This window comes from Zingiber officinale, chromosome 4A (assembly GCF_018446385.1).
Source record: "Zingiber officinale cultivar Zhangliang chromosome 4A, Zo_v1.1, whole genome shotgun sequence".
Classification (NCBI taxonomy): Eukaryota; Viridiplantae; Streptophyta; class Magnoliopsida; order Zingiberales; family Zingiberaceae; genus Zingiber; species Zingiber officinale.
Window position 1 is genome coordinate 119,731,735 of NC_055992.1, and position 72,089 is coordinate 119,803,823.

Consider the following 72,089-nt stretch of genomic DNA (forward strand, 5'->3'; position numbering starts at 1 on the left):
GTGTCAATCTTTGAAAATATGATGTATTTTCATAGAAAACTATTTTTCCGTGATAGTAAACGCCCTAAATAATGTCTACACGAAATTTCATAATTTTTGGATTTTTGTAGAATTTTCTAGGGGTTTCTGAAGTTGACTGAAATGGAATTTCAGCAACTATCAGAGCTCCGATCGATCCATGGATCGATTGGAGTTCCTGAATCGATCCATGGATCGATTCAAACGGCAATTCCCGCGAGCAGAAGCTCGCTGGATCGATCATCCGATCGATCCAGGGAGTCTGAATCGATCAGTGGATCGATTCAGAAAGGTTCAATCGATTGGAACCCAACTTCAATCGATCCAAGTTGCTGGTTTTGGCTGGGAAGGCCTGATTTCAGCATCTTTGAACCTATTTTAGTCTAGGTAACCATTCCAAACCCCTTAAATACATTTGTGTACATACAAAGGGTGTTTTCATGTTGAAAACAAGGATGGATTGGTTAACGAAGACTAAGTAGAAGTTTAGGTTGAGGTTGTTTCAAATTTTGAATATTTGAACCTCAAAACTTCTAAATTTGGGTTTCCTAATGTTTTAGGGATTCCAAGTCATTGTTGGTGCAATGACAGAAGTTACCACCATGTCTTTAGGGGGAGGGACTCTTTAAAGACATGAAAATTATTTTTCATGAACCTTGGAAGGTGGTTAACCTTCTGTTGTGAACTTGCTCAAGGTTGAGCATTTAAACTTGAAATGAGGAGAAATGGGGAGTGGATATCCTCATTATTTCAAGTGGACACTCAAGTGGTTGAAAATGCTCAAGGTTGGGTATTTGTCTACATTGAGGGAGAAGTTAAGGATAAATGAAGGGTATGGGGCCTTCATTATCGTGTTGATCACAACGAGTGATGTTGTGAACAACGATGAGCAACTCTTCAGGGGGAGAGTCTTCAACAAATGGATTTGTTGAAGTGTGCCCAGAATTGGAGCATAGGTTGATGTGTGTCCAACGATGGGTTGATGTGTGCCAATAGGGGGAGAATGTATGGTTAAGCTTAGGCCTTCATTACCTATGGGAAGGTCATAGGGGGAGAATGAAAGGACCCATGAAAGGGAGTAAGTTAGGCTTTCATTACCTAGAGGGAGTTTGCCCTCTTAGGGGGAGAATGAAGAGCTTAATTTATGCTTTCATTACCTAGTGGCATGAAGAAGGAGGCTATGGGATTAGCCTAACTTACATATGGGATTGTAAGTGTTATTGTGGTATTGTCAAACATCAAAAAGGGGGAGATTGTTGGTGCAATATCCCTCAGGTCAAGGTTGACCTGGGTAACCAAGCTGAGTCTTGGTTTGGGTTTAGATGTTTGACAATAAGATATTGATTGAAGAAGAGTCAAGTAGGTCAAGGTTGACTGGATACTTGACTGGGAAGTCCTAACTGGGATGTTAGGCAAAATGAAAGACCTAGTGAGTGAAGCTAGGCAGTATGAAAGTCCTGGTGAGTGAAGCCAGGCAGAAGAAAAGTCCTGGTGAGTGAAGCCAGGCAGAAGAAAAGTCCTGGTGAGTGAAGCCAGGCAGAAGGAAGTCCTAGTGAGTGAAGCTAGGCAGATGGAAATCCTGGTGAGTGAAGCCAGGTGAAAGTCCTAGTGAGTGAAGCTAGGCAGATGGAAATCCTGGTGAGTGAAGCCAGGTGAAAGTCCTAGTGAGTGAAGCTAGGCAGATGGAAATCCTGGTGAGTGAAGCCAGGTGAAAGTCCTAGTGAGTGAAGCTAGGCAGATGGAAAACCCTAGTGAGTGAAGCTAGGTGAAAGTCCTGGTGAGTGAAGCCAGGCAAGGGAAAATCCAGATGGATCAAGGATGATCGGACATCTGGTGCTGGGAAGTCCAAGTAGGTCAAAGGATTGACTGGATACTTGGCATGAAAGAAAAGTCCAAGTAGGTCAAAGGGATTGACCGGATACTTGGCACAGAGAAAAGTCCAAGTGGGTCAAAGGGTTGACCGGACACTTGGTAAGGGAGTCCTAGCAGGTCAAGGGAGTGACTAGATGCTAGGCATGACATACCAACAGGTCAAGGTTGACCGGATGTTGGTTTGGGAGGTTTGGGACTTGGTTTTGGACAAAAATCAAGTGCTGGATCGATCAGTGGATCGATCCAGACCTGTCCCAGCGAACAGAGAGCTTCTGGATCGATCAGTGGATCGATCCATAGGTCCCAATCGATCAGTGGATCGATTGGGACTCGGCTGCTTCGCGCGATAAGCGCTGGATCGATCCAGGCACGGTTCCAGAGCACAGAGGCGCTCTGGATCGATCCGTGGATCGATCCAAAGCCTCCCCGATCGATTGGGAACATTCGAATCGATCGGGATCCGACCGTTGGCGTCGTTTATAGCTGCAGGCGTGTGATGGCTGCGGCACGGCTTCTCCGATTCACTCCAGATTACTCGCCAGCTCCTCCACAGCGCTCTCAAAGATCAGATCGCCAGGATCTTGGAAGCTTTCCAAGTCAAGAGGCGGATCAAAGGCAAGAAGAGAAGCTAGGGTTAGGGTTTTCTGTACTCATTGTAAGCTTTGCGCTTGTATTTTGTTTCCCTTTCCTTTCTTCTTGTACTGAGAGTCTTGTAGGGCTTCTCCGCCCTCGGTAGTTACCGAAAAGGAGTGTTTTCATAGTGGAGGGTGCGTGCGTGGTGTGGATCCTTGGACTAGTCACCTCTTGTGAGGTGGATACCAAGTAAACCAACCGTGTTAGCGTTGTTGCATTTGTTTCTGTATTTTCCGCTGCATATTCTTGAAGAAACAAGCAACGCCAAGCAACGCCGAGCAACGAGTGAACGCGACGAGCTATTCACCCCCCCTCTAGCTACTTTTGGTCCTAACAAGGAGATCATTGCCCTTTTGCAGGAAAATACAGTAAAACTAAGAAATCACTCCCAAAAAAATTTGGTGGATGAGAATTAGACGTTAGAACTTAGAAGACCTGCGCGGCAAAAGGTGTCAAGTCGGCGTGATGACTTCACGCGTCGCGGTGACAGCGGGAGAGGCACAGGGAAATCCTAGCTGACATTATTATAACTGACATCAATTAGTAGAAGTTAGATACATAATCCCAAATAAAAATAAATGATAATAATAATTAAAAAAAACTGAACTGGTAAGTCATCCAAAGGTCAAAAAATGATTTTTGGCCACTGCACTTATTAGACACTACGTCGTAATATATATCTTAAAATTTATTAATAAAGATAAAGTGACACAATATAAGCTCAAACACATAAAGAGTTATCATAAATGGACTCATTTATTAAAATAATTTATTTTAAAAATTATTAAACTATTCAATATTATGCTTCAAAAATATATCTATGTTACTGATTGAGGAAATGCACATCAAAATAAAAAAGGAAAATCTTTTTTCTATAAATCCATCATCTTTTCACTTTAGGGCTTTCAGAGAACGTGGGATCAAAAAATTAGGAAAAGCATTAGAATACCAAAATATCACAGAAAAGATGAGAAATATGCAGAAGAAGAAAATGAGTCTTTATATTTAAAACTTTCGGACATAACAATCAAAAACCAAAAGAGAAGATTAGAAGAACAAGGCTAAGCTTTGAAATACCACAAGTAAATCCTTAAACGAAAACCCCAAAAAACAAAAAACAAAAAACAAAAAACAAAAAAAAAAAGAAAAAAGGAAGAAATCAAAGTGAAGGTGCAGTGATTTACCTTCATGATCAGCCAGTGTCTATGTCTACGGCTAGCTTCGACACTTCATGTCTTCGTCGTTGCAAGTGAGAGGCTGAGAGTGGCTCAAGGGAGGGCACGGCAAGGGACGATGTCGTCGTGCCATCGCGCCGTCGTGGGGAGCTTCGGAGTTCGACAGCGATGACGATGAGGGAGGGCGCGACAAGAGGGAGGGCTCAGAAAGAGGGAGGGTGACTGTGCGAGAGAGGGCAAGGGAGAGAGGGAGGGCGAGAGAGCTTCGCTTCGATGAGGAGGGAGAGGGCTAGGGCGATAGGATTTCAATTCGGCGAGGAGAATTCGACGAGGAATTAAAATTATATTTTTTATAATATATTAAAATAAATTATGAGGCCCCCACCCAAAATGGGGCCCTGGGTAGGTCCCCCTGCCCGCCCCCCACAAGGGCCGCCCCTGGAAGGATCAACAAGTTCTAATTCCCACATCCATCATAATACAGTGAATAAGATAAGGTTTTGAAGTTGAGGTCGGAGTCAAGAAAATTAGTTAATATGATGGTCAAGGTTAAGGAGGAGTCAACATTCAGGGCCAACATGATTACAGGGCTCAGCCAAGTAGTCTAGCTAGCCCATTGGACTTTTGGTTTGATCGAAGCCCATGTTCTCATGGCTTAGGGAAAGCCCGAGCCGAGCTGCTTCAGTTCGATTAAGAAGCACCCAATCGCGTGATTCAACCAAGCAATCTAGTTAATCAGACCTTTCGACCAATCAAACCTTTCAACCGATCGAATCGAACTCTGAGTCCTCAAAGAGGCCGAGCTAAGTCCCAAGAGAGACAAGCTGAGTCCTCAAGGTGGTTTACATCCCTTAGCCGAGCCGACCCCTCCGAGAGCAAGATCTGATCGGACAATGGAGGGGACTTAGCCGACCTATCGTCATAGCACATTAATGGTTCACCAGCTCAACGTTCCTTTTTTGCATTTTGCGTAACTGTTGCTAGAGAATCAGGGGAAATTCCCTATCCAAGCTGTACACCGGAAGTTTCTACCATGCAAAGTGTAGAAATTGCAGATCTATTTTATGAAAGGTATCAGAGTATCATAATGGTCAATACTATTTTTGTAATGCATTGAGATTAGTGCAGAGAAGAAAAGTAACACTATATAAAGAGATTTTCATCTACAGGTGCACGCAGATACATGAGACTTCGCTATCACAACTAATTGTTCATCTCTATTATTGTTTATTTTCTTCACTCCTATTTGCCTGACTTGAATGTCAGAAAGTGTCTGCACCAAGACCTTTTCTTGGCTCAGTGTCTGACATTTCCTTCTTCTCGTTCTTCTTGGTGATGCACAGGTTTGATCAGGATACTATAGGTCCCTCCTGTTCTAGCACATCATCCTCTCCGATTTCAAATAGGTTCATATCAAGATTTGGATGATTTCTTGTTTGAAAAGGTGGCTACTGCTGCTATAAAAAAAAAAAGAAAAAAAAAAATCCTAGGAGAGCAAAGTATTGAAATTTGAAGATTTTGTATGATTAAGAGCGGAGTTATAACAAAATGTTAAACTTTAATTTTTTAGATATGAATGTGAACAAATAGCATTTATTCATTAATTATTTCTAAAAAAATATTGTTAGTATTTTGGTCTTGAAAAATTCTTTTCAAGTATCTTTTAAAGTATATTCTTAGTATAAAAACCTCTTGCATCTATTTGATATTTTTTAATTATCAAGAAAATTTAAAAAAAAAAAAAAAAGTCTCTCTGCTCTTTCTCTCCAACACTTTTTCTAGTTTTGTCATTTCCTTCCTTTCCCACAAAGTCATGCATCTGCATGAACTTTTATGACCACTATGGGAGAAGGCTGACTTAGTCAAACATTGACCTTATAAATTTAGACTCTCAAGAGTTCGATACACTTCCCGTGTTCCTAAACTGGTTTACCCGGTCAAAATTTAGGAGTCGATTCAGATTTAAGAAGAAGTCAAAGTCAATCTTATTTTCACTGCTGACTTCTAAATCAAACTCTCAGACTTAACCTCATTATAATTACTCCCCAAGTAATCTTAATATATTTTTATAAGAAATATATTGAGAATTTTATTAGAATATATTTCAACGTAATATAAATTTAGTGTTCAAAACCAAACCATCCGCGTGTGGAACGAGTCAACAAGTCTAAAGTCACCATCAAATGAAAGCCCTTTCCCTACGCATGCATGACATTGTAGTAACTCATGCATGCAAGCACTCACTCTATATAACCGTGCTCCTCGTCGTTGCTCCGGCCACCTTCGTTCCAAACGAAAACCACTATCAAGAATTAATGGCGAAGGCTTGGTCGATCAGTAATGCATGGACAATTTAGAGATCTTCATTTGCACCAGGATTCAATTGACTGAATAGGAGATTAGGAGATTCAGTCGATGTATGAGATAATTTTATTAGTCGACCAAATGAAAACCTTGAATAATATTAGGAAATAGAGAAATAAGGACAATGTTGAAAAATATTATTAATAAAAAAATTTTCTTTTATATTAATGAATCATTGAATCAATAATTGTTTATATTAACGTATCAATTTAATATATTTGACTACCCTAAGCAATCTTTTGATGCGACTCCATGAGACGCATGGAATAGGTTATGTTGACTAAAGTCAAAAACTCAAAGTCCTAATCAGTTACACGTCGGAATATATATGTAATTCAAACCTTTGACCTGATCACAACACGGTAGATCTGCCTCTCTCCGATATGTTAACACACATGAAACTATCTTGATCATGTCTGAAATCAATAAAAATATACTGCTTATGGAGTGGCATGTACAGTAAAAGCAAGATAACCTCGAACAAAGAAAATCCAAAGATTCAGGACAACCTGCCAAGTCACAGAAGACATAGAGGGAAGAAATGTCAATAGACGAGTTAGGAAAGGGTCATCGGTGCAGCCACTCAGATGCTCAAGTCAGTTGAAAACTCCAATACGTGTGGAGAAGAGACCGCTTATATAACACCTTTGCCTTTGCCTTATGTCACGAGACGTCTCATTATGATAGTGTAACTCCTATTGTACTCTGTCATATTCCCCCGCCCAATTGATACCTAGCAATCCCCTCATAGGTGTCGTAGGGGCGTCTCAAGTATGGGTTGCAAAAATACATTTTAGGAATTTTCTGATAGACTTTTGCATGACATTACATGAAATAGTGGATTGATGGGCCAAATGACTTAACATGCCTTTCGTTGATGATCCTGTCCGAAAGTCAGGGAGACAGATTCTAGGGACGTGACGCTCTGCTGACCTCCTATGGACTTTGCTCTCACCTACAACACAAGCAGCGTCAGTACTGAGCCAGGGAAGGGGTCCCCGGCGATGACCCTTTGACGCTCAAGTCAGCCTCCGACGAAACAAGATCTGTAGCTCAACAGTAGAAATCATGAGAAAAGCATACCTCCGCCGATGCTTGGACCCCCCCTTTATATAGGGCTCCTGTAGCGTGCATGCGTGATTCTCAAAGCGAGCACGCTTTCCCCAGCTTTTCTCGAAAAGACATGTCAGTAAAGTGTCCCTGACACAATACCTTAATAGATCGAGTATATCTCTGAAGTGATCACAGTGGAAGCTTCCGACGTACGATCTTCTGCCCGACCATGCCACCCACCATGGCGTTTGTTGGCGGCACTAGCTTCCAAAAGGATCTTGCCAGTTAATATCCTGTATCTTTTATTGGGTCGAGCGGGATGGGCACTCGGCTCGAGTCTTCGTTGTCTGACTGATGAATCTACTACTTGGCCAAGCGGGGTAGCTGCTCGGGCACTACTTCCACTGTCTGGTTGCTGCACATGTACCTTGATCGAACAGGATATCCTCTCGGTTGTAGTAGCATTGTCCGTGTGTGGTCTACTCGACCATGACTCTACTTCGCTGTTCTATTCTGAGTATTGATGTAAGGCCGAGCGGGGTAGCCGCTCAGCCTGCTTATGCATACACTTGTCGTTCATTCCTTTATTGAGCATCTTTGCTGAGCTGTGGTCGAGCTAGTAATGATGTCAGATCGGGCCTTTCATATCTCGATCGGGAGAACCACTCGCCCGACCGACCAGTGATAGTGGGACATTGGCCGCCTTGACTTTGACCTCCATCGTGATGATGACCATCCACAAGGTGCGCCCCTCCTTATCACCGCATCAATTGATATCCATTAATAGTTTACACATGTCACTTAAGAGAAGGTCTTGTGGACTCGTAAGTGAGGAATTTGAATTTAAATGGGCCTCCAAGGAGTTCGAGGTCTCAATGGGCCCCAGTGATGTTCCTTCAGTGGAATCAACCTTGTTGACCTCTGATCAAAACTAGTGTACTATCATATCTGATCAAAGTCAGAGGCTAAGCGTTCATGAGGTCATTGTGGAGAGGTAGTGTTAGTGCAGGGCGCACTAGAATCAAACATGAGTTTTGATATTGTCAAAGGTTCAAGTTAAGTCATGTTGTTATATGATGAATTGACTAAGTGTGTAGGATGTTTACTGAACCAAGAAAGCTCTAGTCATAGCTAGGCAGTAAAGTCCAAATAGGTCTAGAGGACCCGATGTTTGGCAGGTTGGTCGACGTAAGCAATTGGAGTAGAGCGACGAGGAGGTCGTGTCTCAGAAAGGGACAAACCTTAGGTCGTTGATCCAATTGAGGAAACCAACGGAGATTTCTAAGTTGAGATCAAGATAGCCTTGACTATCATACTCATGCGTATTTAATATCTATTATCTAATTTTGTTTTGCAAAATCAATATCTATTATCTAACTCTGTGTTACAGGATCATATGACCCCTTGATATTCAAAGGTTCAAAACTTTTTACTCAGAATTTGGAATCTGGCTCTGTCAGTGGTCACGCGTGCACAACTAAGAGATTTTCATTTAAACAAGGTTCGGTTGACTGAATAGGAGGTTTAGTCAACCGATCAAGTCATTTTATCAATCGACCAAATAGAGGTTCGATCAACCAAACATGCAAGAATGGAAAAAAAAAAAGATCGAGCGCGTAAACATGGTATCACAACATGATTGGTCGATGAAACCTAAGGATCAATCGACCGAACAATAAAAACATTAATGACGAAGCAAATTCAAATCTCAGTGAAGATGGAAATCGGGAGGATCGGTCGACCGAACACAGGGATCAATCGACCGAACATTAAATGACATTAATGACACGAATATAAAATCTCTATGAATAAAGAAGGTCGGTTGATTAGTCAACCGATAGGGTGATCGGTTGACCTAAAGGATTAGTCAATCAAATGACTTTTCGGTCGACCGAACATGTCTTATAAAAGCACAGCTCAAGGTCCGAGCCAGAATAACTCTTGTGCAACTTTCTGTTCCTCTCTGCTCATGCTGCTACTACTCTACGCTTCAATTCCACGTGCAAGCTATGACGCCTAGAAGCTCCGACGATCTTCATCTTACATCTTAATTGCCGGTATATATATTTTAAGCTTGCATAATTTTTTGTAAACTTCATTGTATGAATTACCTCTTTTCTGAGGACTTCGAAAAGAAGAATTTTAGTAAATTTTCCAACGGTACAATCAAGGATCATGAATCTTAGAGTAAGAGTTGACACAAGCTCCAAACCAAGTAACCAACTATATCTTTGTGTGTGTTGTTTTTAATTTCGCTAATAAACTTTGTTTTTGTCTTAATACGAAAAAGAAAAGATTTGTATTGAGAGATATTCACCCCCTCCCTTTATCTCTATTTTGATCCTCCAATTGGTATCTGAGTAAAGTTGCTCTGAATTAACTTAACTGTTTTTCGACCATTTTTTTTTAAATCTTTTCTTTTTTGTTAAAAAAAGTATTCTTTTTATCTTCATTGTAAATTTTTATTTCATACTGCTAATCCCGAGACAAGAGTTTTAGAAATTCTTTTTGTTTCTCAAATTTTTTGTGTAAGAACAAATGACTCAATCCAAGGGATATTCAATTGTGTGTCCTCCTCTATTCGATGGAAGTGATTTCCCATACTGGAAAAAGAGAATGAAAATTTTTCTCAAAATGGGCATTGAACAATAGATTATTATCCGATGCGACTACACAACACCAGTCAACAACCTAGAGGAATGGACCGAAGAAATAAAGAAGAAAGTACAAATCGATTTGAAGGCACTCAACACTTTGCAATATGGCTTATCAAAAGAAGAATTAGACCGAGTCAGCTTCTTCGACAATGCAAAAGATTTGTGGGATAAGTTAGTCAAATTACATGAAGGGACAAATGACACAAAGGTAATAAAGCGTGATCTTTTGTTAAATTCATTACTAAATATTAAAATGCTAGATGGTGAGTCGACAACCCAACAACATATGAGGATTAAGGACATTCTCAATGAACTATATATCATCGACCATCAACTTAAGAACCATGATATCATCAGGTACACACTTAACTTATTTCCTCGAAACTCCTTATGGGCATCTATTGTAAATGTCTATAAATTTTCAAAGGATCTTTTCATTATTAAATTAGATGAACTATTTTATGAATTAAAATTACATGACTAGACTAACTTGAGTCAAACCGAGAAAGATTAAACCAAACAAGGAAGCTAAGCCTTGATTAAAACCAAAACTAAAGCATTTGAGTTATATAGAGTTTATGGCAAGGAATGAGGAGTCTGAATCCAAGCTCGAGTCCGAGCCTGAGACTGAGTTCAAAGCCAAATCCGAGAGAAGCCATGAATCTGCATCCATTTTCTTTTATCAACCAGATCTTGACGAATAGCTAGAATTAATCAGATCTGAATCTTTTATTTAAATTGCTTTAGATTTGATCCAATGGCTCATATGTCTTCAGATTGGACTTCTCATTGACTCAAGCCTTTAGGTTTAATTTGGTTCAACTTGAGCTCAATCCCTAGAAAATAAAAATACACAATTATAAGTAGAAATCCATAAAAATTGGAAGAATTATATTAAAACCCATAATATGAATCCAACTCAATAAACATGATAAGAATCAACAATTAAGCATATGAAAGGATTAAAACATGAAAATTAAGGGCATAAATAATGCATCAAAATGCTAGTTATCAGTGCGCTGGCAAAATCTCTAATGAACATTCTGGTGATTTACCATATTGTAATACTCTCGGGTGTTGTGGGAGGTTGACCAGTGGAATGTACACCATCGTCGAGGAGCTTCTTGAGGAGTTTCGGGATATCTTTGTCGTTCAACCTCCACATGTTGTATGGCATGGGGCCATGGTTTGCGATGATGCAGCTGAGGACCCGGTCGAGGTCCTTTAGGTGGCGGAGCTGGTGCTACTCGGCGCTCGAGAGTTGGAACGGGAGCAGGGGCGACTACATCCTTCCTCCGAACGGATTGCGTCTCCTCGACATTGATAAATTCGGTCACTGAGTTGAATAGGTGATTAAAGTTCTTTAGAGGTCTTCTAATTGAGTGGAAGAAGTCATTGTCAGTGAGCCTTGGAAGAAAGCACTGGCCAGTATTTCGGGGTGGCCAAAGGGACATCCATAGTCACTTGATTAAATTTTTTAATATATGCCCTGAGTGTCTCCTTGGACCCTTGTTTGAGCGAAAAGAAGCTCAAGGGGGTCTTGTGGTAATGCCGACTACTAGCAAAATAATGAAGAAAAACTTTGCGAAAATCCTTGAAGCAGTGGATGGAACTGACCGACAATCTTTTGAACTATCTCTGTGCTGAGCCGCCAAGTGTGGTGAGGAACACTCGACATTTTACACTATCCATATATTGATGCAGAAGGGTGGTGTTTTCAAATTTAAGGAGATGATCCTCAAGTTCAGTTGACTGAGAATATTCCCCTAGCGTGAGGGGTTGTTAGTGCTTATGTAGTTTGTCTTCCAGCACCCCTTGGGAGAACGGGGGAGTTGCAAGTCATTGGGGCTTTTCCTTTGCACCCTTCTTAGATGGGTGCTTTCTCGGAAGATTCTTGAAATGGTTCTTCCTGGCCCATGTATTCGGGCGGCGTGCAGAAGAGCACCTGATGATGCACTATTCAGGAGTGAGGTGCGGGAGGTAGATGGTTTGTTGGCACATAAGGCAGATTCAAGCCAGCCACAGGAGCTCCCTCTTGCGCTCCTATTTCCCTTTGGTGGGAAGTCATCGAAGTGACAAGATTGGGGGGGGGGGGGGGGGGGGCACAGTACTACCCGTAGTTGCTTGTTGTTATTGCTATAATATTTTTTGCACTGAGTCCATTGATGAGCATGTCCAATTCTTCTTGCGTTATGGTGATGGTGGTGAGTTTTTCAGTCTCTTCCATCTCTGCAATTCAGATTCAAGTGAGAGTTGCCACAGATTGTGCCAAATTTAATCCTATCTGAAACTAGAGAGATGGTGCGCTAGCAACGGTAGCTTGATGGTTGACTAGCACAAGACTTTTTCATTCTTCGGGGGATCTTCCTTTCTATCCTGCACACAATCAAACGAGCACACAAAGCGTTAGTGCCTAAAAATCAGGGAGGAGATCCTTGGCGAAGGCCCTTCGACGTTCAAGTTAGTACGTATATAGATGAATGAATGAAGAATAGTAGAGAAAGTGTTCGTACTAGAATAGGGTTCAGATGTTGTAAAAGGCGTACCCTGCCAATGGAGATAATCCCCCTCTCTATATACCACCTCTTATAACCTCCGTAATCATGAGGTGGCATGGAATGCCAAAATGTCGGAGGTTGTTGAGTAATGGAGAGTGTGTTACCTAGGCAATATGTAATCATTGTTCGAGGAATCTTCCATTTACCCATATGTATATCTCTTTTATCATTTATAACTTATGCCCTTGTTGAGCTAACTAAAGGAATATGCTGTTATAAGTGGTCGGTTGTTAAGAGACATGATAACCCCTGAAGAAGATTCCAGAAAAATATTCTCTGACATACGATTATTATTTTGACAAACTGGTAAGATGTTGTCTTCTGAGTATAACCCGACCCACCCATAAGGCATGTCGTCCTTATGTTTGTCCCAACATTAAGTTGCTTAGTTATGTATTGTATGATATATTTGTTGGTGCAGCGGAGGCCGGCAAGAGGGGGTGAATTGCTGAAAATAAAAAGTAACTAAACCCTCCTCGTACTTTCAACTCAGTTAATGCAATAGTTAACAAAATAATAAAACAGTAAAAGAAAGACACAGAAGAATTAACCTGGTTACAACCAAGGAGGTTGTTAATCCAGGGCAGTAGAAGTGTACTAAAAGAAACTCTCCTTTGCTGAAGGCGGAGAAGCCTTTTACACTTTCAAAAGCTCAGAACTATTGCTAGGAAACACTACAGATTGAATGCTTGAGTTGTTGTTGAATTCCTAGCTCCAGGGGTCTTTATATAGGCCTTGGAAATCTTATCCCGAGAGTCCAAGGCACCTCCAATAGGGTTCAAGGCGCCTCCAACTCGATCTGTGGATAAAACTTTATCCGCAGCGTAAACGGTCAAACTGGCCTGCTCAAGGCGCCTTGAACAGGCTTGAAGGCGCCTTCAAGCTTGTTTAAGGCGCCTTCAAGCTACAGTAACTTCTGCTACAGTGACTTTCTGCTTCAGTGATTTCCAGTTTCGGCTAACCGGAATAGAGCTCACCCGAGCCCAATTCCCGGCCTTCTCCTCGAGCAGCCTTCTGTCCCGGCTTAACGTCCCTCGAACGCCGCGCACGCTCTTCACACCCACCGGAGTACTCTTCCGCAGCTCTCTCGTCCTTCGGACGCACCGAGCCCATCGGCTCCCTTCCCGTGCCGTCCTTCTCGCTAGCTGCGTCTTCCGCTCGACTTCCTGTGCTCCTAAACTCCTGCACACTCAAACACAGGGATCAAACACAGCAGGACCTAACCAACTTGGTTGATCACATCAAAACTACCACGGGGTCCAACAATCTCCCCCTTTTTGATGTGCATCAACCCAAGTTCAAGTTAGGGTTAAAAATAGACAAAAAACAGTAATTTCAAAGAAAAATTACTAAACTAACAAGTTAAGTATAATTTTTACAATTAGTAAAATTACAACAAAAAATAGAAAAAAAAAATTTAATTTAAAAATTTTCTAACTCCCTCTGAACTTGTACTTTTCTCTCCCCCTTTGATCACAACAAAAACGGGGTTAATAAAAATAGAGAGAATTATCCAACAATATGTTAGGTAAAATAAATGGTTCAAAAAATATTCCAAGTAAGAATGAAATTTTGAAAATTTTTCTAGGTAAAATTTTGCAAGTCAAAAAGTTTCCACAAAAAAAAATTTCAAGTTAAAAAAAATTTTCAAAAAAATTTAGTAAAATGAATTTTTGAATTTTTCAGAAGAATATTTAAAAGAAATTCTAAGTTAAATTACTTTTTAGAATTATAGAAAAGTCTTTTAACTTAGACGAATTTTTTTTTATTATTATTATTAAAACAAAAATCCATTCTCAAGTTATTGCCATTTCTCTAACCTTATTATGATATCTTAATTTCTACTTTAGTTTATCATAATTTTTTAGATTTAAGGAAAACAATATTAAGTATGCGAAAAATTGTTTTGACAAAATAATTGATAAAAGATCTTTTGATAATTCGTTCGACAAATTATTTTGTAACTCACAAGAATTTTTTGGCAATATTTTTAGTTTCAGAAATTCTTTCAACAAAATAGTTGGTAAAAAATATTTCGACGGTGTTTTTAATTGGTAAGATTCGTTCGGCAAAATTTTTTCTAATCCAGAAAATTCTTTCGAAGATTTAATTTTTATTTCGCAAAAATTTTCAGGTACCTTCTCAATTAATGTAATTAATTGTTCAGAAGGTGGAGACCATACCTAACTTACCTTGTCAGCTGTTGATTCTCCCCCTGTCGAGTTGCTTTCTTCCGAAGTCTCTTCCCCTTCATCGATGCTCATCTGGGATGAGTTTCTGTGGCTTCAGGATGGAATTCGGCTGTTGGGGTTGTTGCGGCATTTACCTTGGATTCGGACTCATCATAGATCTTTAAGAACTTTTCCCAAAGTTCTTTTGCGCTATTGTACTCTCCAACTTTGTCGAGATCTTCATTTGGTATTGTGGTTAGAAGATGAAATTCAGCTCGTGCATTTGCCATAAACTCGTTACGTTGCTTCTCGTTCCAGAGGTATTTCTCGAGCTCTTCTCCGTTTGCTTTCTTTGGTGCTTCATAACCAGATTTCATTATTAAATAAATAGAAAAATCAGAGTTAAGGTATACCTCCATCTTTTGCTTCCATGAAGCAAACTCCCCCTCGAATGCAGGTGGGTAGTCACTATCTCCGGCCATCGTTTTGATCGTTGTGCGTCAGTCGGCAGTTAGTCCTTCTGAGCGGTCTGGCTCTGATACCACTTGTTGGTGCAGCGGAGGCCGGCAAGAGGGGGGTGAATTGCTGAAAACAAAAAGTAACTATACCCTCCTCGTACTTTCAACTCAGTTAGTGCAATAGTTAACAAAATAATAAAACAGTAAAAGAAAGACACAGAAGAATTAACCTGGTTACAACCAAGGAGGTTGTTAATCCAGGGCAGTAGAAGCGCACTAAAAGAAACTCTCCTTTGCTGAAGGCGGAGAAGCCTTTTACACTTTCAAAAGCTCAGAACTATTGCTAGGAAACACTACAGATTGAATGCTTGAGTTGTTGTTGAATTCCTAGCTCCAGGGGTCTTTATATAGGCCTTGGAAATCTTATCCCGAGAGTCCAAGGCGCCTCCAACAGGGTTCAAGGCGCCTCCAACTCGATCTGCGGATAAAACTTTATCCGCAGCGCAAACGGTCAAACTGGCCTGCTCAAGGCGCCTTGAACAGGCTTGAAGGCGCCTTCAAGGGCGCCTTCAAGCTTGTTTAAGGCGCCTTCAAGCTACAGTAACTTCTGCTACAGTAATTTCCAGCTTCTTTTGACTCCTTTTCTTCTTCGCTTTGGCTTCCGAAGCTCCGTTCTTTTGGGTGATTGCGGCCAACCGGAATAGGGCTCACCCGAACCCAATTCCCGGCCTTCTCCTCGAGCAGCCTTCCGTCCCGGCTTAACGTCCCTCGAACGCCGCGCACGCTCTTCACGCCCACCGGAGTACTCTTCCGCAGCTCTCTCGTCCTTCGGACGCACCGAGCCCGTCGGCTCCCTTCCCGTGCCGTCCTTCTCGCTAGCTGCGTCTTCCGCTCGACTTCCTGTGCTCCTAAGCTCCTGCACACTCAGACACAGGGATCAAACACAGCAGGACCTAACCAACTTGGTTGATCACATCAAAACTACCACGGGGTCCAACAATATTCTGGCCTGACTATAAGGTCGACCATCTTTATGTTGTAAATGTGAATGGAATAAAAAGGTAGAGATGAAGAGACTCTATTGTATATAGGTTTAGTCCATATTAGAAGTCTCATGGTCTTATTGTTGGTTTAAATTCTGACACATGTATTGATGTTGTAAATATATACATGGGGAGAGACTCTCTCACGCGTGAGTGTGCAGGAATGGGTGCAAATCCAGAGTTCGGATTGTACCGAACCAAGGTTGACTCGTGTGTGAGCACGACCTGCGCATGTCAAATGTCGAACCAGTCAAGGCAAAATTTGCCCAAAAGAATGAACCAACATACTGCCACTTGAATTTCTTTTTGCTACATGCTCAAGAGTATAACGGAAGCATTAATGTGAAATTAATGATGATTCCGTAACGTCTTGATATTAATGGCGATATTAAACTCATTAATAGTGATTTCGTAATATCTCAGTATTAATGACGACATTAAACCCTTTAATAATGATTTTGTAACATCTCGACATTAATGAAGACATTAAACTCATTAATGACGACATTAAACCCAGCATTAAATGACCATAATTTGATCATTTATTGATGGCAAGGTGAGAACTCCTATATGAGGCTGGATCTTGAGCAAAGAGTAGAGCGGAAGATAAGCGAAAGAGAAAGCAAGAGAAAGAGCAGGGAGCAAACCTCTGTCCACCCATGTTCTCCCACAAAACTCTCTCAGTCGTGCATCCGCTCGGCTGAACTACTCGTGGTAGTACTCAGGTGCATTCTCACTTCTCCACGAACAACTAGTGCTTGGTTGTGTTCATAGTTTTACCGTTATATCCTGAGAAACAGACGACCTAAGAGAACCTCGAAGCACAGCCGGAGGTGGGGCGAATCTGTTTCAAGGAAACTGCATTGAGCACAAGCCTCGACATCTTACTTGGTAAATTCTCTTTCCGACTCGACGATCGACTCCTGATTCTGCTATGCATCCCGCGACTCGAACCACCAGAAGCTTGGCAGAACCAGCCCCACTGGCAGTCTGAGATTATCAACTCAGGTCATCTCGAAAGATAAGTTAGAATTGATTTTGTGTAATTTCAATTCAGTTAATTTTCCAATATCTCCAACAACAGATTGTCCAACACTTTATGCCTGTTCTGTCCTTACGCTGATATGATATATGTTGAATAACATAACAGAAATTCGTCCGGAAAATAATATGATGCATCGAGCGTGCTGGTAATCCATTCGCAAAGCAATATGAAACCAAGTGTCTCCAGCCCAGTCGGCCATAAACCAAGTGTCTCCAGCTTGGTCGGCCATTTATCGGGTCGAGAGTGCATAGAGCAATTTACTATTATCCGAGGGTTGGCCCTTATTCTGCCCGCTCATATGGCCAGTCTGCCATGAGGTAGGTTGAACCTTCTGGCTGGCCTATAAGGCTAGTCGCCTTTAAACTCGGTCGGCTATTGAATAACCAGACGTGTTATCTTTTCTGTCCAAGAGTAAGGAACGAGACTCCTGATTCTGCTATGCACCCCGCGACTCGCACCACCGGAAGCTTGGCAGAATCAGCCTCGCTGGCAGTCTGAGATTATCAACTCAGGTCATCTCGACAGATAAGTTAGAATTAATTTTGTGTAATTTATATTCAGTTAATTTCCCAATATCTCCAGCAACAGATTGTCCAACACATTATGCTTGCTCTGTCCTTACGCTGCTCTGATATATGTTGAATAACATAACAGAAATTCGTCCGGAAAATAATATGATGCATCGAGCGTGCTGGAAATCCATTCGCGAAGCAATATGAAACCAAGTGTCTCCAGCCCGGTCGGCCTTAAACCAAGTGTCTCCAGCTTGGTCGGCCATTTATCAAGTCGAGAGTGCATAGAGCAATTTACGATTATCCGAGGGCTGACCCTTATTCTGCCCGCTCATATGGCCAATCTGCCATGAGGTAGGTTGAACCCTCTGGCTGGCCTATAAGGCTAGTCGCCTTTAAACTCGGTCGGCTATTGAATGACCGGATGTGTTATCTTTTCTGTCCAAGAGTAAGGAACGAGACTCCTTATGTTTGACCGGCCTAAGGGTCGGTCGGCCCCTATTCACCTAGTTCATAATCCAACTTGGCTGGACCTAAGAGCCTTACGAGGAATGCTCTCTTCTTTTGATTTTAACTGAGACTTCACCTTAAATTCAGTGGCGGATCCAGAGAAAAATTTAGAAGGGTGCTCAAAAAAAGACTAAAAAATTTTTTTATTATCAAATAAATATATTAAAAGATAACAGTACTAAATACAGACATAAAAATATGTGCATACCAAAAAGTAATTATTTTTTAATACTTGAACCACCAGCATCAGATCTAGACATACAAACAAGAGGAGGCAACTGGATCCTACGAGTGCTCATCTGTTGAAAATGTTGTAAAATTTGTTCATTTTCAATTGTAGCAAAAATATCCTTCTCAATGTATACTACCAAACTGTCATTCATCCACTCATCCCCTATCCTATTACGCAAATCAGTCTTGATAATTTTCATAGCAGAAAAAACTCTTTCAACAGAAGCAGTTGCAACTGGTAAAACTAATGCTAACTCGATCAAACGATATACCAATGGAAAAATTGTATTCTTCCCCGTTTCAACCATCTTTTTAGCAAGACTTCCCAAATCTTCAATCATAGAAAATTCACCTCGTACATTTTGAATGTAAGTCTCAAGTTGGTCCTCAAGTATTGCACGATCAGTCAATGAAAAGTCCTCCGGATAAAGTTCAGCAAGGTGGAGTAGCTTACCAATATCAAATTGAGAAAAAGAGTCCTTTGGATCTAAGCAAGCAATGCAAGTAAGTACCTCCGTACTTGATTCTGAAAACCGATTACTCATCTCTTGAACCATCAAATCAAGAACCTAATATTGTAATAGTAAAAAAAGAATAAAAAACATTATTAGAAAATTAAAATTCAATAAAATATTTAAAAATAATACCTGACAAAAAATTTCAACACGATAGTGATGAAAATTAGTAATCATTTGTCCATTACGTCTGCTGCGACCACGAGTTCTCATATTTTCTTCCATATTCGGTACTGGGATCATGTGATTACTACAAAATTTATTGACGACATCCAAAAAATTCTCCCATCCTTCCTCTCTCAATTTTTGTAATCGAACTTTCATTGTCTTGATCAAACTGACAGCCAATACAATGTTTTGACCCTTTTGTTGTAAGGCAAGTGACAATTCATTTGTGATTCCCAATAAAGATTTCATCAAATGCATCACAAACACAAATTCATAACTCTCCATCTTATCAATTAAACTGGTGGCGATACCACTATTATCATCATTAGTACCATCATCATACACATTTTCAAGCACTTGTAAAACAGAAGTCCACATAGACATCAAACGGATAATAGTCATGTAATGTGAACCCCAACGAGTATCCCCTGGTCGTTTTAAACTGATTTCCTGATTTTTTCCTTTGCCACTAACAATATCTCCTTTCTCCAAACATTCTACAAGTCTATCATGTTCAAGTTGTCTAAACTTATCTTTTCTTTTGCATGAAGCACCAGTAATATTCACAATCATAGTAACATATTGGAAGAAATCACACACAATTCGATTGCTTTTAGCAACTGCAACAACAACTAGCTGAAGTTGGTGAGCAAAACAATGGACATACCTTGCAGATGAATTTTCCTTCAATATAAGAGCCTTCAATCCATTATACTCACCTCGCATATTTGAAACTCCATCGTATCCTTGACCTCTTAATCTTGATAATGACAACTTATGTTTTGCAAACAATTCATCAATAGCCTTCTTTAAAGAAATAGCATAAGTGTCAGACACATGTATAATAGCAAGAAATCTTTCAATAACACATCCATGTTTGTTCACGTATCTTAAAACAACTCCCATTTGTTCTTTGACTGAAATATCTCGACACTCATCAACCATAAGAGAAAATATATTGTCTTTTATATCATTAAGAATGACATTTGTGACTTCAGCAGTACAAGCCCGTGTTAAATCCTTTTGAACTGTTGGAGACTTCATTTGATTGTTTCCAGGGGCATTTTCATTCATGGTTTTGGCAACCTTATCATTTCTTTGGGTATACCACTCAATCAATTCAAGAAAGTTACCTTTATTTGAGGAATTCAATGACTCGTCATGTCCACGGAAAGGCAAACCTTGTTTCAAAAGAAAGCGTGTAACATCTAAAGTTGTCGTTAATCGAGTTCGATATGCAACCTCCATTTCACGCCCCTGTGCTTGTAGCAAATGTGACACACTTTGTCGTTGATTTTTAAAAGCCTTAAGTTGTGTTCTCGCATCATTGTGAGCACTAGCTACACCACCAACATACGTATTAAATACTTCCATTGCTTTTCTCCAATTAGTCATCCCTGAATTAGTAAATGCCTTATCTCCAACTCGACATCCTCTATGAGAATTTTTAAAGAGATAACACCAAAAACAAAAGCTGCATCTTTTGATATGCTGTACTCTCTAACCATGAAAATTTTTTAAACCAAGCAACTTGGAAACTTCTATGCTCTTTACCAAATTGTCTTTGGGGATAACTATAACCAAATGGTTGACAAGGTCCTCTAATCAAATATTCTCTTCGAATCTGATCTCTAATAGAAATATCAAATTCATTAATTGGTTTGCGTAGCCCTGGGTCACTAACAACATCATCCGGGTTGAATTCAACACGAGAATATTTTTTCTTACTATTTTTTTCCATAGAATTCTTAGAAGAATCAATACTTTGTTTTAAAAATTTCTCCATAACCTATGTAAATTTCTCAAAATTATTAATTTATGCAATCAACATAACAATTAATATACTACCCAGTATAAATCATGAAATTATAAATTAGATGAAATAAGGAACAAGATTTACCTAAAATTGAAGAAATTTTGCTTGTTGTGGAGAATCACCGGCGGAGCACAATGTCAGCGGCGTCGATAGTGGCAGGCTGGCAGCGGCGTCGACGGAACAGGCTAACCGTGAACAGTAGTGGCGTGGCGTCACTGGCGTGAGGCGTCGACGAAGTGAAGAGGCGACAAAGATGAGGGCAACGGTTTGAGGAGACTGGAGAAGGGGAAATAATGAGATATTTTGGTTTAAAGAAAGGATTGGCTGGGAAAAAAAAGGGTTCGGCGGCTGAAAAATAAAATGAAAACGAAAGTGCAGGAACAGGATTGAAACTGAGAAAGAAAAGGGAATAAGGTGTTTTTAATGGTACTTTTGTGAAAAGGTCCAATAATTTTAAACAATTATAATTATACCCTTAATTTTTTAATCATAACTAATTCTTCTTTTTTCTCCAGAAGCAAGGGGGTGCTTCCGCACCCTCTCGCACCCCCCTGCCTCCGCCGGTGCTTAAATTGACTGTCATGTCATCTTGATTTTGACCGCCCTATCATTTTCTGGATCCGCTTATATTACAGCCCGTATCAATCCTCCTTCGAGAGATTGCACAGGTTGGAGATGGTCGACGGCATTGTACTCTGTGAACGCTTGGCCGACGTGATGCATGCTTGCCCCCATCTCACCGACTTCATCCTGATTAGATGTTTGAACGATGCGAACTCGATTGAACTGGAGCGATTGGGAATATGCAATGTACACTTTGCATTCCAATCTGAGACAACAAGTGCAAGTATAAGGAATATAAGGAATATTGAGGTTCCTGTTGTTGATGATGGCAACTCAACTGTGGATAATCATAATGGAAGTGAAAGCGACGTTCCTGTTGATTATGGCAACTCAATTGTGGATAATCATAATGGAAGTGAAATCACAGTAGTTCAAGAGAAGACAAATGGTGCATCAGATACTAGATAAGACAAAGTAAAAATTGGCCATTGAGATCTGTTCCATTTGAAGGTTCTGATGGACATAGAAAAACTTTTACTAAGGGCACCTTCTCAAATGGTGCAGAAAGCAAAGTAGAAGACGAGCTATCTTATAGAGATCCTACCTTAGCCATCTATGAAAAGCCATCTTTAGGGCATTCTCCTACACAAGCAGTTTTCAATTTTACAGTAACACTGGATGAGCAAAAGGAGATATCTGGAAAAATAAAAAAAAATACGGTAATTCAAGTTCGTGGAAAAGTGGATAATATTGGCTTTGAATTGAATAACCTGTAACAACTGCTTTGTGATCTGAATGGATTAAGATAATAACTGTAAAAGAAGATGAAAGTTACGCGTCCCAGATGATCTTTCTCTAGATTATTATATAAAATTATTCTAAATTCGAGGACGAATTATTTCAACCTCAAAATTAACGGATGCAAAAGAGTCTACATAATAATAATAATAATAATAATAATAATAATAATAATAATAAATATTATTATTATTATTATTATTATTGATAATTTTCACATTTATGTTATTTAAAGTATTTTTGATATTTTTAATAATTTTATCTTTCTAGACTTTTATATTTAATTTTAAATTCTTTTCCTTTTCTTTCTTTACAAATTAATAATTGAAATTTATATATTAAGATTTATTTCCTTTTAGGTAGAGGGTCTAGAGTGTAATACCTGATATATGTTTTAAGAATAATTCTCTATTCTCAATATTTTATTTTGATAAAATATAGAAAACGATGATGTTCTCTTTGTTTTCTATAATTTTCTCTTCTTATATGCTCCTTCAAATTTTCTTCTCATTAACCCGCAACAAGTACTATCTTATTCGGCGTCACAAAAGACACGTATATTTATACTGCAGGAGGAGTTCGATCGTTAATAATGTATGTATTGATCAGGAAATGCATATATACGACCGGGTTTAGGTCTGGCATTTTTTAATTGAGACGCAGGGAACGGGTTCAGCGGTCCAAAGTCCTCGTCAAACCTTAGACCTGACCACACTAATAATAATAAACCCTTGAACGCGAATTCATTCATTCTTCTCGAGAGAAGAAACCACAACACGGTGTTGCCTCTCTCCAATATGTTCTCACATATGCAGCCATGAATGCTGAGACCAAATTAAGCATGCACCATGTAGCTTGTTTGAAGGGCAGGAAAAGCTTAACTTTTACTCGTTCCAAGTCCTGCTCAAGATCTTCCTAACCCACAGTTGACGAGGTCCTCCTTCATGCAGTATCTATAAATAGCCGTGCCTTCTGCCTCCCCTCCTTAGTTATATATACGTACAGAATTAAGAAGAAAACAGTCTGCAACAGGAATATATAGCCATGTCTTGTTCTTCAGCAAGCAGAAGGGTGGTGCTGTTTGCTACAGCGATGCTGTTGGTGAGCTGTGTGCTGATGAGTTCTCAGCCTGTCTGTGCAGCGAGGCTGCTGCTGGGGACGATGGAGATGAGGAAGGGGTTCATCTTGCAAGTCCTGCCGAAGGGCACGGTCCCCACTCCGGGATCTGGCTGCACCGGTGGATCAGCAAACAATGGCAAACACTGTCCTTAGACGTAGGAGAAAACTGGGGAGAAATCTGCATATATAAGCATGCATGCAGAGTTCTCTTTTGTTATTCTCTAATTATTTCTTTTGTTTATTAATGTCTGTTGGTCTTTGTAACTTTACGCATGCATGAATGTTGGCATGCGATAGATTTGATTATTCTTTTGGTTAATAAAGCTAGTTCGGTGCTAATTTGTTATATAATTAAACAACAACTTTAATAACTTTTTTGTTTAATTGTTCTAAAGAACTAAGTTAATTATGACGACGTTTCTAGGACTTATTTTATTATTCATTAAAATTTATTCGTGAGTACTTCAGTCTTCAGTTGATGAATTCAACCCCATGGTTCTAAGACCAAGCATCGATCATATATACCCTCGTTATACCATGGTAACATATCTTCGGATCACCAATCTTAATTTTTTAAAATTATTATTATTAACAGCGACAAACAATCAATTGTTTTACACAAAAAAAAAATGTATTGAAGTAGCCATTAATTTGTAGCTTGTATATCGAATCATATTTGTTCATTGATTTATGAATTTGCATATTGCATCGTGGTTCTTTTAGGTATTAAGATAAACTGATTGTTACCTAACTTTTATATATATATATATATATATATGAGGTTGAAATGATAAATTTTTTTAAGATATGAATGTGAATAAATATTAAGAGAATATTCTTAATATTTATATTATATTCGTATATTCTTAGTATTTAGGTCTTGAAATATCTCTTGAAAAAACAAGTCTCTAGTCTCTCTCCAACACTTACTTTTCCAGTTTTTACATTTCCATTATTTCCGATAAAGTCATAAACTTTTTATGACCACCTTAGAAGAAGGTTGACTTTGTCAATTACAAGGAAAGATGTGCACCTATTGACATGGACCTTATAAATTTAGACCCTCAAGAGTTCGAACCACTCCCCGTACTCGTAAAACTAGTTTACCCGGTCAAAATTTGGAGTCAATTCAAATATCTTATTCTCACTGCTGACTTTTAAATCAAATTCTCGGACTTATAATCTTAATATATTTTTATAAGAAATATATTGAGAATTTGAACGTAATATTATTTAGTGTTCAAAACCAGACCAACCGCGTGGGGAACGAGTCAACGAGTCTAAAATCAACCACAAATGAAATTGAAGTCCTTTCGTTACGCATGCATGACTTTGTATTAACCCATGCACCACAGATTTGCAGAATCATGCATGTATGCACGCTCTATATAACCGTCCTCCTCGTCGTTGCTCCGGCCACCTTCGTTGCAAAGGAAAATCCACGATCAAGAATTAATGGCGAAGGCTTGGTCGATCAGTAACGTTGTGCTGCTTGTTCTGTTGATGTGAGCTTGCAGTTATGGCAGAGCAAGTTTGCAGCAAAATGTAATCATCAACAAACACGTACAACTCCCTATAGAAGCATCACAAAATATTTTGTGTTCAAATTCAACTAAAAAAATTATCAAACAGGTTCATGGTTGGGCTCGAATTAGATAGTTTAAATGCAAATTAAATATTTTTTTAGCCTGCTTAAAAAGCTCGCGAGCAGACTTGATTTGTTTAATTTGGACCCCTAATCTATAAGTTGATTATCTTCATCCATTGGAGCTATATATTATACTTTAGGAGGCCATGAAATTAAAAATCCAAAATGGCAATGTGAGCGTCATGTTTTATTTTCTTTCTTTTTCCTTGAATTTACTAAAAAAGATAGATATGCTATCTTAATGCCTCCTAGTGTTGACCCATAAGTACAGAGGAAGATAAATGTACGTACACACATGTTAGACGTATGATAGAATAAATCTTAGATCGTCAATTCATGAGAATCGATCCCTAACAATTACGCCAGAGATATCATACACCTATCATCTGTACTATTCCCTAGGTGGACTAAATTTATATATAAATGGTTGTTTCATCACAACACAACTTACGTATGCTAATGCTAAGGATCGACGACCTAAGATGGAATTTAAGGAGGAATGCAGGAGACGTGCATGGAAATTTTTACTGCATGAAGATCGTCGTTAATTAATTTATTAGGAAAATGTATATATATAATTAATTAACGACGATCTTATATATATATATGACCGGGTCTATGTTTGACATTTTGAATTGAACATAGAACAGGACTTTAATTTGAACGAGTAAATTAAAGCCTTGCCTTGAAGAATGTAGCCACTTCATAGGGTTTCCTTCACCTCAGCATGGATCAACTGTTGCTAGACCTTGACCAAGCTCTTCACCAGCCTTTTTTTTCCTTTTTTTTTTTTATTTTTTTTATTTTTGGTTGATAATTCAGATATCTAAATTTCAACCATTAATCTTGAAGATATATAGACAGTCTATGCACACTTAGAGGCCAACCTCTAAAATATTGTCTTTATTGAAATTAGAACTTTAATTCTCTTATTTATTTTCCTAAATACTTTACTACTACACCACCCTGTGGGGACTTCATTTGCCTCTTTCATTTGCATATAGCATGGGGCAAATAAACAACAATACCAAATTGGTAGACGCATGATCACACAAATCTTGAGGCTTGTAGAAAGGATGAGTTTCACATATTAATTATATATGCGTACACTTAGAAAGAATTGACACGAGAATTTACCGCATGCTTTCATCTTTGCATCGCTCAGTTAATTACGTGGTTGCATGGGCACGCGGAGCAAGAAGAAGATACACCGCGTTGCTCGATCTGTAACTAGTGTTTTTCTTTTTTAATAATTTATGTATCCGGTCAACTAATTTTGAAGGTGTCGGTCTTTCACATTCGCTGATTGAGTAAATGATAGAGGAGGATTCAAAGATATTTTTTTTTACTATTTGTTTTAGTAATTTTCAATTTTTTTAGTAATTTTTTTTGTATATAAAATATTTTTGATAATTTCTTTCTTTTATAAGTTAGAATTTGGGTATATATAAGTGTCTTATTAGTTGATGTTAAAAGTACTTTTTTAGATTAATAATAATTTTCGGTTGTACTATTAATTTCTCTATTTCTTGGTATTCTTTTAAATCAATAGGTTTTAAAAGATTATTTCTGGCATTCACAGTCGAATAACGAAATCAATACAACTCACGGGATAATTGCTATAACACTCGGTGTCAGTTGGTATCAGAGCTCTATTGGCAGCAAAGGTGAAATCGTCACATTGGCGACTCAAGTGGCCTCCCACTGTCTAAAAGGGAGGTAAATCATCGAAGACTTCGCCTAGCAACAACAGCATATGCAAGGATGGGTTAAGACAACCGATTGGGTATTCCACATACGTTAGAAATCGACCCCATAGATGGTCATCATGGTCTTGATTGTGGTCGTTAGAGATGGGCTTCAGCTGAGGAAATCTAGTACAGTGATCGTAGCACCTAAAAAGAGATACTTGAAGATCTATATAAACAAGTTAAAAAATTAATCTAACCATGGCCAGACCTTCCATGAGGCCAAGGAGGTAACCACCTTAGGACCCGGCCCAAGGAGCGGATGAATTATTATTATTTTTAATTATATCAAAAAAAAAATAAAGACACAGACCCTAAAAGACTCTATTTTCATAGCTATGAGGAATGCACCAAAGCGAGTCATCTTTGCACGTGATTTCTTCTCTAGCGTTCCTTCCACCAAGGTATGGATCCATCGAACAAAAGGTAATCCTAATATTCTTCTCTGACATTCTTCTTCGTCCTGCAACACATGACATGAATTGCATCCTATTTGTGCAACGGTGATCCTTCGTGCGACCTAATCGCGCCGATTCTCGCAGTGGTTGTCGCACATGACTCAGGCTAGCGACCGACGTATGCTTGCATGACCTAATCGTGTGACACGGTAGTTGTTGCAGGCAACGCCAACAGAACCATACCTGTGTTGGAGTGATTTTCTTCATAAAAAAGGCAATTTTACTATGCAAAAGTTACAAGTAAAACCTCTTCTTTCATATGGTCAGTTAGGCTTTATATTTGTTCTATTGGTTGTTCGTTAGCAAGATATCTTTGTTGTACCATTCACTTGAGTGACTTACGATCATTGTGTTATCCATTTTAAAAGGGAAAGAAGTGATTTTCCCTATAATCTCACACCTTTTGCTTCATCATAGGAATTATGAATATTCATTAGATTGGATATATATATATATGTTTGTCTAGTATTAAATTTCCTTTTATAGATTGAGATCTGAAACCTTTTTATAAATACTATGAATAAGTTTATGCAATATGAAGATATGAATATTGATATTGTGATCAACCTCTTACAAGGACTTGATCAATTTCTTGATGAGTTTAAAGAAGTGGGGTTTACTAGTGTCATGAATGAAGCTATACAAACGGTAAGTGAAATGAGGATTGACTAAATTTAAAAAAAAAATGCATTATTCAAAGAAAGAAAAAATTTGATGAAAGTGACATTGATGATGTGACACAAACAGGTAAAGATCTTTTAGAGTTAAATTGTAAAATATGACAACAAATATTAATTAAATAATAAGGTTAAATAGAGGAATAACTTTAACAAAATTTTCTGGGAATTTTACGGAGGTCGTATGGTGTAGGTTATGAGGATAAATATTGGGACTATGGAAAGCCTCTTTAGGCTACTCCATTGAACGAGGAAAAGTTTTATTTTTCTTTTCCTCCGTTTCTCACCCGAACCCCTCACCTCCCGATCCCTTCCTCCTCTCCTCTGTGCAGCGCCGAACCGATCATCTCCCTCAAACAGACGGCGTCGCACTCCGTCATTTCCTCCCCCTCCTCTCCCTCACACGCCACCTTTACTCTTCCCCGTGCCCTAGATCCGATCCCTCTTCCTTCTCTGCCTCTTCATCGCCGGCGACCACCGACCGTGAGGCGCAGGCTGCCGTGCGACCTTCCCGCAGTGGATCCCAATCATTGTCGCTAGGGTGATCCGCCGGTCTCCCCTCGGCCTTGATGTTGTTGCATCGGCACAGATACTCCATCAGTGTGCCCTAGCTTAGATCCACTGCCCCTCTTCCGATTCACAACTCCCGGCCAGCCAACATCCCTTGTCTTCGCTCACACTCATGGAGCTTCTTCCCTCACGCTCCTTGCAACCAGATTTGAGGTAATCGTTAACCCTAGCTACTAGTTTAGGTGTGTGAATGTGGGATGGTTGATTTGGGTACCTGGTTGGGTGTGAGATTGCTAATTTCAGGTATATGGTTTGGTGGATAGCAGCTTCACTAGCTCCAGCCACTTTTGCTTGCTGTCATCGCCGGAGAAGAAGGTCAGGTAATGGTCCTTTTAACTACAACAGTGATGTAGATTTTGGTATACTACTGTAAGGATCCCTAATTAGTTGGATTTGGGATTTGTTTTCTAATTGGCAAGTGCTGAATTGGGATATACCTACTCCGGCCAACAACACCAGTAGAGGCCATACAGGAGTTTCAGAAAAATTCGAGTGAGTTTGTGTTTAGGTGTGATTGAACTAATTACTAAATTGGGTGAGTTTGGGTTTAATCCGAACAATGAAGATTTAGAATTTGTTTTAGAACATGTTATTATGTGATAATTAGGGTTAAACCAGTTTAATTCTAGCTTGGGTGGTTAATCAATTATCGCATTTGATTATGATTATCCTAAATAGGTTTGAGGATTTAATTTAGCTATTTAACTCATAAGTAATTAGCTAAATCTGTATGTTATGATTTACAGGACTTTGATTCGAGACGTGTGTCTTGACGTGGGATCTTTCAGATACGATCTCCATTTTATGAGGCGGGTACCTTGCGTAGTAGGTTATAGCCTCTAGTAATAATTATGTTTATCTTTACTTTGGTATGTCACTACATGATATTTGTTGCATGCTTTTATCTGTTCTGCATTTATGTTTTATACCCTCTTGTTGTTGCCATGATTATTTATGTTCATAGAGGTAGTGAGATATCATACCTTATGATACACCGGACTAGACATTTACCATATCCGACCCGTGTACCTAGACCTGTTTATTTGATCCATTTTTTTTTTAGTACATATTTTATGGAGGTAGATATGGTCAGGATTTGCATGCTTAGTGTCATGCACCATCTTGCATGATTGCATGTTGTACAATTGGTAACCCCATTGTTGTTGAGCTCATCACCAGTTATATAGATTTGTACACACTATCACTCATGGGTTAGTGGTATATCAGGCAAGGTGTGTGGCAGTTTGCTCTATCAGTGCTTTGTCAGTGCTCCGCTGGTCCTCTCATGGGTAGCGTGACGTAGCGTGGTAACATGTCAGGGATCCCTCCTCTAGATTATCTCAAGGAGATGAGAGCATTGAGCTCCCCCACTTATGATTTGGAGTAGGAGGATAGGTGTACTTCGACAGCATCCTGCCCACTTGGTCACTCATCAGGAGCAGTGTTGGCAGAGTGCACAGTTGTCATAGCCCTACCCACTCGGTCTCACCATCGTGTGTGAGATGGCTGATTGGCATCAGGGGTGAACAGGACATGTCATTGGCATCATATGCATGATTGCATTTATTGCTTGTGTTTGCTACACTTTATTTGCTGCATATTGGATGGATGCATATGCTTGACATGCATATAGGGACATGTTACTTTTGGTCTGACGACCTTATTATTCTGATAGGAAGTCCTGGTGAGTACAACTTCTCCTTTTCTTATAGTTTTGCATTTTCCATTACTCCAGGAGACTGTACACATATTTATTACTATTGGTTATTTCATATTATGCATGTCAGCCCGCGATACCCGCTGAGTTGTTGAACTCACCCCGTTAATTATTACTATTTCAGGTTGATGCTGTCAGGAGGTTCCAGTCGCTTGTAATACCCCGGTTCTAAGATTCTGGTTAAGTATGACTTAAAATGTTAGATGACACTGTTGGTGCAATATCCCTCAGGTCAATGTTGACCTGGTTGACCAAGCTTGAGTCTTGGTTTGGGTTTCGATGTTTGATAATACAAGACTTCGATGATATGGACAAGTGCAGGTGCAGTTGTTCATTTGGGGAGATTGTTTGGTGCAATTCCGCTCTGATCAGGGTCTGATCAGGTTGGTTGAAGAAGAGTCAAGTAGGTCAAGGTTGACCAGATACTTGACTGGGAAGTTCTAACTGGGATGTTAGGCAGAAGGAAAATCCTGGTGAGTGAAGCAAGATGAAAGACCTGGTGAGTGAAGCCAGGCAGAAGTGAAAGACCTAGTGAGTAAAGCTAGGCAGTGAGAAAGTCCTGGTGAGTGAAGCTAGGCAGAGGAAAATCCTGGTAAGTGAAGCCAGGTGAAAATCCTAGTGAGTGAAGCTAGGTGAAAGACCTGGTGAGTGAAGACAAGCAGAAGAAAAGTCCTAGTGAGTGAAGCTAGGTAGAAGGGAAGTCCTGGTGAGTGAAGCCAGGCACGAGGAAATCCAAATGGGTCAAGGTTGACCAGACATCTGGTGAAAGTCCAAGTAGGTCAAAGGAATTGACCGGATACTTGGCACGAGGAAGAAAAGTCCAAGTAGGTCAAAGGGATTGACCGGATACTTGGCAAGAGGAGAAAAGTCCAAGTGGGTCAAAGGGATTGATCAGACACTTGGTGAGAGAGTCCTAGCTGGTCAAGGGTGACCGGATGCTAGGTTTTATGTACCAACAAATCATGGTTGACTGGATATTGGTTTAGGGGGCTTTGGACTTGGTTTTGGGCAAAAACCAAGATCTGGATTGATCAGCCGATCAATCCAGCAGATCTGGATCGATCAGCTGATCGATTGAATCATGCCCAATCGATCGACCGATCGATCGGGTGAGTCCCAATCGATCAGTGGATCGATTGGGGAGAAGTGTCGCGCGAACAGAACCCCTTTGGATCGATCAGTGGATCGATCCAGAGCTCCCAATCGATCAGTGGATCGATTGGGAGGCACGATTTTGCGCAATAAGTCCTGGATCTATCAACCGATCGATCCAGGCTATTCTAGAGAGCATAGAGGCGCTCTTGATCGATCAGCCGATTGATCCAAAGCCTCCCCGATCGATTGGGAGCAATCCAATCGATCGGGATCCGACCGTTGGCGTCATATTTAGCTGTTGGCGAGCGCTTCTCTCGATAGAACTCTCGGCCTTCTTCTCCAGCGACTTCAGCAGTTCTCCACAGCAATCTTCTTCACTCTCACGCCAGATCTTGAAGGTTCTTGGAGGCATTTCCAAGTCAAGAGGCAAATCTACAGCAAGAAGAGAAAGCTAGGGTTAGAGTTTCTTGTGTAAACTATGTAAGCTTTCCCTTGTATTTGTCTTCCCTTGCTTTCTTGTTGTATTGAGAGTATTGTAGGGCTTCTCTGCCTTCGGTAGCTACCGAAAAGAAGTGTTTTATTAGTGGAGGGTGCGTGAGTGTGTGGATCCTTGGATTAGTCACCTCTTGTGAGGTGGATACCAAGTAAATCCTCGAGTTAGCATTGTGTGTGTTGTTTCTTTGTATTTCCGCTGCATATCATTGAAGAAACAAGCAACGAAGAGCACGAGGATTGCGCCGAGCTATTCACCCCCCCTCTAGCTACATTTCGGTCCCAACAAGTGGTATCAGAGCCAAGTTGCTCTTCACCGGAATCATCGCCGGAAAGGGAAAAGAGCTAGAGGGTGAAGAAGTTGGAGCAAAATTCTTCAAGTCAAAGATTTTATCAAGCTCAAATTCAATGGAATTCTAAGACGGACTTGGATTCTATACAAGGGTGCCTCCATCATTTATTTTAACAAGCTTCGATCTTTGGAAATCAAGGATCGAGAATTTCTTGATGATGGAGATAGAGCAATGGTTTGCTCTAATGGAAGGATTTGAAGCTCCAACAAACTCCAAGGGCAAGCCTCTCAAGAAAAGCAAATGGAGTCAAGAACAAATCCAAAGATGTGAAGTCAATGACAAGGTGACCAAGCTTTTGGTCAATTTATTGCCAAGCAACATCTTGGAGCAAATTGGAGATTTTGAAGATGCCAAAGAGCTATGGAGCAAATTGGCAAAGATTCATGAGATCCCCTCCACTATACCAAACCAAGAAGAATCCAAAGAGGGTGACTCATTGGATCAAGATCAAGAGGAAGAGGACTTCGAGATTGAGAGATGCTCAACTTCCGAAGAAGAAGTCCAAGAAGCTTCATCTTCAAAGGAATTCAGTGAAAAGAGCAAAGAGGGAGCATACTCTTCGTTTCACATACAAGATGTAGATGAAGAAGCCTTCACCTCTAGGATTGAGGGGGAGTAACTCTTGGTGATGCCGGATCAAGAAGTAGGATAAGCCTCCACATCCAGGTCAAAAGAAGAAGAGGATGAAGAAGCTTCCACCTCCACAAGTCAAGACAAATCTATTGGAGGAGTATCAAGTTCGGATCAAGAGGAAGCTTCTACCTCCAGATCAAAAGGAGAAGATGCCACCCCTACAAGAAAAGCTATAACAATTTCAATAGAAAATAATAAAAATCATATCATTTGTTTTGAGTGTAGGGAAAAAGGGCACTACAAAAGTAACTGCCCTAAATTGGCCAAGAAGAAGGGCCAAGTGGCACAAAAGGGTAAGGAGAAGCCCAAGGAGACCACTCCCGGAACAAAAAGGAGCAAGGAGCACATTGTGTTCTTTTTGTGCAATCAAAAGGGACATTACCGGAGTCAATGTCCCAAGGGGAAGAAGGCGGTTAAGGCTCAAGGAGGAAGCACACCTCAAGGGGAAATCTCCAAGGTAAAAAGAAAGGTATCATTTACTGAGCCTACTCCCTTCAACAATGGTAAAAAGCATGTTAAGTCAAGTCTTTATCATTTTAATGATATTTACCATAAGAATAGAGAGCATGTTAGCATTAAGGAAAAACACATGGCTCTCTATGCTAAAACTACCACACCTAGGGTTAGGAAGGTAGATGAAATTTTAGGCAAGAACTCTAAAAATTTTAGCTACAAACCTAGAAACAAAAATGCTCATGGACGTAATGGAAAACCAAAAACTAAGGACTTAGTGATGGAAAATCAAGTCTTGAAGTCAAGACTTGATAAACTAAAAAAGACCCTGAAAAGGATGGAAAATATCCTTAAAGGGCAAAATAAGTAAAATCTAGGTTTAGGACAACAAGGGTCATCCAAGGGTCATAGAGGTTTGGGATACAAACATAAAACCAAAAAGGATGTACCTACTTATCATAGAGTTCCATACAGTTATGGAACAAACCCTAGGTCTAGTGGTCAAGTCAAGAATACTAGGGAGGTCATCCCTAAGAGTATTTTTGCAACAAATGTGACTAAGACTTCTAAGAAGTCCAAGAAAGTCACAAAGAAGGTCACAAGGGAGGAAATCCCTAGGGTTGACCTAGAAAATATGACCAAGGCTTCTAAGAAGCCAAACAAGGTCACTAGGAAGGTATTTAGGGAAGTTATCCCTAGTGAGTACCTAGAGCATCCAAGAAGCACCAATAGGTTTTGGGTTCTTAGGAGCATCTTCTCTACCCCATAGATGGGTTAGAGAGTGTCAACTCTAAGTGGAAGGGTAGTTAACCCAATCATGATGAAGTTGACACTCAAGGAGCATGTTCAAGGTTATTATTAACCTTTGAAAATGAAAAGGATAAAGAGTTTACTCTTGGAAAGAGTAAAATGTGTCATATTTTGAGAAATTGGATGAAATTTTAAATGACACAATTTGAGAAAATCATAAGAACTACCAAGTTGGGATTTTGGCATGTTCTTAGGAAGTTGAAGGCAAATTTAAGCCTTAACTCAATTGATTACTCTCTAAAAGAGTAAATTGTGTCAAAATTTGAGGAATATGCTTAATTTAAATTGGCACAAATTAGAAAAAGCAAAAGAAATGTCAAATTTAGTTTTTGACGTTTTCTTGGGAAATAGTGGACAACCTAGGGTTTAAATTTTTAAGTTAACTAAGGGTTAAAGATACTTAGGTAGGTAATTTAGGTATTTTATCTATGCTAACTTGCCATGCTTTGCTTGCCCATTAAATGTCATGACATCGTATTTATTTATATGTGTTTTCACTCATGCCTTATTATGAAAAATATAAAAATACCATGTCATGATATTCATACATCATATAGTTATAGGAAATTTCTTTTGAAAATTATTTCTTTTTGATGTATGCCATAACATCATTATGCATCATTTTAATTCCTTGTTTATTAAGGACTAATGACATTAATTAACAAGTAACATCCTTGGTGGATGTCTATTATTTAAAAATGCCTAGATAGATATGCATGATCCCTAGATTAGGGCAAAACTAAACTTTACATCTCACAAAGACCCATAAGGTTACTTGTATGTGTTTTAGTGCACATTAGATACAAGTGAGATATTAGGATGATGATGTAACGCCCGCCCTCCCTGCTAACCCTAAGGGACGGGGCTACGATACTCTACGTACGTACTACAGCGGAAGACTTAAAATTATTTTTCTTAACTTAATTAAAACCGAACTACACTAACATGGTTTCATAACATGATAACGAAATAAATAAAAACTTAGTATCAAGTCACTCATATTGTATTACATTTCACAAAACCAAAGCATAGTTCTTAAAGGTTTTAAAGCAGGTTCTTAATTAGTTGCCTAGCCACCGCCACACACATCTTTGTTGCCCCTCCTGCTGCTCCTTTAACTCATCCAGCTTTTTCCTTTATCTGTGGTACAAGGAAAGTAAGCTATGAGCACTCATGGCTCAGTAAGTTCCTTTCCTACTCACTAAAGCCAACAATCAGCACATAATCAAGAATGTATCAACAAGTCATAATCTCAGCTAATCATGGCATAACATAGCATTCTATTCAAGCTTATCATGCATCATAATATAATCACAACTAGTCATGGCATATCAAACATCATCATGGCCGAAACATATACATAGTGCATTGCATAAAACATAGCTAGACATAGCATAACAAACAAGTATCATGGTATATCAAAGCATGGCCGAAACATGTATATCAAAGCATCATAACTATGGCCGAATATGTACATCAAGGCATCATCAAATCCATGGCCGAAATCTATATATATCAAGCATCAACATATCCATGGCCGAAACATGTCTATAAGGTATAGCATGAACATAACATAAACATACCTTATCATGACATATCATAATCAAGAGCATAGCATGAAACATAGCATAATCAAAAGGTGTATGCAATATGATTTTGGAAAACATGTATCCGAAAAACATGTGTATGTCTCATGATCTTTAAAACCATTCTCTTTTATATGTATATATACTTGAAAATAATCTCAACATAAGGGGGATCCCGGCTATGTACCACTTACATATTGCGCGCAACCTTGTAGGTCCAAGGTAGCAAGTCTTGAACCCTACGAGGCAAACATACTAGGCCCTTAGTCCTAGGGGCACTTAGGAGCTCATCCCTAACGATGTCCTTAGTCCCCGGGGCGCTTATGGAGCCCACCCTTGGTACAAGCCACTCACACATAAAGTAAAGTACATATCATACATATCATGTATCATAAAAGCATGCATCACTTAGGCACACATCATAAAAGTATGCATCACTTAGGCATACATCATGTCATAAAAGTATGCATCACTTAGGCATACATCATATCATAAAGGTATGCATCACTTAGGCATACATCATGTCATAAAGGTATGCATCACTTAGGCATACATCATATCATAAAGGTACGCATCACTTAGGCATACATCATGTCATAACAATATGCATCACTTAGGCATAGATCATAAAAACATGCATATCTTAAGTATAAAGCATATCATCAAGCATGCATATTTTATCCACATAGCTTATCATAAAAGCATGCATATTTTAAGCACAAAGCATACATATCATAAAAGCATGCATATCATATCATAAGTCATAAATCATAAGCATACATATTAAGCATAAGGGTGTATCTTGTGATTATCCTATCATAGGAAACATGGTATCATATTTATCTTGGTTCTAAGCTTGCTAAACCCTTGTGGCCGAAACCCCTTTAGAGCTCAATTTAGGCTAAACACAACATCCAAGCATGTGGTACCTAAATTATCATCATAACATTTTCATAGGAAGCATTATAAACATGATTAACTTAGTTTCTAAGTTCTTCAAGTCCCTAATTTCATGTGGCCGAAACCTTAAGGTGTGAAACAAGGTTCCATATGACATAAAAACATAGACAACTTGAAATCATATTTATAACATTTTTACCAAGAAATAAGGTAAACACATTTGACATATTTGAATTAGTTCCTAAGTTCTTTAAGCCCTTAACATATGTCATGGCGAAATTTAACAAGTTCTCATTAGGGCTACAAACAAGCATACAAGCATGTGAACTTGGACTAACATTATGTATAAATTCATACAAAGCATCATACAATAGTTATGGCCGAAATATACCCTAGCATCATTTTAGGTCATAAAACAACATATAGCAATTGAACCTTGGCTTTCTACTTATCACATTTCATGTAGGGTGACATGAGCATATTTAATTTAAGTCCTAGGGTCCCTAGGGTGTCTAACCCTCCATGGCCGAGACTTACAATAGTCCTTTTAGATCATGGAAAAATTATACAAGCATGTGACACAATCAATAGGTTATCATATTTTCATAAGAAGCATTTTAACACCTTTGGTTTAAATTCTAAGGCCTCTAGGTCATTTAAACCCTACTTGGCCGAAACTCATCAGTGCTTAAACTTGCTTCAATAACATAAAAAAAAACATGTGAAGTCATACGAGTTTCATAGCATTTGTAAAGACAAGCCTAATGAGTATACATATGAATTGTGTCTTAGGCTTTCTAAGTTTCTTTTTCTCTTTTTCTTTTATTTTTTTTTCCCATGGCCGAAACCTACCATTCTTTAGCTAGGTTTTTAAGTGTCCTAAAGCATGAAAAATCTAAGTAAGTTTCATGGCAAAAGTTACTAAGAAACATATATACAAATTGGTTCATGAGTAAACTAGGACCCCTTGTGGTCATACATGATATATGTTATGCTACTAATTTTTCTACACCCTAATTAAGCATGAGGGCATTAAACAACTTTCATATCTAAACAGCACAGAGGTATTGAGCATTTTAAAATTTTGTTTAAGCTTTCTAAGCTATCCATCTCATCATGGCCGAAAAACCCTAAGAAGGAGTTCATGAAATTCTAGCAATATTCAAGCATACAAATCCTTTAAGATCTTTGTATTCTATAGCATGAGCATGGTTATTTAAATTTAAAGGTCTTCCTAATCCTAAACCCTTCTTTGGCCGAAACATATGAGTGGGTTTTCTTTTAGTTTCAAATATCTTCTAAGGAAGAAAAACCAATACATAATCCTTAATATTTCATAGGGAGAACCTTGTACTAGTTGGGTAAAACAATAAATTTCCCTAGCCTCTTAAGAATATTTTTGGCCGAAATTCTAGGGTTCAGTACTCCTCTGATCAAGCATCATATAGGTATAGAAGCATGAAGAAAAACCCCTCTACATAGCATAGAAAAATCTATCATATAGTGAAGACTAGTTAAACATCATTAGATTTTGAAAGCTCTTCTTGGCCGAATTTTCTCAAACTTGTTTCTAGGTTTTCAAATCCTCATAAAATCTGAAAAGTACATAAAACTCCTTGTACCATAGGTGAAGGGAAGCTTACATCCTTTTCGCTTGTGGATCTAAGGTATGGTGAAGAAGAAATAGTCTCTTCTTCTAGTTCCTTTCCCTTGATTCCTTTGCTAAGTCCTCCTTGTATCTTAGGCTTTCTTAGGGACAAACTTGGCTTTGGGGCTGAAGATGGAGGAGAGGGTGTTAGGACCAAAAGTAGCTAGAGGGGTGAATAGCTCGTCGCGTTCGCTCGGTGCTTGGCGTTGCTCGGCGTTGCTTGGCGTTGATTGTTTCTTCAAGAATATGCAGCGGAAAATACAGAAACAAATACACCCACGCTAACACTAGGATTTTACTTGGTATCCACCTCCAAAGGAGGTGACTAATCCAAGGATCCACACCACGCACGCACCCTCCACTATGAAACACTCCTTTTCGGTAACTACCGAGGGCGGAGAAGCCCTACAAGACTCTCGGTACAAGAAGAAGGAAAGGGAAACAAAATACAAGCACAAAGCTTACAATGAATGCAGAAAACCCTAACCCTAGCTTCTCTTCTTGCCTTTGATCCGCCTCTTGACTCGGAGAGCTTCCAAGAACCAAGAACGGCGATCACGAGCTTTGAGAGTCGTGGAGGAGCGAAGATCCGAGATGAAAGAAGTGATCGCAGCCATCACACGCTGCTATAAACACGCAGCGGTCGGATCCCGATCGATTCGAATATTCCCAATCGATCGGAGGCTTTGATCGATCCACGGATCGATCCGAGCGCTCTGCTACGGAAAGCGCTGGGTCGATCCACGGATTGATCCGGCGCTTATCGCCAGCGGCCGCGTCAATCGATCCAGCGATAGATTGACCTGGATCGATCCACGGATCGATCCGAGGCTCTGACCGGCGGGGCAGTGCGGATCGATCATCGGACGATCCGAGCTGGATCGATCCATCGATCGATCCAAGACTGATTTTGTCCAAAACCAAGTCCCAAACCTCCCAAACCAACATCGGTCAACCTTGACCTGTTGGTATGTCATGCCTAGCATCTAGTCACTCCTTGACTGCTAGGACTCCCTTACCAAGTGTCCGGTCAATCCTTTGACCCACTTGGACTTTTCTCTGTGCCAAGTATCCGGATCCCTTTGACCTACTTGGACTTTTCTTTCATGCCAAGTATCTAGTCAATCCTTTGACCTACTTGACTTCCAACACCGGATGTCCAATCATCCTTGATCCATCTGGATTTTCCCTTCCCTGGCTTCACTCACCGGGACTTTCACCTAGCTTCACTCACTAGGGTTTCCATCCGCCAGCTTCACTCACTAGGACTTTCACCGCCTAGCTTCATTTTCCATCCGCCTAGCTTCACCACTAGGACTTCCTTCCACCTTCACTCACCGTGATTTTCCATCCGCCTATCTTCACTCACTAGGACTTCCTTACACTGGCTTCACTCACGGACTTTTCTTACTGGCTTCACTTACAGACTTTCCTTACTGGCTTCACTCACGGGACTTTCATCGCCTAGCTTCACTCACTAGGTCTTCCTTCTGCAGCTTCACTCACCGGACTTTTCTTCTGGCTGACTTCACTCACTTTCCTGGCTACTCACCAGGACTTTTCTTCTGCCTAGCTTCACTCACTAGGTCTTTCATTTTGCCTAACATCCCAGTTAGGACTTCCCGATCAAGTATCCGGTCAACCTTGACCTACTTGACTCTTCTTCAATCAATATCTTATTGTCAAACATCTAAACCCAAACCAAGACTCAGCTTGGTAGGTCAACCTTGACCTGAGGGATATTGCACCAACAATCTCCCCCTTTTGATGTTTGACAATACCACAATAACACTTACAATCCCATATGTAAGTTAGGCTAATCCCATAGCCTCCTTCTTCATGCCACTAGGTAATGAAAGCATAAATTAAGCTCTTCATTCTCCCCCTAAGAGGGCAAACTCCCTCTAGGTAATGAAAGCCTAACTTACTCCCTTTCATGAGTCCTTTCATTCTCCCCCTATGACCTTCCCATAGGTAATGAAGGCCTAAGCTTAACCATACATTCTCCCCCTATTGGCACACATCAACCCATCGTTGGACACACATCAACCTATGCTCCAATTCTGGGCACACTTCAATAAATCCATTTGTTGAAGACTCTCCCCCTGAAGAGTTGCTCATCGTGATCACAACTTCACTCATTGTGATCACCCAATAATGAGATCCCATACCCGTCATTATCACCTTAACTTCTCCCTCAATGTTGACAAATACCCAACCTTGAGCATTTTCAACCACTTGAGTGTCCACTTGAAATAATGAGGATATCCACTCCCCATTTCTCCCCATTTCAAGTTTAAATGCTCAACCTTGAGCAAGTTCACAACAGAAGGTTAACCACCTTCCAAGGTTCATGAAAAATAATTTTCATGTCTTTAAAGAGTCCCTCCCCCTAAAGACATGGTGGTAACTTCTGTCATTGCACCAACAATGACTTGGAATCCCTAAAACATTAGGAAACCCAAATTTAGAAGTTTTGAGGTTCAAATATTCAAAATTTGAAACACACCTCAACCTAAACTTCAACTTAGCCTTCCTTAACCAATCCATCATTGTTTTCACATGAAAACACCCTTTGTATGTATACAAATATATTTTAGGGGTTTGGAATGGTTACCTAGACTCAAAGAGGTTCAAAGATGCTGAAATCAAGCCTTCCCAGCCAAAATCAGCAACTTGGATCGATTGGAGTTGGGTTCCAATCGATTGAACCTTTCTGAATCGATCCACTGATCGATTCAGACTACCTGGATCGATCGGCTGATCGATTCAGACTACCTGGATCGATCCGCGGATCGAGGCACTCCAATCGATCCATGGATCGATCGGAGCTCTGATAGTTGCTGAAATTCCATTTCAGTCAACTTCAGAAACCCCTAGAAAATTCTACAAAAATCCAAAAATCATGAAATTTCGTGTAGACATTATTTAGGGCATACTTAATCATGGAAAAATAGCTTTCTATGAAAATACATCATATTTTCAAAGATTGACACAAACTTGAAAACTTGCAAAAACTTTAGTGTTTTTCTTCAAGTTTGTGTCTAACTATTCAATGGTGATTACTATCAAAAGATAGCCTTCACCAAGGTTTTCTAAAAACATTTTAAAAACATTTTCAAAACCAATATCCCATCATGTTCCTTGGGCATAATGCACATGACTTGTACATTAGCTTTCCCAATGATGGGAAAACACATAACTATGTGTTTTGATGAACCTAAAACTCAAAAGAATGCACTAAATCAACATCTTGAGTTTTGTTCATCTTCCTAGCATCTCACTTGTATATAATATGCACTAAAACACATACAAGTCACCTTAGAGGTCTTTGTGAGATGTAAAATTTGATTTTGCCCTATTCTAGGGATCATGCATATCTATCTAGGCATTTTAGAGATATTAGACATCCACCCAGGATGTCACTTGTTAATAAGTGTCGTTAAATGCCATTCGTCCTTAATTACAAGGAATTAAACTAAATGCATGATTATGTTATGGCATACATCAACAGAAAATAATTTTCAAAAGAAAATATCCTATTACTACATGATGTATGAATGTCATGACATGGTATTTTTGGATTTTCCATAATAAAACATGAATGCAAAAACTAGACATGATGTCATGGCATATGATGGGCAAACAATCATGGCAAGATTTAGCATAAATAAAATATACCTAGATTAACTATCTAAGTATCCTTAAAGTCTTAGCTAAACTTACACCTTAAACCTAGATTGCCCTAAAGTGCTACAAGAGAATGCCAAAACCTAAATTGGCATTTCTAATTTCCTTGATTTAATGTATGCCAATTGAAAATAAACATGTCCTCAAATGTTGGCATATTCCATGTTTCCTCAAGAGTAGCACTTTTAAATTTAAGGCCCGGTTGCCTTAAATTGCCTAAGAACATACCAAAATCCCAACTTGATAGTTCTTATGGTTTTCCCAATTTGTGCCATTTTAAGATAAAAACAATTTTCACCATTTGGCACATTTTACTCTTTCAAGGAGTAATCAATAATTCCATTTCATTTTCAAAGATTAACTAAAACCTTGAAAATGCTCCTTGAGTGTCAATTTCCTCAAAGTTGGGTTAACTACCCTTCTAATCGGAGTTGACACTCTCTAACCCATCTATGGGGTAGAGAAGATGCTCCTAGGAACCCAACACCTATTGGTGCTCCTTGGATGCTCTAGGTACTTACTAGGGATAACTTCCCTAGTACCTTCCTAGTGACCTTGTTGGGCTTCTTAGAAGCCTTGGTCACACTTTCTAGGTCAACTCTAGGGATAGCCTCCCTTGTGACCTTGTTAGTGACTTTCTTAGACTTCTTAGAAGTCTTAGTCACTTTGGTTGCAAAGATACTTCTAGGGATATCTTCCCTTGTATCTTTGACTTGACCTCTAGACTTAGGGTTTGTTCCATAGCTATATGGAACCCTATGATAACTAGGCACATCCTTTTTAGCTTTGGGTTTGTATCCCAAACCTCTATAGCCATTGGATGACCTTTGTGCGCCTAGCCCTAGGTATTGCTCATTTTGCCCTAATAGGATATTTTCCATCATTTTTAGGGTCTTTTCCATTTTATCAAGCCTTGATCTCAAGACTTGATTTTCTAACACTAAGTTCTTAGTTTTAGATTTTTCATTTGATTCATGAGCATATTTGTTCTTGGGCTTGTATCTAAAATCTTTAGAGTTATTGCCCAAGTGTCTATCTACCTTCCTAACCTTAGGTTGGGTAGTTTTGGCATGTAGGGCCACATGTTTTTCCTTAAAGCCCTCATGCTTTCTATTCTTATGGTAAATTGCATTAAAATGATAAAAGTTAGAACTATCATGCTTTTACCATAATGTAAAGGAAGCTCAATAAATGTTACCTTCTTCTTTACCTTGGGCTCCCCCTGATGCCTCCTTGAGCCTTGACCATCTTCCCCTTGGGGCATTGACTTCGGTAATGCCCCTTTTGATTGCAAGAGAAGCACACAATGTGCTCCTTGCTCTTCTTTGTTTCGGGATGGTCTCCTTGGCTTCGCCTTGCCCTTTTGTGCCACTTGGCCCTTCTTCTTGGCCAATTTAGGGCACTTGCTCTTGTAGTGCCCATGTTCCCTACACTCAAAGCATATAATATGATTTTTATTTTTAATTGAAATATTTATACCTTTGCTTGTAGGGGTGGCATCTTTCCCTTTGGATCCGGAGGTAGAAGCTTCCTTTTGATCCGATCTTGATTCTCCTCCATTTGATTTTTCTTGACTCGTAGAGGTAGAAGCTTCTTCAATCTCTTCATCTCTTGACCCGGATGTAGAAGCTTCTCCTTCTTCTTGATCCGGTGTCACCAAGGATTGCTCCCCCTCAATCCTAGAGGTGGAGGCTTCATCATCTTGAATATGACACAAGCAGTATGCTCCCTCCTTGTTCCCTTCGTTGCATTCCCTTGAAGATGAAGCTTCTTCTTGAACTTCTTCTTCGGAGGTTGAGCATCTCTCAACCTCGGAGTCCTCCTCTTGGTCTTGATCCAATGAGTCGCCCTCTTTGGATTCTCCTTGATCTGGTACAGTGGAGGGGATCTCATGAATTCTTGCCAATTTGCTCCAAAGCTCCTTGGCATCTTCAAACTCTCCAATTTGTTCCAAGATGTTGCTTGGCAATAAATTGACCAAAAGCTTGGTCACTTTGTCATTGGCCTCACATCTTTGGATTTGGTCTTTGCTCCACTTGCTCCTTTTGAGTACTTTGCCCTTGGAGCCTTCCATGAGAGCAAACCATTGCTCTATCTCCATCATAAGAAAATTTTCGATTCTTGATTTCCAAGAATCGAAGCTTGTAGATGAATATGGTGGAGCCACCCTTGTGTCAAATCCAAGTCCATCTTGGAATTGCATCTTGAAGTTGAGCTTGATAAAATCTTGAACTTGAAGAATTTGCTCCAACTTCTTCACCCTCTAGCTTTTCTTGTTATGCTTGACCCTTCCGGCGATGATTCCGGTGAAGAGCGGCCTCGCTCTGATACCACTTGTTAGGACCAAAAGTAGCTAGAGGGGGGTGAATAGCTCGTCGCGTTCGCTCGTTGCTCGGCGTTGCTCGGCGTTGCTTGGCGTTGCTTGTTTCTTCAAGAATATGCAGCGGAAAATACAGAAACAAATACAACCACGCTAACACTAGGATTTTACTTGGTATCCACCTCCAAAGGAGGTGACTAATCCAAGGATCCACACCACGCACGCACCCTCCACTATGAAACACTCCTTTTCGGTAACTACCGAGGGCGGAGAAGCCCTACAAGACTCTCGGTACAAGAAGAAGGAAAGGGAAACAAAATACAAGCACAAAGCTTACAATGAATGCAGAAAACCCTAACCCTAGCTTCTCTTCTTGCCTTTGATCCGCCTCTTGACTCGGAGAGCTTCCAAGAATCTTCAAGAACCTTCACGAACGCTTTGAGAGTGCTGTGGAGGAGCTGGCGAAGATCTGAGATGAAACCGTGAAGTGATGCTGCAGCCATCACACGCCTGCAGCTATAAACGACGCCAACGGTCGGATCCCGATCGATTCGAATATTCCCAATCGATCGGGGAGGCTTTGGATCGATCCAGAGCGCCTCTGTGCTCTGGAAAAGCGCCTGGATCGATCCACGGATCGATCCAGCGCTTATCGCGCGAAGCAGCCGCATCCCAATCGATCCACTGATCGATTGGGACCTCTGGATCGATCCACGGATCGATCCAGAGGCTCTCTGTTCGCTGGGACAGGTCTGGATCGATCCATCGATCGATCCAGAGCCTGGATCGATCCACTGATCGATCCAGCACTTGATTTTTGTCCAAAACCAAGTCCCAAACCTCCCAAACCAACATCCGGTCAACCTTGACCTGTTGGTATGTCATGCCTAGCATCTAGTCACTCCCTTGACCTGCTAGGACTCCCTTACCAAGTGTCCGGTCAATCCCTTTGACCCACTTGGACTTTTCTCTGTGCCAAGTATCCGGTCAATCCCTTTGACCTACTTGGACTTTTCTTTCATGCCAAGTATCCAGTCAATCCTTTGACCTACTTGGACTTCCCAGCACCAGATGTCCGATCATCCTTGATCCATCCGGATTTTCCTGCCCGGCTTCACTCACCGGGACTTTCACCTAGCTTCACTCACTAGGGTTTTCCATCCCTAGCTTCACTCACTAGGACTTTCACCGCTTCACTCACTAGGATTTCCATCGCCTAGCTTCACTCACTAGGACTTCCTTCTGCTGGCTTCACTCACCAGATTTTCCATCCGCCTAGCTTCACTCACTAGGACTTCTTCACTGCCTGGCTTCACTCACTTTTCTTCCGGCTTCACTTACCGGGACTTTCTCACCTGCTTCACTCACCAGACTTTCATCTTGCCTAGCTTCACTCCCACTCAGTGTCATTCTTCTCCAACTGGACTTTTCTTCTGGCTTCACTAGGCTTCGGCTTCACTCACCAGGACTTTCATACTACCTAGCTTCACTCACTAGGTCTTTCATTTTGCCTAACATCCCAGTTAGGACTTCCCAGTCAAGTATCCGGTCAACCTTGACCTACTTGACTCTTCTTCAATCAATATCTTATTGTCAAACATCTAAACCCAAACCAAGACTCAGCTTGGTTACCCAGGTCAACCTTGACCTGAGGGATATTGCACCAACAGAGGGAACTGTGGTGTTCTCGGTGAGGGAGAGGATGAGTGAAAGAAAATGAGAGAAAAATAATTTTCTCTTTTCTTGCTCCCTTTTATGTTAAGGGGGAAGAGGTAGCAAACTTGATTTTTGCTTTCCTTCTCCCTTAGCCTTTTTCTCTATTTTTATTTTATTTATCTTATTTTCCATTTATTCTCACCATTCATGATAAAATAAGGGGGAATGAATTCCCTTAACTCCTCTTTAAAATTTCGGCAAGATCAAAGAGGAAGAGGGAGAGAAAGGGAGGAAGGCAAGTTGCCTTTCTCTTGCTCTTTTCTTGTTTTCTTTTGGCTATCTTTTATTCTCACCTTTATCATGAGTTTCCCTCCTTTGCTATCAATATCTTCTCTCTATCCCAATTGGTTTCTACTAATTAATTCTATGAATTATAATATAAGAGGTTCAAGATTCAATCCTTGACCATCACTTCTTTTTATTTCATTTTATTTCTTTTTACTTCAACTCACTTCTTTTTATTTTTCTAAGGCAAATTCATCATTCTCATATTTATTCTTAAAAGCTTAGTGGGTGTTACAGATGAACAAAACTCAAGATGTTGATTTAGTGCATTCTTTTGAGTTTTAAGTTCATCAAAACACAGTTATGTGTTTTCCCATCATTGGGAAAGCTAATGTACAAGTCATGTGCATTGAGCCCAAGGAACATAGTGGGATATTGGTTTTTGAAAATCATTTTAAAATGCTTTTGGAAAACCTTGATGAAGACTATCTTTTGATAGTAATCATCATTGAATAGTTGAGCACAAACTAGAAGAAAACACTAAAGTTTTACAAGTTTTCAAGTTTGTGTCAATCTTTGAAAATATGAAGTATTTTCTTAAAAAAACTATTTTTCCATGATAATATATACCCTAAATAATGCCTAAAACGATTTTCATGATTTTTGGAATTTTGTAGAATTTTCTAGGGGTTTCTGAAATTGGCTGAAATTGAATTTCAACAATTTCAGGTCTCCAATCGATCACCCGATCGATTGGAGTGCCTCAATCGATCAGCCGATCGATTGAGAAGACCATTCTCGCGAGCAGAAGCTCGCTAGATCGATCAGTCGATCGATCCAGACTGGCTGAATCGATCAATGGATCGATTCAAGGCAGTGTAATCGATTGGGACCTAACTCCAATCGATTGGGGAACCTGATTTCAGCTGGGAAAGCTGATTTTTAGTGATTTGACCCGTGTTTAGTCTAGGAAATCATTCCTAACCCCTCGAAATACATTTGTATACATAAAAAGGGTGTTTTCATGTTGAAAACAAGGATGGATTGGTTGAGGAAGACTAAATTGAAGTTTAGGTTGAGGTTTGGTTTCAATATTGAATTTTTGAACCTCAAAATTTCTAAATTTGGATTTCCTAAAGGTTTAGGGATTCCAAGTCATTGTTGGTGCAATGATAGAAGGTACAACCATGTCTTTAGGGGGAGTTACTTTTTAAGGACATGAAAATTATTTTTCATACACCTTAGAAGGTGGTTAACCTTCTGTCGTAGAAATGCTCAAGGTTGAGTATTTGTTTACAATGGAGAGTGGATATCTCCATTGTTTTAGGTTAAAAATGCTCAAGGTTGGGCATTTGCCTACATTGGGGGAAGAATGTAGGGTTAAAGGAAAATGAAAGGTATGAGACTTTCATTATCGAGATGATCACAACGAGTGAAGTTGTGAACAACGGTGAGTAACTCTTCAGGGGGAGAGTTTGTTTTGATGTGTGCCCAAAGATGGGAAATGTTTGTGATGTGTGCCAATAGGGGGAGAATGTAGGATTTAAGTTAGGCCTTCATTATCTAAGAGGGAGTTTACCTTCTCAGTGGGAGAATGTAGGGTTTAACTTACGTTTTCATTACCTAGTGGCATGAAGGAAGTTGAGGCTATGGGAATTAGCCTAACTTAAATGAGGTATTGTCAAACATCAAAAAGGGGGAGATTGTTGGTGCAATATCCCTCAGGTCAAGGTTGACCTGGTTGACCAAGCTTGAGTCTTGGTTTGGGTTTCGATGTTTAACAATACAAGACTTCGATGATAAAGACAAGTGCAGGTGCAGTTGTTCATTTGGGGAGATTGTTTGGTGCAATTCTCCTCTGATCAGGGTCAGATCAGGTTGGTTGAAGAAGAGTAAAGTAGGTCAAGGTTGACCAGATACTTGACTGGGAAGTTCTAACTAGGATGTTAGGCAGAAGGAAAATCCTGGTGAGTGAAGCACGATGAAAGACCTGGTGAGTGAAGCCAGGCAGAAGTGAAAGACCTAGTGAGTAAAGCTAGGCAGTGAGAAAGTCCTGGTGAGTGAAGCCAGGCAGAGGAAAATCCTGGTAAGTGAAGCCAGGTGAAAATCCTAGTGAGTGAAGCTAGGTGAAGACCTGGTGAGTGAAGCCAGGCAGAAGAAAAGTCTTAGTGAGTAAAGCTAGGTAGAAGGGAAGTCCTGGTGAGTGAAGCCAGGCACGGGGAAATCCAGATGGATCAAGGTTGACCAGACATCTGGTGAAAGTCCAAGTAGGTCAAAGGGATTTACCGGATACTTGGCACGAGGAAGAAAAGTCCAAGTAGGTCAAAGGGATTGACCGGATACTTGGCAAGATGAGAAAAGTCCAAGTGGGTCAAAGGGATTGATCAGACACTTGGTGAGAGAGTCCTAGCTAATCAAGGGTGACCGGATGCTAGGTTTTATGTACCAACAAATCATGGTTAACTGGATGTTGGTTTAGGGGGCTTTGGACTTGGTTTTGGGCAAAAACCAAGATCTGGATTGATCAGCCGATTAATCCAGCAGATCTGGATCGATCAGCTGATAGATTCAGCAGATCTGGATCGATCAGTCGATCGATTGAATCATGCTCAATCAATCGACCGATCGATCGGGTGAGTCCCCGTGACAGACATTATCCCAATCGATCAGTGGATCGATTGGGGAGAAGTGTCGCGCGAATAGAAGCCCTTTGGATCGATCGGTGGATCGATCCAGAGCTCCCAATCGATCAGTGGATCGATTGGGAGGCACGATTTCGCGCAATAAGCCCTAGATCGATCAGCCGATCGATCCAGGCTATTCTAGAGAGCATAGAGGTGGATCGATCAGCCGATTGATCCAAAGCCTCTCCGATCGATTGGGAGCAATCCAATCGATCGGGATCCGACCGTTGGCGTCGTATTTAGCTGTTGGCGAGCGTTTCTCTCGATAGAACTCTCGGCCTTCTTCTCCAGCGACTTCAGCAGTTCTCCACAGCGATCTTCTTCACTCTCACGCCAGATCTTGAAGGTTCTTGGAGGCATTTCCAAGTCAAGAGGCGAATCTACAGCAAGAAGAGAAAGCTAGGGTTAGGGTTTCTTGTGTAAACTGTGTAAACTTTCCCTTGTATTTGTCTTCCCTTGCTTTCTTGTTGTATTGAGAGTATTGTAGGGCTTCTCCGCCTTCGGTAGCTACCAAAAAGGAGTGTTTTATTAGTGGAGGGTGCGTGAGTATGTGGATCCTTGGATTAGTCACCTCTTGTGAGGTGAATACCAAGTAAATCCTCGAGTTATCATTGTGTGTGTTGTTTCTTTGTATTTCCGCTGCATATCATTGAAGAAACAAGCAACGAAGAGCACGAGGATCACGCTGAGCTATTCACCCCCCCCCCCTCTTGCTACATTTCGGTCCCAACAGACACTATTCATATCACCAAGGTGCACATTCCTTTTCGGAAGCCCAAACTTAAGAACCCCAAAGTTAAGCGTGCTTGGCTTGGAGAAATCTGAGGATGGGTGACCTCCTGGGAAGATTTCCAGGGTGTGTGCGAGTGAGGACAAAACACGCTGAAAGAACCTTCGATAGTCTGTGGAGCTAGTCGTCAACCCGATGGGTAATTCTAGGTGGCATTCTCGGTTCGGTCTGGGTGGGCCCCACCCAGGCCGGGGCGTTACAGATGGTATCAGAGCAACCTTGCGACCGTGAGTGCGCCTGTGACAGGAGCACCCAGGGCACCACCTAGCGAGGGAGATTATGAAATTTGTCTGTGGTGTGATTCGTGGTTACACAAGTAGGACATTGTGTCTTTAAGTGGGGGCGATTGTAATACCCCGATTCTGAGATTCTGGTTAAGTATGACTTAAAAAGTTAGATGTCACTATTCATATCACCAAGGTGCACCTTCCTTTTCGGAAGCCCAAACTTAAGAACTCCAAAGTTAAGCGTGCTTGGCTTGGTGAAATCTGAGGATGGGTGACCTCCTGGGAAGTTTTTCAGGGTGCATGCGAGTGAGGACAAAGCACGCTGAAAGGACCTCCGGTGGTCTGTGGAGCTAGTCGTCAACCTGATGGGCAATTCTGGGTGGCGTTCTCGGTTCGGTCCGGGTGGGCCCCGCCCGGGTCGGGGTGTTACATCGCTAGTCCCCACTACATGTCGTGACAGATTCATATATTGTGGGTTTTTGGTTTCCTTGTTATGCATTTTATATATATGTGTGATATATGACTTGTACTCAAGGATTTTTAGCAAGTTTTGGTCTACTACTTATTTTCCCGCTGTGATGGTTCTCTGTGGTTTTAAGTTTTACGTCGTAGTAGTGGAGTAGGTTGTTTTTCCAATAAACTACGTGGTTGTGTCAGCCAAAGGCTGAGATGATTTAAACTGCGTGGATTGTTGTTGTATTTCATATTTATTGTTCCGGCTGTATTGGCCAAGGTATATGTGGTCTTGAGGGAATGTAGTATAGTTTTATATTGTTACCCGTACAGGGGAGATGTTGTTGAAATTTCTTCTGGCAGGGATTACTTGGGCGTGACATAAATATTTACTATTTATAATTGAACAAGCTCGGTCTTCTCTTCAACTTCGATTTGAATAATTTAAATAATATTTAGAGATTTTTGGGATTTCATTAAATTTAGAGAAGTTAAAGAGTGAGCATTTAACTGGTTTGATAAAGTCTTGTATTAAGTTTCAACAATTTTTGAGTCACGACTGACGTTCAAATATTAATGGTGATGAGTCGTATTTGGAGTTGATGGTCGTGAGATGTTATTTAAAAATTTAAAAAAAGAGAGCAATTGATATGCTATAATGTTTGGCAAAACTAAATGATTTATTTCTAAATACGTATATTGTCTATAAGATTTTGTTAACTATACCAATAACAATTGCATCGGAAGAAAGAAGTTTCTCGAAGTTGAAGTTAATCAAGAATTATCTCTGATCGATAATGTCAAAGGATAGTCTAAATGGGCTTGGAACGTTGTTGATTGAGAAAGAAATAGTTTAATAATTTGATTATGCAGACTTGATAAATATTTTTGCTTCTAAAACCACTAGACGAGTAGTATTTTTGTAATTATTTCAAATATTTGTTAACTTTTTATTGATGTAATATTTTTTTTATTTATGTATTTAGTTTATTTGTTATTTGCAAACTAAATTTTACAGTTATTTATCACAACAAAAGGGTCACTTTGTGTTATTTGTTTCAAGCCTCGTCGAACACAGGTACGGCTCTAAACTCAACGTCTAGCGGGACAAGATCTTAAAGGTCATAAGTGTTGGTGCAAGAAGCATCCGACGATCGAACCCGTATTTTGATAATAGCAAAGGGTTCAAAGTTAAGTTGTTTTGTGATCTAACAGTTTGAATGAGGTTGTAGGAAAGTCCTAAGTGTACTTAGGCAAAAGTCCTAGCTACGGTTAGGCAGGTGGAAAACCCTAGGGGGTGGTAACCCTAGGTCATAGGGAGTGGTAACCTATGCGGAAAGTCTTGGCGGGTCGAGGGCTTCAGGCAAAAGTCCTAGGGGGTGGTAACCCTAGGTGGAAAATCCTGGTGTCACGAACCAGGTGGAAGACTGGACGGGTCGGGGAGCGGGCGTCCAGCAGAAAGTCCGGAAGCATCGAGCGCTGAGCAAAAGTCCAGTCGATCTGGAGGATCACACTGGCAACAGGTAACTCTCCTGAGTGGAGTAGGTGAGGATGCGTTCCCCCGCAGAGGGAACAGTAGGCGTCGGGTCGACCTAAGGTTTCCGATAGGAAATCCGAAGTCAGACCCGAACAGTCCAGAGACTGTCAATATTTTATTTACTATGACTATTATGTGCTAACTTTGTTTTGCAGGGTATGTGTTTGGGACTAACACATTTTGCAGGAACAAAGGAGCAAGTCACACCTCGGATGAACAGTATTCGAGGCGCCTCCATGGAGCTTGGAGGTGCCTCGGGTGCAAGGCGGAAGCTGTCTGCGGCAAGGAGCTGGTGGCGCCTACATGGGACTTGGAGGCGCCTTGGACTGCTGCTTGGAGGCGCCTTCAGATGGATAATGGGCAGCAAGCAGAGGCTTATCGCAGAGTGGATTTCGGGATAAACTTCGGGTTGGAGGCGCATTGGAGCTTGATGGAGGCGCCTTGAACACCCTATTTAAGAGGGTCTCGACCAGCAGCTTCAACAATCATCCTCTAAGCAATCCTTCCGCGACAAGCTGCTAACGAGAAGTTTCCGAAGTGCTGTAGCAACATCCCGACGACCTGGAGCTCCAGATTTGATATTCTTGTTGTCGGTATTGCTTTCTTTACAATTCAAATTGTAATAAGTTTGTAATAATCTCTCGAGTTTATAGTTGTTGTTCACCGGAAGCAATCAACTATTGCGGGCCTTGGAGTAGGAGTCGCCACAAGCTCCGAACCAAGTAAACAACCTGTGTTAGCGTTTGATTGTGTTCTTTTCTTTTCCGCTGCGTTTATTATCTCAAGTGTTTTAAATCGAACGAAATAGCCACGAGCGCTATTCACCCCCCTCTAGCGCTTCTCGATCCAACAATAAGTTCCTTTATTTCCCTCTTGAAAAATCTCTAATTCTCAATCGAGGAGAGATGTTGATGCCAGACAGGATAGCAATTATCCTGCGAATAAGATAAGAAGGGAAATTAGGGAAGAAAGCAAGAAGAGAACCCGAAGAATACCAAAAAGATCAAAACCAGTCATTTGCTAAAAAAAGAAAACTTTATTAATAATTAAGGGATGATTTCTCATACAGCTAGACATGTATTTATATAAACTATAAACCCTAAAACTAAGAAAGGAAAGAAATCCTGAAATATGAACTTTAATTTCAATCTTGTAGAGAAAGAAAAGAGATCTTTATTTGATAGAAATTTAAATTAATAGAATAGGACGCTGATTTAGACAAATTATGACCTATAAATACTAGAAATATCAAAATTACCCTAAATGCTATAAAAATAGAAACTACTAAAAATAGCAAAGATGCTCCGAAAAGGACCTAAATGGTGAAATTTATGGCTTAAAATTTGGCAGTTATGAGTTCCTTAGTAACAAATGTAGATTTTAAAATTCCACACATGTTGCTACCAACAAAGAGTGATTCCGAGTCTCGATTCAAAAGTTATTGTTGGTACAGTTACCACTAATAATCAAACTCAGATTTTGATGTATGACAAATGGTTAAAGTTAGATATTGTATTCTCTAGCCTATTTACCAAGTGTGCAAGACTAAAAGACTTGATAGAACCAGACACCAGACTAAGTCCAGTTGGGTCAAGAAGGACCAGACGATTAGCAGGAAGTTCAGCTGAGTTAGAGAGGACTAGACAGTTGGCAGGAAGTTCGGTCGGGTCAGGGAGGACCAGACAACTAGCTGAAGTCCAAATGGGGCATTTGGCAGAAAGACCTAGTGGGTCAAGAGTCAAGTAAGTTTGCAATGGTAAGTGAGATAAGCAACTGGAGAAGAGATCTAGTGAGGACGCATTCCCGGTTGAGGGAACAATAGGCGTCGGTCCAACTTGGAGTTTTAGCAAAATTTAAAGTCAGGACCGAACAGCCCTATGATTGTCAAAATATTTATCTTTATATATTATGCTTGTTGTGCTAACTCTATGGTGCAGAAAAAAAGGAAGTTGGGAAAAGTGCTTCCATGCACCCTGATCCTGTCCGAATGCTGAATCAACGGACGCTGGGCACGGGGCGCTATTCGACTGCTGTCATGGATCTTCGACTGGTGGCACGAAGCTCCGGCGGACCTGCACAGAAGTCGGGCCGGGAGGGGGTTCCTGGCGGCTACTCTCCGACGCTCAAGTCAGGCGAAGCTCAAGGAAGAAATAGTGGCTTCAAAACGCGTAGAATGCATACCTCCGGCGAAGAATTTGTTGGAACCCCAAGGTTGTTTTGGTGTGATCAACAAGTTAAGTTAGGTCCTGTGTATTTAACCTTGTGTCTAAGTGTGCAGGAGCTTAGGAACACAGGTACTCGAGTGGAAGACGCAGCTAGCGAGAAGGACGGCACGCTGTGCGTCCGAGGGACGAGGCGCTGCGGAAGAGTACACCGGCGGACGAGAAGGAAGCGCGCGGTGGTTCCGAGGGACGAAAGCCGGAGCGGAAGATTGCTCGGGGAGCAAGAGACGCAGCTAGCGAGAAGGTCGACGACCGAGGGACGAAGACTGCGGATGAGTACGCTGGCGGACGAGAAGGAAACACGCGGCAATTCCGAGGGACGAGAAGCCGGAGGGAAGCACGCTCGAGAAGACCGGAAGTTGGGTTCGGGTGAGCCCTTTTCTGGAAGGCAGAGATCACCCAAACGAGCGGATCCGGAGCGGAAGAACCGGACTGAAGCGGGACTGAACCAGAGAAGCGGTCCCGGATGAAAAAGTCGACTGTGTTGACTTTCGGGGTCCGGGGCGCCCGGAACTGACCGAGGCGCCCGGACCCATCCGGGGCACCCGGAACCCTTCCGGGGCGCCCGGAACAGCAATGCTGACCAGATCGAGAATTATCTCGATCTGAACGTTGGGGGATAAAATTTATCCCCCCAGGGCGCCCGGAACCTTTCCAGGCGCCCCGACCAAGGCTATAAATATAGCCTTGGTCCAGAAGCTTTTCATCAGTTCAGAAATTGTAACAACACTTGTGTGCTTCCATTGCTTTGATTAGCTTCTTTCTTTTTGTGCCTACACTACTGTAAACGAGGCTTCTCCGCCTGAAGGAGTTTTTAGTGCAACAATCTTCCTTGGATTAACAACCTCCCCGGTTGTAACCAAGTCAAAACCGGTGCCTCGTTTTTATGCTTTATTTTCTGATTAATCTATTTTTTTTCAAGTGTTAGCTTAATTGTCCGAGAAAGGGTTGTGTTTTACTCAGGGCTATTCAACCCCCCCTTCTAGCCGGCCGCATCGGTCCTACAAGTGGTATCAGAGCCGAGGCGCTTCAGGAGGACTAACCGCCGAACGAAGCAACAAGATGGCCGGATCCAACATCCACGCACCAAAATTCGAAGGGGACTTCGCTAGCTGGAAAAAGCGAATGGAGGTATTTCTTGAAACAGATTATGATTTATTACTAACAATGGAATTTGGCTATGAAGCACCAGAGGGCAAAGCAAGAAATCAATGGTCAAAGAAGGAGCAGGCTGACCACGTGGCAAACAAGAAAGCAGAATTTCATCTGCTAAGTGTACTTCCAACACAAGAAGTCAATCGAGTTGGTACCTACAACTCGGCAAAGGAGCTTTGGGATAAATTCCTTGAGTTACACGAAGGAACATCCGAAGCCAAACTTGCAAGACGGGATTTACTTCGTAACCAGCTTACAAACCTCCGATTTGAAGAAGGTGAAACAATTGCACATCTACACTCGAGGATTCAGGAACTCATCACTAGACTTACGAATCTCGGAGAAGAGGTAAGTAACCGAGATTCGCTAAGGTATGCCCTAAATTCCTTTCCTAGAAACTCAAAATGGGCATCACTAGTAGATGCCTTTTACATTTCAAAAAATCTAGAAAAAATTTCATTAGATGAATTATTTTCAACTTTTGAAGTGCATGAGTCAAGATGTGCAGGTCCGAAGGAGCCCAAGAATAATGTCGCTCTTAAAGCTTCGAGAGACGAACCTGAGTCAGAATCTTCTCTCGACGACGAGGAAATGGTAATGATGGTAAGACGATTTAAAAATATTTGTAAATCTAGGAAATCTAACCATCCGCAAGGAAGAAAGAAAAGAACCATCCGCTGCTACCATTGCGATGAAGAAGGGCACGTCAAGGACAATTGCCCTAAACTGAAGAACAACGGGAAGGACAAGGGTAAGAAGCCTATCCAAAATCGCAAGGCCCTAAAGCGACGTGGGACGATACGTCGTCGGAATCAGAAGTCAAGGAGTTCTCCGGGCTCGCGTTAATGGCGAGTCATCAAGACGACGACTGCGAATCAAGCTCTTCCGAAATGAGCATCGAAAGCATCAATGAAGGGGGAGCCACGTCCGAAGAGAGCAACAGTTCAGGGGGAGAAACCGACAACGAGATCGACAAGGTAAGTGAGGTACGATCTCTTCCTCCTAATAAAATGTTTAAATTCATTAAAATTTTAACAAAAGATTGCTGCAAATTAGAAAATGAAAATAAAAATTTTAAAGCAATATTAGCTACATCTTGTCCGTTAGAAATGCTAGATAAATCAAATTTAGAAAATGAAAAATTAAAATTAGAAATTCAAAATTTAATTTTTCAAGTAGAAAATTTGAAAAACTCTGCTTGCTCATCTAAAACCAATTTTAGAAGGTTCAATAATTTGAATTGGTATTATAGATATCACCAGGGACAAATTAAAAATATCTCTAGAAAATATGTCCCTAAAAACTTTTTAGTTAATCCAGTAGGTTGGAACCTATATTGGGTTCCTAAATCATGCTTAAATTAATTTTAAAAGTAAAATTAGCGCTTTAAGTGAGAAAATTAAATAAAGAATTTCTTTATGAGGCTTTGTCCAAGGAAGTGGTTGTTGCTCCAATAACCAAGAAGGCCTAGTGCCTCGCCACGACCTGGAAGCCAAAATATTGAAATAAATGTTTAATTAACTTACTAATGAAGCATTAATACAAGAATTAATTAGTGCTTGAAAAAGGTTATTCAAAACATTTTATTTCAATTTACCTACTTAGAATTTTGTTATTTTTATATTCTCAAAAATTATTTTTTCCTAAGTTAAGAAATTTTTTTTGAAACTAGAAATCTCAGCTTTAATTACTTAGAAAATTTTCTAAATTTCTTAAAAACTTAGATTTTTTTTTTTTGAAATATTTTTTCTAAGTCTTTAACCCTTAGATTATTTTTCTTGGAACCCCATTTTTTTTGTGATCAAAGGGGGAGAAGGGAAAGTATAAGTCTAGGGGGAGGTAGGGGGAGGTAGATAGAATTTAATTTTTTTTCTATCTTTTTGCACTTAAATTGCAATTTAAGTTAATTTACTTAATTCAATTTTATGTATATTTTAACCCTAGCTTAACTTGGGTTGATCACACCAAAAAGGGGGAGATTGTTGGAACCCCAAGGTTGTTTTGGTGTGATCAACAAGTTAAGTTAGGTCCTGTGTATTTAACCTTGTGTCTAAGTGTGCAGGAGCTTAGGAACACAGGTACTCGAGTGGAAGACGCAGCTAGCGAGAAGGACGGCACGCTGTGCGTCCGAGGGACGAGGCGCTGCGGAAGAGTACACCGGCGGACGAGAAGGAAGCGCGCGGTGGTTCCGAGGGACGAAAGCCGGAGCGGAAGATTGCTCGGGGAGCAAGAGACGCAGCTAGCGAGAAGGTCGACGACCGAGGGACGAAGACTGCGGATGAGTACGCTGGCGGACGAGAAGGAAACACGCGGCAATTCCGAGGGACGAGAAGCCGAGGAAGCACGCCGAGAAGACCGGAAGTTGGGTTGGGTGAGCCCTTTCCCAAGGCGAGATCACCCAAACGAGCGGATCCGGAGCGGAAGAACCGAACGGCGGGACTGAACCGAGAAGCGGTCCGGATGAAAAGTCAACTATGTTGACTTTTCGGTCCGGGGCGCCCGGAAGACTGCCCGGACCCATCCGGGGCGCCCGGAACCTTCCGGGCGCCCGGAACCCTCCGCCCGGAACAATAATGTTGACCAGATCGAGAATTATCTCGATTCGAACGTTGGGGATAATTTATCCTCAGGCGCCGGAACCTTTCAGCGCCCACCAAGGCTATAAACATTTGGTCCAAGCTTTACATCGGTTCGTAAATTGTAAACAACACTTGTGTGCTTCCATTTCTTTGATTAGCTTCTTTCTTTTTGTGCCTAAAGTTCGAGAAGGCTTCCCGCCTGAAGGAGTTTTTAGTGCAACAATCTTCCTTGGATTAACAACCTCCCCGGTTGTAACCAAGTCAAAACCGGTGCCTCGTTTTTATGCTTTACTTTCTGATTAATCTATTTTTTTTCAAGTGTTAGCTTAATTGTCCGAGAAAGGGTTGTGTTTTACTCAGGGCTATTCAACCCCCCCTTCTAGCCGGCCGCATCGGTCCTACAGAATGAGGGCCTTTATATAGGGTAGCGAAGAAGTGAGTGTACACCTGCCGAGGTGTACACGTGTCCATGGCCCATACCCCAGTAAAGACTTGTCAGTGAGCTTCCCTAACCCATACTGCTACAGTCTCGGCATGTCCTCGATGGGATAGCGGAATCCCCTGTCACAAGATTTGGAGCATGGCCTACACATGAAACATACCTGCTATCAGAAAAAGACGTCCCTTGTCCTTTTCCCCATTGCTCCAGATCTGGCGTCCGGGAGGACAGCAACCTCAACATCCGGCCGGACATATGCGGTGGTTTACTTGGGGAGATTTTCCATCATATACTTTGTGGAGACTATTAGCAGTGTTACCTTATGGCTTTGGTCGAGCGTGCAGTCCGCTCGGCTTTACGACTTTTCCCATTGAGCGCCGAAACCTTGATTTCGACAGGGCGCCTTTAACCATCAGTCGAACATCGTCCGGTCGGCCAGCCGATCGGACTCATCCCTCTCCGGACGTTCGATTCCACCGGACGGCCGGCCGGACGGCCGGCCGGACGGCCGGTCGGACCCGGCCCTCTCCGGATGGACAACTGCCACTGTGACTTCCACGTGGCGTTGACTCCATAGGGCGGGGTCCCCTGTTCTTACTACCGGATCACTTGCCTCCCCTTCAAGTCTAGTCGAAGGAGGCGAATAGTCCGACTGACTGGACTAAGAATCTGGCCGAGCGGTTCCTCCGTGCTGGTATCCTCCGCTCGGCCAACCATAGAGGTAGCCTTAAGCGAATCAACAATGGCATTCATCGGATCTCCTCGTGTTCTGCGCCAATCTTCGACATTAAGGTTGAGCATGCTTTCATTAAATGCTCCGAATGATTGAATGCCACGTGGAGCACTGCCATCGGCGTACGGCGGCGGTGGCATGGTGTTTTGATGTGATCGAAGCAATTCGAAATAGACGGCTAGATGCATGCTTTGATCCCCGTGACCTGGATCCAACGGTGGAGGCCGCCCGACCTTCACCCTATAAATTCTTCGTTTCCTTCTCTTCCTCACTTGCCTCCGCGATTTCGACCATTGCCCCTTGCGCTTAGGAGCTCCGGTGATTCTGTTTCTGCTCTCCGACGCTCTCCGGCGCCTTTTCCTTGATCCCTTTCCCCGCAGCAAGGTTTTATCTCTTTCCTTCCTCCTTTCCGGTGTTTCCTCCGCATTTCTTTCTCAGTTTCGATCCTTGAAACCTCCTTTCGTTTGCTGTTGTTTTTCTCCTGCCTTTTTGCCTTTTGATTCCTTCCGCTCGGCCCATAGCTAGCTCTTCCAATCCCGAAGATCAGTCGCTCGGCCCAAGGTACACCACCATGCAGTCCCGATTCGAACAGCGGGACATCGATATTTTGACAGACAATTTCGAAATCCCAGAGGATTTCGAAATTCGCTTAGCTGGTCCTTCCGCTCGGCCTCACAGGCCGCCGCGCGGAGCTTTCTGTGATACAAATTTTAAGGATTGAAAGGAGAACATTCTTATTGTTCTTGGCTACATGGATCTAGATTTTGAGCTTAGAATAGAGCAACCCACTGCTCTTACAGATTCTAGTTCTTCTGAACAGAGGGTTAAATATGAGAAGTGGGATCACTCTAACCGCATGAATCTTATGATCATCAAACGAGGAATACTTGAGGCTTTTAAGGGTACTATGTCTAATAGTGTCACCAAAGTTAAGAAATATCTCGATGAGATTGAGAAGTGCTTTGCCAAAAGTGATAAGGCGGAAACAAGCACAATTCTAAAGAACTTGATTTCCATGAAGTATAAAGGCAAGGGAAATATTCGAGAATACATCATGGAGTTTTCCCACCAGCCGCTCGGCCGACGCGGCTAAGATTCAGAATCTGAATGAGGCTCTTACTAGCTCCCAGGCGGCGTTCAAAGAATATCAAGATGCCGAGCCGAGTCGAGTCGCGGCCTTAAGACAGAGCTACATCCGCTCGCCCGAATTCTCAGAGAAGATATGCGAGCGGATGTACACAGCTTTCGACTTGGCTATGACCGCCACCACCACTTATCTGAAGTCGAAGGGTCTTCTTCCGGAGTCTGCTGCTATTCCGGCCGGCGATCAGGTGGCACTTCTGAATAACATTCTCAGGGGCCTTTATGATTATATTGAGTAGCTTTCTGTATTTCGGCCACTCGCCAGGATATCATCTTTTTTTGTGTAATTGGGCCGCTCGGCTTAAAACTTTAACTTTAATGCAATGTTTTCCTTGTATTTGCTATCTCCTTTCATAACCGAGATGTGTGTTTATCCGCTCGCCCATAATTATTTCGTGTGCTCCCCCATAAGGGATCTTAACAAAGTAATCGTCGTGATCTCCCCGCTCGGCAAAATATACCGCATTCTTTGCGGGCATAGCTCGTTTACCAAATTCCAAGTAGTTTTGGATACTGGGCCGCTCGGAGCGTGTATAGACGATCGAACGGCATCGAAATCGCGTGCCTCGGGACATTATATGCTTTAATCCACTCGGTGGGTTTATAGATGCCAGCTCGCCTCTCGATATTTAACGTCGGAGCTCGACGGTCTTCCGCTCGGATGATTTATAGACGCCGGCTCGTCTCTCGATATTTAACGTCGGAGCTCGACGGTCTTCCGCTCGGATGATTTATAGATGCCGGCTCGTCTCTCGATATTTAACGTCGGAGCTCGACGGCCTTCCGCTCGGACGTTTATAGACGCCGGCTCGTCTCTCGATATTTAACGTCGGAGCTCGACGGTCTTCCGCTCGGACGTTTATAGACGCCGGCTCGTCTCTCGATATTTAACGTCGGAGCTCGACGGTCTTCCGCTCGGACGTTTATAGACGCCGGCTTGTCTCTCGATATTTAACGTCGGAGTTCGACGGTCTTGCGGCGCTTATGGACGCTTGCCGCCTCGATATTTAACGTCGGAGCTCGATGGTCTTCCGCTCGGATGATTTATAGACGCCGGCTCGTCTCTCGATATTTAACGTCGGAGCTCGACGGTCTTCCGCTCGGATGATTTATAGACGCCGGCTCGTCTCTCGATATTTAACGTCGGAGCTCGACGGTCTTCCGCTCGGTCTTCCGCACGAATGTAACTTAGATGTTGCCGATCGGCGTAACCCTTGGCCATCCTTTAAATTAATTTTGCTTCCTGCATTACAAGGACACGAGCTACTAGCATATACACAAAAATGAGTTACATTCGTGCACCTTTCATCCAGCTCGATAAGGCTGGAGATGATTTGCACTCCACGGTCGATCTAGCTGCCGCCCGTCTTCATCCTCCAAATAATATGCGCCCGAGCGGAACTTTTCAATAACCTTGAAGGGGCCCGCCCACGGTGCCTCCAGTTTGCCGACATCGCTGACCGGCTTGACTTTCTTCCAGACTAGATCGCCGACTTGGAATGATCTGGGGATTACACGGCGGTTGTAATTTTGCTTCATCCGTTGCCGGTAAGCCATCAGCCGGACGGACGCCTTGGCTCTTTCTTCTTCGACCAGATCCAGCTCCATGTTCCTCCGCTCGGCATTGTCCTCATCGTAATGTTGGATCCGAGCGGATTCAACGCCGACTTCGACCGGAATGACCGCCTCGCCACCGTACACCAAATGGAACGGCGTGACGCCCGTCCCTTCCTTCGGCGTCGTTCGGATGGCCCATAAGACGCCCGGCACTTCATCCGGCCAACTTCCTCCCAAATGGTCGAGCCGGGCATGCAGAATGCGAAGAATTTCCCGATTGGCTACTTCGGCTTGACCGTTACTTTGGGGATAGGCCACGGACGTGAAATGTTGCTCGATGCCATAGCTTTGGCACCAATCTTCGAGTATCTTTCCTGTGAATTGCCGCCCATTGTCGGAAACCAATCGGCGAGGGATGCCGAACCGACAGATGATGTGTTGCCAGATAAATTTTTTGACCATCTGTTAGCGGTTCGGCCTCCACCCACTTGGAAAAATAATCCACCACCACTAGCAAAAATTTTCGCTGCCCGGTCGCCATCGGAAATGGACCAACAATATCCATTCCCCATTGATCGAACGGACATAAAACGGTTGATGCCTTCATCTCCTCTGCCGGTCGGTGGGAGAATTTGTGATACTTCTGGCACGAAAGGCACGTAGATACTATCCGAGCGGCGTCTGCTTGTAAACTTGGCCAAAAGTACCCGGCCAAGAGGATCTTCTTGGCCAACGATCGTCCGCCCGGATGTCCTCCACACGATCCTTGATGTACTTCTTGGAGGATGTAAGCCGAGTCCTCCGAGCTCACGCATTTCAACAACGGGCATGAGAAAGCCTTTTTGTAAAGCTGGTTGCCGATGAGTGTGAACCGACCGGCTCTCCTCCTTAGTAGCAGGGCTTCATACTCATTGGATGGTGCGGCGCCCGAACGGAGGAACTCTATGATGGGTGTCCGCCAGTCGCTTGGAAATGTGAGGTCTTCCATCCGGTCGACGTGCGCCACCAACAGTACTTTTTCAATGGGCTGCTGAATGGCGACCGGCGTTATTGAGCTAGCTAGTTTGGCTAACTCATCAGCTGCTTGATTTTCTGCTCTGGGTATCTTCTGGACAATAACTTCTCTAAAATCGGCTTTGAGCTTCTTGAAGGCTTCAGCGTAGAGCTTGAGCCGATCATTATTGATTTCGAAGGTACCAGAGAGCTGCTGAGCGGCCAGCTGCGAATCCGAGTGTAGCGTTACCCGACCGGCTCCTACATGCCGAGCGACCTGTAAGCCGGCTATGAGGGCCTCATATTCTGCTTCGTTGTTTGTAGCTTTATAATCCAGCCGGACGGATAAGTGCATCTTCTCTTCTTGAGGGGAAAGTAACAATATTCCAATCCCGCTTCCGAGCCGAGTGGACGACCCATCCACATATATCCTCCACATAGCTTCCGGCTCTGGCCTTTGCACCTCAATCACAAAATCGGCCAAGGATTGCGCTTTGATCGCCGAGCGGGGCTGGTATTGGATGTCAAATTCACTTAACTCCGTCGTCCATTTAATGAGCCGTCCGGATGCCTCCGGATTTAGTAGAACACGTCCGAGCGGGCTATTGGTTTTGACAATGATCGGATGCGCCAGGAAGTATGGACGAAGGCGCCGAGCGGCAAGGACCAGGGAAAAAGCCAGCTTCTCGAGCCCAGTGTAGCGAGATTCAGCATCTTTTAAAATGTGACTAAGGAAATACACAGGCTCTTCTCCGCTCGACCTCACTAAAGCTGAGCCGATTGCATGCTCGGTTGAAGACAAGTACATATGAAGTGGCTCACCCGCAGTCGGCTTGGCTAATACCGGGAGAGAGTTCAGATATGCCTTCAAATCTTCGAACGCCCGGTCGTATTCTTCGTCTCAGTGAAATTTTGTAGCCTTGTGTAAGATCTTGAAAAACGGAAGGCTCCGGTCGACGGTTTTGGAGATGAATCTGGACAGAGCGGTTATCCGACCGGTCAAACGCTGCACTTCCCTTGTATTTCTCGGGGGCGGCATATCTTGTAGAGCTTTCACCTTGCTGGGATTTGCTTCGATGCCCCGCTCGGTCACTATGTATCCCAGAAAGCGCCCTCCTTTTGCTCCGAACAAGCACTTCTGGGGATTTAACTTGACTTCATATTTGCGCAGCGTTCGGAAGGTTTCCTCCATGTCTTTGAAGAGATCGGCCGCTCGGACGGACTTAATGAGAATGTCGTCCACATAAACTTCTAGATTCCGCCCGATCTGCTCTCTGAATACTTTATTCATCAAGCGCTGATAGGTGGCCCCCGCATTCTTCAATCCGAACGGCATCACATTATAGCAATAAGTGTCGTCGGCCGTCACGAAACTAACTTTTTCTTGATCCTCACGGGCGAGCGGCACTTGGTGATAGCCCTGGTAGGCGTCGAGCATACAGATTAGTTCGCAGCCGGCCGTAGAGTCCACCAGCTGATCTATCCGAGGCAGAGGATAAAAGTCTTTCGGACAAGCTTTGTTGAGATCCCGAAAATCTATGCATACTCTCCACTTGTCGCCCGGCTTGGAGACTAATACTACGTTAGCCAACCAGCTCGGGAACTGTACCTCGCGGATATGACCGGCCTCCAAGAGTTTCTCCACCTCCGCTCGGATGATAGCATTCTGCTCGGCGCTGAAATCTCTTTTTCTCTGCTTCACGGGCCGTGCGTCCGGTCGGACATGTAGTTCATGCTGCGCTATACTTGGTGAAATTCTGGGCAGCTCATGTGTCGACCAGACGAAGACATCATGATTTCTTCGGAGGCATTGAATCAGCTCCTCTTTCTGCTTCTCCTCCAGATCGGAAGCAATAAAAGTTGTGGCCTCCGATCGGGCTGGGTGAATTTGCACTTCCTCTTTTTCTTCATAAATTAAAGAGGATGGCTTTTCGGTGATGGCGTTTACCTCGATCCGGGGCGCCTTCCGAGCGGAATTGGCATCTGCTGGGACCATCTCGATGTAGCATCGCCGAGCTGCTAGCTGATCTCCCCGTACTTCTCCCACTTTGTCCTCTACGGGGAACTTGATCTTCTGATGGAAGGTTGAGACGACCGCTCGGAATTCGCTGAGCGCTGGTCGTCCCAAAATGACGTTGTAGGACAAGGGAGAGTCGACCACCACGAAGTTCACTGTCCTTGTCCTCCCGAGCGGCTCTTCTCCCAATGAGATGGCTAGCCGGATTTGCCCGACCGGCAAGACTTCATTGCCCGTGAATCCGTAGAGGGGGGTTGTCATGGGCAACAGCTCGGCACGGTCAATTTGCAGCTGATCGAATGCTTTCTTGAAGATGATGTTGACCGAGCTCCCTGTATCAACAAAAACGCGGTGGATAGTATAATTCTCTATTACCGCTTTGATGAGCAGAGCGTCATTGTGGGGCACTTCAACTCCTTTCAAGTCCTCTGGACCGAAACTGATTTTCGGTCCGCTCGCCCGCTCTTGGCTACAACCGACTGCATGGATCTGGAGCTGCCGGACGCTTGCCTTCCTAGCTCGGTTGGAATCTCCTCCGGTCGGCCCGCCAGCAATAACGTTGATCTCGCCTCGGGAAGTATTACTTCTATTTTCTTCTTCCCGAGCGGATGGTCGGGACCGTTCTCTAGACATTCGGCGATTCTCCTGCCTTGGGGAGCGATGCCGATCGGGAGTCTGTTGCTGTCGCCCATCAGCTCGAGTCTGATCGGCTTCATTAGGTCTCTGTCGCCTGTCGACTGAGGGAGACCGCCGTCCGGTATTCCGGGGCACGGGATGAGTCACGAAGGGAAGACTTCGGCAATCCCTTGTGTTGTGTGTATCCGTCCGGTGGAAGGAGCAGAACATCGAGGTCCATCTCTTCTTTGGCTTTGGCCGGGCGGCAGCTACCTCTTGCACGTGGGACCTCACATGAGGGGAGCGGATTGCTTCGGCCCTCGGTCCTCTTGGTGGTTGAGTGGTGGGGGGCTTCCGCTCGGCAGGTCGAGCCCGATCAATCGGAGCTTCCTTTCTTCGAGCCGCTTGGGCCTCCTCCACGTTGATGTACTCGTTGGCTCGGTGCAGCATATGGTCATAGTCTCGAGGCGGCTTCCGAACTAGCGAGCGGAAGAAGTCCCCATCCACTAGGCCTTGTGTGAAGGCGTTCATCATGGTTTCCGAAGTGGCCGTTGGAATATCCATCGCCACTTTGTTGAATCGCTGGATGTAAGCTCGGAGCGATTCACGGGCTTCTTGCTTGATGGCGAACAGGCTCACGCTCGTTTTATGGTAGCGTCGGCTACTTGCAAAATGGTGGAGGAAGGCCGTTCGGAAGTCCTTGAAACTTGTGATGGATCCGTCCGGCAACCTCCGAAACCACCGTTGAGCCGATCACGAGAGAGTGGTAAGAAAAACTCGGCACTTTACTCCATCTGTGTATTGATGGAGAGTAGCTGTGTTATCGAACTTACCCAGATGATCATCTGGGTCGGTTGTCCCATTATACTCGCCGATCGTCGGAGGCACATAGTGCTTCGGCAGAGGATCTCTAAGAATAGCCTCTAAAAATTGGCGATTAATCCTCTCGAGTGATGCGTCCGATCGGGGGGCTTTCCCCTTTCTGTCATCTCTTCTAGGCATCTCATCCGAAGAAGATCCCCTATCTCTATGAACTGGCACGGCTTCAGGGGTGCGGAATAGGGCTCGATGAAATGCAACAGTGGCTAGTGGTGCTTCCGCTCGACCACCAGACGCTGATGCTGCTTGCTGCTCTGGCCGCTCGGCTGTGGCTTTCTGTTTTTGCTCCACGAGCTTGGCGGCCCTTATCTCGATCAGAGCGTCGAGTTCCTCGTTCGAAAGCGTCACCATGTGTTGTCGTCCAGCCTCGTCCATTGCTTCCGATCGGATGCAGGAGCGTTCCCACAGACGACGCCAAATTGATCCTGTCCGAATGCTGAATCAACGGACGCTGAGCACGGGGCGCTATTCGACTGCTGTCATGGATCTCCGACTGGTGGCACGAAGCTCCGGCGGACCTGCACAGAAGTCGGGCCGGGAGGGGGTTCCCGGCGGCGACCCTCCGACGCTCAAGTCAGGCGAAGCTCAAGGAAGAAATAGTGGCTTCAAAACGCGTAGAATGCATACCTCCGGCGAAGAATGAGGGCCTTTATATAGGGTAGCGAAGAAGTGAGTGTACACCTGCCGAGGTGTACACATGTCCATGGCCCATACCCCAGTAAGGACTTGTTAGTGAGCTTCCCTAACCCATACTGCTATAGTCTCGGCATGTCCTCGATGGGACAGCGGAATCCCCTGTCACAAGATTTGAAGCATGGCCTACACGTGAAACATACCTGCTGTCAGAAAAAGACGTCCCTTGTCCTTTTCCCCATTGCTCCAGATCTGGCATCCGGGCGGACAGCAACCTCAACATCCGGCCAGACATATGCGGTGGTTTACTTGGGGAGATTTTCCATCATATACTTTGTGGAGACTATTAGCAATGTTACCTTATGGCTTTGGCCGAGCGTGCAGTCCGCTCGGCTTTACGACTTTTCCCATTGAGCGCCGGAACCCTGATTTCGACAGGGCGCCTTTAACCATCAGCCGAACATCGTCCGGTCGGCCAGCCGATCGGACCCATCCCTCTCCGGATGTTCGATTCCACCGGACGGCCGGCCGGACGGCCGGTCGGACCCGGCCCTCTCCGGATGGACAACTGCCACTGTGACTTCCACGTGGCGTTGACTCCATAGGGCGGGGTCCCCTGTTCTTACTACCGGATCACACCCAATTGGGTCCGGGCGTCCAAATCTCCGGGCATCCCGAGTGGCTCCAGGCGCCTAGATTGGCCCGAATCCAGCTACTCGTGCAAATTGTAAGTACTCCGGGATAGTTTTGATGTGGTCAATCGAGTTAAGTTAGGTCCTGTTGTGTTTGATCCTTATATCTAAGCGTGTAGAAATTTAGGAACACAAGAAGTCGAGCTGAAGACGCAGCTAGCGAAAAGGACGACATGGGATGTGAGTCGACGGGCTTGGTGTATTTGAGGGTTGAGGTGCTATGAAAGAGTACACTGACAGATGAGAATGATGCACCCAACGCTTCTGAGGGACAATAAGCCAAAGTGGAAGAGTATTCGAGGAGAAGGTCGGAGTTGGATTCAGGTGAGCTCAACTCTAGATGGCCGGAGAATCACCCAAATGATCGGAGCAACAACCGGACAAGTCAACATGAAGTTGATTTGTCCAGGCACTTGGACCAAGTCCAAGCGCCCGGACAAGTCCAAGCGCTTGGACCAGTATGAGCGCCCGGACCAGTCCAGGCACTTGGACCAGTTAGAGCACCCGGACCAATTTGGGCCAGAACATGCACCCTTTTACAGACATTGTAGCTGGGATAGAGTTTGGGTCTACATCACCAACACTCCAGGTGCTTGGACCGGTCCAGGCAACCGAGCGAGGATAAAACTTTATCTTCAAGTCGTTGAAGAGTCGTTGTAATACAAATAAAGTGTGCCACTGGGGGCACTCGAACATGTTCTAAGCGCCCAGAGCTGCCATGTCAGCCAACAGATGAATTCGACCAGTAGGCTATAAATAGAGCCCTGGTCCTAGAAGTTTAGTACAACACTCGTTCATAATCTCTAGATTCTTGAATTCTCTTCTATTTGTACTTAATTGTTATAAGAGGCTTCTCCACCTTCAAGGAAGGAGTTTGTTAGTGCATTTAACGCTTTAGATTAACAACTTTCCCGCTTGTAACCAAGTAAACTTGGAGTCTCTTCTTTTCTTATTTTATTTTGAATTATCTAACGTGTGTGTCTTTGCTAAATTCGAAAAGGAAAAGAAAGTGTTGATTTTATTTGCAGGGCAATTCACCCCCCCCCCCCCTTCTTGCTGCCCTCATCAGGATCATAAATTGGTATAAGAGCTTGGACACTTCAAAAGAACTCATCGTCTTCTAAAGTACAAATGGATAGAGTGAACATTCATCCACCAAAGTTCGAGGGGGACTTTACGATCTGGAAAACGAAAATAGAGATATTTTTTAAAATGGAATTTGACATTTTACTTACAATTAAATATGATTTTTTAGCACCCAGATATTAGCAAGGAGCCAAAAAAGAAGAACAATTTTAGAGCAAGAAGGAGCAAGCTAACTATGTGGAAAACGTCATAGCAGAGTTCCATTTGCTGAACGTTGTACCGCCGCAAGAAGTCAATCGGATAGACACTAACGACTTTGCAAAGGAACTCTAGGAGACATTTCTAGAGCTAAACGAAGGGACATCGGAGACCAACCTAGCAAGACGGGACTTCCCCAGAAATCAAGTGACAAACCTCTGAATGCAAGAAGGAGAAACAATAGCTCAATTACATAGAAAAATCTAGGAGCTTATCACTAAACTGACAAACCTCATAGAACTGGTAATGAATCGGGACTCAATCTAATATGCTCTCAACGTCTTCCCTAGAACTCAATAGTGGACGTTAATAGTAGATGCCTACTATATATCAAAGAATTTAGAGGTAAGTAATTTGGAAGAACTATTTTCAACTTTGGAATTACATGAATCAAGATCTACAAGTATGAGGAAATAAAAAAAGTTAAGTTAGAATCTAGCACTAAAAGCTAGAGAAGACGAACTGGAGTTCGACACATCGTTAGATGAAAATGAAATAGCCTTCATGGTAAGAAAATTTTGATAGATTTTTAAATCTAACAAATTTAGCAAGTCGCGGGCAAAGAAGTTTTTTTCGAGAAAGAGAAAAGTCAAATGCTACAACTGCCAAGAAAAAGGACACATCAAGGATGACTGTCTGAAGCCGAAAAGAAAGGAGAAAAACAATGGGTCAAGCAAATTGAAACACAAGAATCTGAAGGCAACATGGATGAGTCATCATAAAAGTCCGAACTAGAGGAGTATGCCAGGTTAGCACTAATGGCGAGTCATCAAGAGGAGAGCATCGATGAAGGAGGAGCTACATTTGAAGAAAGCAGCAATAAAGATGAAGAATCCAGCTTCAAATTAGATATGGTAAGTGAGATATACCTTCTACCTTCTAATCAGTTATATTATGATATAATCTTAATGTCTAGATCAATGTGCAAACTCAAGTCTAAGAATAATAAATTGAAAAAAGAAAATATAAATTTGAAATCTGTCTTAGCCAAAGTATGTCCAGTAGAAGAATTTGATAAAGTTAAAAAAATTAAAATGCAAAATTAAAAGAACAAATAGAATATCTTACAAATTTTGCATGTTCAAATTTTTCACAAAATCCAAAGAAATGATGGTGGGTTTAACTGATATTTACGAAACCATAGACGTCAAATTATAAAAGTAAATAGAAAATTAATTCGTAAAAAGTATTTGATAAATCCAGTAGGAAAGAACGAATTTTGAGTTCTTAAATCATGCTTAGTCTAAATTAAAATAATTTTTATGCACGATTCAAATATAAATTTAGCATAATTTGAATATTGCATGCAAAATTTAATTATTTTGTACACTTACTCTTCATAATTTAGGATGATTTTTTTTTTTTGCAAAATAAAAATATTATCTACTCAGAAAAATATTTTTATAAATTTTTTGTTCGTTATGTTTATTTTTAAAATTATTTTTTCAAAAAATGAGTTTTGATGATTAAAAATATTTTTTAGAATTTTTCAACAATTATCTAAGTTTTTTTTGAATTTGTAATCAAAATATGTAATTTAAAATTTAATTTTGGGGGGAATTAATTTTGAAAACCTGTTTTTTTGGAAAGTTAATGTTATATTTTGGATAGTAAAAAAAATCAGCAAGATTTTCTAGACTTGAAAACTATTTTAAATAATTAATTTTGAAAATAATACTATCCGTTTAAAAATATTTATTGATCTTACACTATGAATATTTTGTAGGTGGAAATTTTCATCCTCATCTATTTTTTTTTTTTACTTTGACCAAAATTTTCAAGATTTTTACAAAACATGAAAATAATTTTTAAATTATTTTAGTCAAAATAGAGAATTAATTGATAAAATTGGCACCTTTTGGAAAATTGAATTCGGTAAAAAGGTAGATTATTGAAAATTATATTCAAAACCCATAAAAAAGTTTCACTATTTTTCTAACTATTTTTCCCTATCTTCCCTATTTTGTTTTAATGTGATCAAAGGGGAAAACTAGGGATTAAGTTTAGGGGAGGTTTTATTGTAACTTTTTATTGCAAATTTAATGCTTTAATTATTATTTTACTTCATAAAATAAAATACCATGTCTTTGTTTACCCTAACTTTAACTCAGCTTGATGCATATCAAAAATAGAAAGATTGTAAGTACCCGTGTATAGCTTTGATGTCGTCAATCGAGTTAATTTAGGTCATGTTATGTCTAATCCTTGTGTCTTGGTGTGCACGAACTTAGGAACACAAGAAATTGAGTGAAAGACTTAGCTAGCGAGAAAGATAGTACATGAAGTAAGTCGACGGATTCGGTGTATCTGATAAACAAGATATTGTGGAAGAGTACATCGGCAGGTGAGAAGAATGCGCACGACACTTCCGAGGGATGAGAAGTCAAAGCAAAAAACTACTCCAGCAGAAAGCTGGAATTGGATTCAGGTGAACTCAACTCTGGATGACCGGAGAATCACCCAAGTGAATGGAGTAGCAGTTGGACAAGTCAACACGAAGTTGACTTGTCCATGCACCAGGACTTCAAGCGCTCGGACTAGTTTAAGCCAACACTGGAGCCCTTTCAGAGACGTTGTGGTGGGGATAGAGTTTGGATTCATGTTAGCAACACTCCAAACATCAGAGCGAGAATAAAATTTTGTCTTCAAGCCATTGTGAAGCAGATAAAGTGCACCGCTAGGGCGTCCGAACCTGCTCTAAGGCACCTGGAGCTGCCACGATAACCAACAGATGAATTAGACCAGTAGGCTATAAATAGAGCCCTGGCCCTAGAAGTTTGTTACAACACTCATTCATAATCTCTAGATTCCACAATTCCCTTCTGTCTGTACTTAATTGTTGTAAGAGGTTTCTCCGCCTTCAATGAACGAGTTTTTTAGTGCATTCAATGTCTTGGATTAATAACCTCCCCTGTTGTAACTAAGTAAACTCAAAGTCTTCTGTTTTCTTATTTTTATGTTATTATTTTTAATTATCTAACGTGTGTTTGTCTTTGCTAAATTCGGAAAGCAAAAGAAAGTGTTGATTTTTGCAGAGCAATTCACCCCTCCCCCTTTCTTGTCGACCTCACCGAGACCATCACAGATGAGTTGGCACACTCTGATTGACTGGCACACATCAATGTCCATGCGCCCAAGGCTGGTCTAGGCACTCAGGGCTGGTCCAAGCACCCAAGAGTGAATAGAGGCTACTCGATAGAGCTTCGCCGAGGTATAGTCATGTCACCGATTCAAGTGCCTGGGGTGGTCCAGCGCCTAGAGGTGGATAAGTCAGTGAAGTCCCAAGATGGGATAGGCCTCGTTATAGGTACCTGGGGGTGGACCGGGCGTCTGGAAAGGGTATATAAAACCAACTTCATTCTGCTGTTGTCCTACAAC

The 72,089-nt window shown here is 41.9% G+C and overlaps 1 protein-coding gene across 1 annotated transcript; it reads right to left on the minus strand.

Moving 5' to 3' along the window:
* Window positions 1–11,882: 11,882 nt before the first annotated feature.
* LOC121972700 (zinc finger MYM-type protein 1-like) lies at window positions 11,883–20,231 on the minus strand. The gene is made up of 3 exons (XM_042524346.1): window positions 18,948–20,231; window positions 18,302–18,869; window positions 11,883–12,001 (listed from the first exon to the last, which is right to left on the minus strand). The coding sequence occupies exons 1-3, from the start codon at window positions 20,229–20,231 to the stop codon at window positions 11,883–11,885; spliced, it is 1,971 nt and encodes a 656-aa protein (XP_042380280.1).
* Between the last annotated feature and the right edge of the window lie 51,858 nt (window positions 20,232–72,089).

What these genes read in the sequence shown, in the direction of transcription:
- LOC121972700 (XM_042524346.1), bottom strand. Translation starts at nt 20,231, where the DNA reads ATGGAGGTTGCATATCGAACTCGATTAACGACAACTTTAGATGTTACA. An exon ending in GTGTTGAAATTTTTTGTCAG is followed by an intron (nt 18,870 to 18,947) that starts GTATTATTTTTA and finishes TTACAATATTAG; the next exon opens with GTTCTTGATTTGATGGTTCA. An exon ending in ATCTGATGCTGGTGGTTCAA is followed by an intron (nt 12,002 to 18,301) that starts GTATTAAAAAAT and finishes TCTGAATTGCAG; the next exon opens with AGATGGAAGAGACTGAAAAA.